This window comes from Lactuca virosa, chromosome 9, assembly GCF_052849685.1.
Source record: "Lactuca virosa cultivar CGN04683 chromosome 9, Lactuca_virosa_CGN04683_v6, whole genome shotgun sequence".
NCBI lineage: Eukaryota > Viridiplantae > Streptophyta > Magnoliopsida > Asterales > Asteraceae > Lactuca > Lactuca virosa.
The window spans coordinates 24,361,585-24,433,504 of NC_136434.1; the positions used below are offsets into that span (position 1 = coordinate 24,361,585).

General features: G+C 35.2%; 7 protein-coding genes and 2 long non-coding RNA genes across 10 annotated transcripts; 5 read left to right on the forward strand and 4 right to left on the reverse strand.

Moving 5' to 3' along the window:
* Nucleotides 1-5,161: 5,161 nt before the first annotated feature.
* Nucleotides 5,162-7,848, forward strand: LOC145136190 (uncharacterized). The gene is made up of 2 exons (XM_079070369.1): nt 5,162-5,931; nt 6,034-7,848. The coding sequence occupies exons 1-2, from the start codon at nt 5,383-5,385 to the stop codon at nt 7,846-7,848; spliced, it is 2,364 nt and encodes a 787-aa protein (XP_078926495.1). The 5' UTR covers nt 5,162-5,382.
* A 74-nt stretch (nt 7,849-7,922) lies between these two features.
* On the reverse strand, nt 7,923-9,632 carry LOC145136192 (large ribosomal subunit protein eL32z-like). Its single transcript, XM_079070370.1, has 4 exons — nt 9,496-9,632; nt 8,631-8,726; nt 8,366-8,547; nt 7,923-8,252 (listed from the first exon to the last, which is right to left on the reverse strand). The coding sequence occupies exons 2-4, from the start codon at nt 8,718-8,720 to the stop codon at nt 8,123-8,125; spliced, it is 402 nt and encodes a 133-aa protein (XP_078926496.1). The 5' UTR covers nt 8,721-8,726; nt 9,496-9,632; the 3' UTR covers nt 7,923-8,122.
* Nucleotides 9,633-13,036: 3,404 nt separating this feature from the next.
* On the reverse strand, nt 13,037-14,773 carry LOC145139040 (uncharacterized). The gene is made up of 3 exons (XM_079072998.1): nt 13,871-14,773; nt 13,568-13,817; nt 13,037-13,485 (listed from the first exon to the last, which is right to left on the reverse strand). The coding sequence occupies exons 1-3, from the start codon at nt 14,771-14,773 to the stop codon at nt 13,037-13,039; spliced, it is 1,602 nt and encodes a 533-aa protein (XP_078929124.1).
* A 3,381-nt stretch (nt 14,774-18,154) lies between these two features.
* On the forward strand, nt 18,155-21,656 carry LOC145138226 (uncharacterized). Of its 2 annotated transcripts, XR_013721405.1 has the most exons (4): nt 18,155-20,101; nt 20,222-20,898; nt 20,992-21,110; nt 21,181-21,656. XR_013721405.1 is itself a non-coding variant. In XM_079072341.1 (3 exons), the coding sequence occupies exons 1-3, from the start codon at nt 20,424-20,426 to the stop codon at nt 21,286-21,288; spliced, it is 702 nt and encodes a 233-aa protein (XP_078928467.1). In that variant the 5' UTR covers nt 20,416-20,423; the 3' UTR covers nt 21,289-21,656. The 2 variants fall into 2 exon arrangements, 1 of the variants encoding a protein (XP_078928467.1); XM_079072341.1 differs by lacking the exon at nt 18,155-20,101 and having other exon boundaries at nt 20,416-20,898.
* Nucleotides 21,657-25,967: 4,311 nt separating this feature from the next.
* LOC145140827 (uncharacterized) lies at nt 25,968-27,245 on the forward strand. Its single transcript, XR_013722303.1, has 3 exons — nt 25,968-26,159; nt 26,446-26,494; nt 26,798-27,245. It is a non-coding gene; the product is annotated as an uncharacterized LOC145140827 (long non-coding RNA).
* A 14,592-nt stretch (nt 27,246-41,837) lies between these two features.
* On the forward strand, nt 41,838-42,781 carry LOC145135941 (auxin-induced in root cultures protein 12-like). Its single transcript, XM_079070156.1, has one exon. The coding sequence runs from the start codon at nt 41,914-41,916 to the stop codon at nt 42,619-42,621; it is 708 nt and encodes a 235-aa protein (XP_078926282.1). The 5' UTR covers nt 41,838-41,913; the 3' UTR covers nt 42,622-42,781.
* A 3,043-nt stretch (nt 42,782-45,824) lies between these two features.
* On the reverse strand, nt 45,825-47,448 carry LOC145135973 (cytochrome b561 and DOMON domain-containing protein At3g25290-like). The gene is made up of 3 exons (XM_079070187.1): nt 46,754-47,448; nt 46,347-46,601; nt 45,825-46,257 (listed from the first exon to the last, which is right to left on the reverse strand). Exons 1-3 carry the CDS (start codon nt 47,378-47,380, stop codon nt 45,949-45,951), a joined length of 1,191 nt encoding a protein of 396 aa, XP_078926313.1. The 5' UTR covers nt 47,381-47,448; the 3' UTR covers nt 45,825-45,948.
* A 4,184-nt stretch (nt 47,449-51,632) lies between these two features.
* On the reverse strand, nt 51,633-52,271 carry LOC145139041 (uncharacterized). The gene has a single exon (XM_079072999.1). The coding sequence runs from the start codon at nt 52,269-52,271 to the stop codon at nt 51,633-51,635; it is 639 nt and encodes a 212-aa protein (XP_078929125.1).
* Nucleotides 52,272-58,382: 6,111 nt separating this feature from the next.
* LOC145138020 (uncharacterized) lies at nt 58,383-59,287 on the forward strand. The gene is made up of 2 exons (XR_013721301.1): nt 58,383-58,755; nt 58,870-59,287. It is a non-coding gene; the product is annotated as an uncharacterized LOC145138020 (long non-coding RNA).
* Nucleotides 59,288-71,920: the final 12,633 nt, after the last annotated feature.

The following is a 71,920-nucleotide window of genomic DNA, read 5'->3' on the forward strand; positions in this document are numbered from 1 at the left end:
TCAATTTGAGACGACCATTACCAAATTGACTGATTTAAAACATTCAATGATCAAATCATAAGCCTAACAAAGATTAAAAAAAAAAAAAAAAAAAAAAAAAAAAAAAAAAAAAAAAAAACTTAAGGGAGACAACAGAATCAAATCATTCAGATAATTGCAAAAAAAGATAAACTTTATATACACTAACAACAAAATTATGATAATAAAAACAATCCACAAAGTGGATGATGTTGATAAGAATATAAATCAGAGAGCACCTGAAACTAGAAAACAGGTTCACTAAAATGAAAAGCAAAGGGCACAAATATTGAAAGGTCACAATGTGTTTTAAGAATTTAATAACAAAGGTATTTTAAATTTGTTTTATACGCAATACATATGACATTCCTCACCTTTCATGTTCTTACTTTGAACTTTTGGTAAATCATCAAATTCCTCACCCATTTATTGTTGTGTTGGTGGTTTTAATGAAGTTTCGAGACTTTTTGATTTGAGAAAGTTTCAATCATAGGCCATCAACAAGTTGATCCTCACCATTTATTGTTGTGTGTACCATATACAACACGTTGATCCCATATACATAGATTTATAAAACAAAAGTGCACAACACTTTTAACTTTATTTTAGCCCTTGATGTATTTGTGTTTGATTGCTTAGTTGAGTGGGTTCTTTAAAAAAATATGGCTAAAGAGCCTACATAAAACTTTTAAAAAAGTTTAAAGCATAACCTTAATAATATATATTTTTATGCATCTGTTGCAACATCTTCTAAATGTTAAAAGTGGACAGAAATGTATTCACAAAATGGTTACATTATAAGAAAAAACGAGTTGAAAAATATATGAGAGAAGAAAATGCGGTTGAGACATTGCAAGTTATAACCTCTCAATCTCAACCGTATAAGACCCTTTGAAAATTATCGGTTAAACCTCAGACATCTCCTCGTCTTCTACACTACACATGTTTATCTCTAAATTGTTGGATATGCTCCGAACTGTTTTCAACTTGGTGCCCAAGAAATTGACAGCTATACTAGTTGAGTTGTTTTTTTGTTACATTTCCCATCAAATAAAAGAGTTAGATTAGGACTCGTTTAGTTAGTCTTATATATAGGATATCAGATCATTTTCATTTTTCTGAATAATCCTTTTTCATTCCCATTTTACACAAAACACAAGCCATTGTAATCCTTCAAACATTTAAGAATTATATAGTGTTCTTCCAAAGTGGTTTTTTTCCCGATTTTGGGTTTTCCACTATAATCCGGTGTTCAATTCCGTTATCATTTATGTTTTGTTTATAACATGAATCTGGATTTTCATTTTCCTGCCTTCATTGTAGGTTATTGGTTAGGCGTCTCTCATTCTCATACGAGCATACCGATACTATATTTTATATATTAATTATCAAATATATATCTCAATCAATCATAACTATTAGATATTTTGATTCCAAGGCTCAAATTTGATGTTTCTCACTTTATTTAGTTTTCTTACTTGAACAATTATATATATATATATATATATATATATATATATATATATATATATATAGGGAAAAGGGAATATACATTACAGCTCCACCTAAGCCTAGGTACTAAACTTCTTGAAAATACATTGTTTTACTATATAAAGATTACGGTTAATGGATTCACGATTAATACTTCAAGATGTAAATTCAAGATCGACACAATAGGGTTTAGGGTTTAGGGTTTAGGGTTTAGATTTAGGGTTTAGGGTTTAGGTTTAGGTTTAGGGTTTAGGGTTTAGGGTTTAGGGTTTAGATTTAGGGTTTAGTGTTTAGGTTTAGGGTTTAGGGTTTAGGGTTTAGATTTAAGGTTTAGGGTTTAGATTTAGGGTTTAGGGTTTAGGGAAAAGGGTTTATGGTTTAAATTTAGGGTTTAGGGTTTAGGTTTAGGGTTTAGTAATGTTCACTTGGGTGAAGTAATAAACGATAATTGAGGAAAGAAAACAGAGATGGTAAAACGATAATGAAAGAAAGAAATGTTATGGAGGATGATATATTTACCAAGTGAAACCAAATCGGGTATATTTAGCATGTTAAAACGACATATTTTAGAAGTTTAGTACCTAAGCTTAGGTGGGGCTGTAATGTATATTCCCTATCCCCATATATATATATATATATATATATATATATAGGGGGGGGGGGGGGGGGGGGGGGAAGGGGATTGTAAGAGTGCGCCCAGTAACGCCGGCGGGATCATGTTTTATCTCCCATGAACGAGAAAAGGAGCCAACAAGACAATATACTAAACAACATAAAGGAAGAAAAGAAAAGCTTAGTATATATACATTATTTGTTGATTTAATAATGTATTATATTTTTTAGTCAATTTAACTGATGTCTAATATTTTGTTTTTAGTGAATGGTTTTGATAAAAACTCTAACTAAAATATCTGATGCGACCATCATAATAGTATATTCTAAGAAAAACAGACAAAAAAAAAAAAGACTGTGGAATTTGATCGTATAAACAACGAGTTTAAATCATATCATAATATTTGATGGCATTCTACAAAGGTTTCTAATCAATTTTAAACTGAATACAGTTTATTGTAATCATTTTAAAAATGCAGAAAAAACACTTCTCCAATATGATTGGAACGACAATCAATTTCAATCTCTGTTTTATTTATATATGCACGCATCAAGAGATACATAAACTACCGTCTATGCATTTCTTCTTGCACCTGATGTCACATGTATATTTATAAGTTAATTATACAATACTTGTATGGTTCGGCTTAATTTGAAAACACTGTTTGTTATACACCAGTATCACAATTCACAAATAATTATAATGATCACATAGAAGATGAATACGTAAGCTCAAAAGTTTGTTTAAAATGAAAGCAAAACGTTTAACATCTCATAAATAAAATAATTGTTGTTCTCGTGCTATAAAACAAGCACCCGAAAGAAAGAGTTTGGCGGTTTTCCCTGTCTTATTAGAATTTGGTGTGATTTTTATTTAAGATATTCCATTACATTTCTGTAAATTGTTTTGATTGTTTGTAATTAAGTTAATATTACTTATTGTTTAAATGTCATACTCACACATAGATTGAATATATTTAGGTTTTAAAGGAGACTTTTTGATGGTGTTAGATTAACAAACAATATTGGATGGAAACCAAGATTCTGAAGCTACATTCTTTAAATTAACCTACTTAATAAATTATTTGTAAAATTCAACCTTTAAAAACTATATATTGCCGTTCATAAAAATCTGACAAATTCAAGCGTTTACTTTGAAGTCATATAGATTCACATAGAATTTAACGTGACCTTTATACATACACCCAAAACAAGAATCTTTATCAAAACATGTGTACTAAAATTCCGTCTAATTCATCTTCTCAATATTCACCAAGAATTTATCATTATGATCTACTAATTATACAATTAGCATTAGGGTTAGTCTGACCATTCTAGTTAAACCGCCACAACTTGGGTTGTGGTTAATTAACCAGCATTAGGGTTAATATATGACTAACCCTAATACATAACACTAATCTAAACTGCCACAACTTTGGTTAACTTGCGTCTTCAAGAATCCCATCAATCTTTGGACTAGGGTTGTCTACACGTGGTTGTTTCAATTCGACCATCTTAAATGCCAAAGAAAGTTTTAAAGGGTAACAACACTATAATCATGTGGACAATATTAAAAAGTTAGATAGAATTATTATAAGAGCCCAATTTGGCAATGGTATTATAACCACATTAATTCCCATTCACTTGTCACCACACAAATTTAGGGTTTGAAGTGAGTTGGAAAAAATGGAATAAATGAAGTCCATTGCATGGCGCTACCTGCAAGTGATGGACGTGTCATGCACCTTTCATCCAAATCTAAAAATATCGTATAATGCATTTATACATTCCCTTCTGCATACGGCGGTTTTGCACAATTCCCTCTTGATTCTTCAACTCATTCTGCAACCGCTAATTTTATTTGTGGACCATATACTTTGGTCTGTTAGATTTTTAGTTCTCGTACGAGTTTTCTAGCGTGTCAAATTTATCATCGTTTTGGTACACACCAAGTATTATTTACTATTTACTCACACGAGTTATATATGAGTCCAAATATGTTCTTTCAATATGACAATAATGAAATGATCTTTGATGTTTACCAAGATAACGATATCAATAATTTGTTAACAATAATATCTGTATGAATCTAGAGATGTATAGAATGAACTAAGATTATTAAAGATATTTTCTAATATCCTGGTCTATTTTTAATCCATTCAACCTCTTCAGTTTGAAAGAGTTTGAAACTGCCATTTGTTATTCAAACAAAATATAATTTGCAAAATAAAGAAATAAGATTATTAGACAGATTTCGAATGATCAACCTTCCATATGGAGTGACATAAAAACACGTAGAAGAGAGGCTATTATAAGTAGATTTTTCCTGAAAATTCTAGTATACGTGTATATGATATATTAATATTCTATTTATTTACTCAATACTCATATATTGGAGTTGTGACGTGACCCAAAGTTAATAATTAACGTGAAACACTTATTTCAATAATTTGCCCGTTGATGTACGCAAATTAGTAAATACAGAAAAAGATATTTAACAAGAAAATCTGTTTCTAAATTAACTTTACTATTTTAATATACATATAAAGAGAAATAAAACCACAGATCTCTTGTATTTGACGTTCTCAGTATACGAGAAAGAATATCAAGTAAAAATAAAAGTGCAGTCTTTTGACCAATTACTCACATCACATGTCAACTTAATTTCTTCATTCTTTTCTGACTTTTTAAGTCGAACCCTTTTCCATTTAACCTTAATTTTCACGATAAAAGTATTTAGCGTAAATTACAAAACTCTTCCTTTGTAATATACTGAAATTTATCTATATCGCCCTTAAAACTGCTTTCTTATCATTTTCGTCCTTCAACCTGACTTATTTTTACAATTCACTATAAAAAATTAACCACAAAATAAACTTGTCCAAATTCGTAAAACCAGATTCTTCTAGAGAATACATTCATAAATTGAATGTACTACATCCACGATTTTTTGTAATTTATTCAAACATTAAAAAATATATATAACTCTAAATATAATATCCATGTATATATTGGTGTACTGTATGCTATCTCTGTCGACTACAACTTCTTTATAAATGAAAGTGTCCCACGTAGGACCCCCGCATAGTAATGACCTCCCCCAACACTACACTTTTCAGCCCCTACAAAACCACCGTGCATGAAAAACTAAACACCTAAAAAAATCAAACACATTTTTCGATCATTCTATCAAACTCCATAGTAATCAAAGTTGAGAGGACACCAAATTTACACACATTTTGGATCAATCGCAACCAGAAAATGGGAGTCAAAATGGTGGTGGCGCCGCCCCATGCAGGGGCTATATGGCGGGAAAGACTAGCTTCCGCCTTGAGAACCGCCATAGCATGCACTATAATCGGCTGCACCGCCCTATATGGTCCACAACACATCCGCAACCAAATCCAATACCCATCCGTAGCCTATGTAACCGCCATCTTAATAGTTTCAGACGCCACACTCGGCACCACATTAAGAGGCGCTTTTTTTGCATTCTGTGCAACCGCCCTTGTCCTCCCCTCATCCATCCTTTGTCTCTGGGCAGTGGGCCCCTCACGGTTCACCGAGAGTGGTGCCGCCGCTGCGGTGGCTCTGAGCGCCTTTCTGGTGGCGGTGCCGGAGTTTCTACCGCTTCTAGCCAAGCGCATTGCCTTTGTACAGCTGGTGATTATATATGTTGGCGCGGTGGTTCGTGGTGGCACCGCCGATGCGGTGACTCACCCGGTTCATGTTGCGGCGTGCACCGCCCTTGGGGCGTCGGCTTCTGTCCTGGCTTTGATACTGCCGTACCCTAGACTGGCTGTTACTGAGGTATGCTTAGATACCTGATACCTCCCTTTTTGTCTTTTCATATAATTATTTTACTAAAAAAAGACATGTTAATTGATTTTATACTTTTGTTGTTTTGTATAGGTGAAGAAGCAATTTCAGTTGTATACAGAAAATGCGTCAGAAAGAAGTGGACTTTATATGAAAGCTTTCTTAAGTGAAGACAAAACGACAGCGTGTGATCTCATTTCACAAGGTGAACCCATGGTGGAGTCGGGAACGAAGCTCATTAACCACATCAACCACATCCAGGAAGGTGTGAAGTGGGAGAGGTATCGTATGCGGGATTTCAAGCGAAGTTTCGTGAAGATGGAAGACCGATTAGACGACATCGAAACACCGATAAAAGGAATGGAATTGGCGCTCGATTCCATTCCGTCTTTTCCTATTGGAATTGTGAATCCGGAGTTAAGATCCGTGTTGCAAAGCGATCGCGTGCACCAGACGTTAAAGCTCGACCATGCCAAATGTTTTGTCCCGTTCGATGAAGCGGTCACGGTTCCCGAACGGAAAGACGAACTCTTTGATAAATCACTACACACACTCACAAATTCCCCCCCAACGCACCGGAATCTACCGGCTTTTTTCTTTTTATCGTGCTTCGAATTACTCGTAAACAACTCAAGCATGAACCCGAAACCGGAATCGGAAACGAAAGCGGAATCGGAATCGGAATCAGTCAACAGCCAAGCGATTGATGTTAGCCAAGAGTCAAGAATTACGGGACCATATAGCCAACAAAGGATTGTGTTTGGTTTAAAGTGCTCGATTTCATTAGGGCTTGCAGTGCTTTTGGGTATGTTTTTTGACAAAAAGAACGGGTATTGGTCTGGGCTAACAATCGCTATTAGTTTTGTGGAAGGAAGACAACCGATTTTTACAGTTGCAAATGCTCGAGTACAAGGAACAGCAATCGGGACAGTTTACGGGGTGCTCGGGAGTTGCCTTTTGTATCAAGTTGCTGAAATAAGATTCATAATTCTTCTACCATGGATTGTTCTCACAAGCTTGTTACAACATAGCCGGATGTTTGGAGAAAGTGGCGGCATCTCGGCGGTGATCGGAGCTCTTCTCATTCTTGGCCGGAAGAACTACGGACCAGTGAAGGAATTCGCAATTGCGAGGTTAACGGAGGTTTCAATCGGGCTTTTTTGCATGGTGGTGTTGGAAATTGTTCTTGAACCGGTCAGAGCTACAACTCTGGTGAAACGCCACGTGTCAAAATGTTTGGGGATAGTAGACGATTGCTTTAACAAAATATCAAGTTTGAATTTAGTTTTAGTTAAAGTAAATATCAAACGGTTAAAATCCGATATAAACTTGTTGAAGAACTTGATCAGAGACGCAAAAATGGAGCCGAGTTTCTGGTTTCAATCATTCCGGGGGAATTGCTATGATCGCATGCAAAAGAGCTTATCTACAATAGTTGATTTAATGCAGATTATGATCTATAACTTGGAGTTTATCGATTCCGATGAAGGTCGGAAAGAGCTTCAAGAACATGTCAATCGGAATCTAGAGATGTTGAAGGGGAACGGAATCAAGCATCTACAAAACATCATGTCCGTGAAGTCTATCAAAAACTTCGAGCACCAGTTACAAGATCGGGAAGGATTTTTGGACCTGGAATCAGCAAGACCAATTCCGGTGTCAACGGAATCAACGACTAAAGACATTGATGCTTTCCTTCAACACACAAAAGAGGTGACAGAAAAAATTCAAGCAACCGAAGAATGGAAAGAGAAAACAATTCTTCACTTTAACTCCTTGTCGTTTTGCATCTACAGACTTATGGAGGAAATAAAAGAAGTTGAAAAATGCATTAAAGAAATCATCAGATGGGAGAATCCAACAAGACAAATAGATTTTAACCAACTATGCTACATGGTTGACAAGTAAATTTTAACGATTTTAGGGAGATATAAACATATATAGAAAGATTGAGAAATTAGTTGATATGTAGATAAAATATATGTATGCAAAGATTATGATATCTTTAATTAGCAGAATAAACTACTCTTCATTCTTCAATATAATCATTTCAAGACACTTAAAACTTTGCTCCTAGCAAGATTCTTTAACATTGAAATGTAAAGGAAAGAACAGGGGGAATGGGAACAGAAATTGGAATAAGAAATAGGGTCGGAATCGGAATGGACTATGGCTATCGACCTCATTCATCTTCCTGGCTGCGAAGCCTGGCTAACTTGTTGGTAACAACCACATCCAACTGAGCTGCACGTTCAACAATCTCCTTCCTTTTACGGGTGGATACATTGTGTGCAATTTCAGCACAGTATGTTCTGAAAATGGTAAAAAAAAAAAAAAAGAGTTGAAATTGTTAATAGAATTGAAGAAAAGTATGTGATAATATAAATTATATGTGAATATATACATAAAAGTAGGATATATATACCTATTGTGCATCATGAGGACTTCAAGTTCTTTAGCATTGTGGACAACAAACTTCTTGAAACCATTGGGAAGGAAGTGGCGAGTTTTTTTGTCTGAACCATAACCAATGTTGGGCATAAGAGTGACACCTTTAAACTTACGCCTTACACGGGAATCAATACCCTTTGGTCTACGCCAGTTTTCCTGTTATATAAAAACACATAATGTCAGACTAATTCCAGTCTTTGACATGTCTTTGTGCTATTAAAAAAAGTAGAAAAATGTACCTTGACACATATTTTCCAGTCACTATGGGGCCTTTTGAACTTCTTGACCCTCTTCTTAACGATCTTCTTATCAAGTTTAGGGACTGCCATTGATAACTATAAAAGAAACCAAAAATATTTATTAACTACTAACAAAGATAAGATAGTCAACAGTAGAACAAATAGATGAGTTGGTAGTTTCAAGAAGAAAGCTTTCTTAAATATATTAGTTTGTGATGTATGATCTTAGCTATTTGAGGTATCATGCATACTGAGATCCTAACAAAAGAATAACAATTTGGTTACAATGAGGATGCTTGCTTTAAAATCTAACTAACATGTAAACAATGCCTGTAATGACTCCGTATATTTGATTACTTAGCTTCAACCAGCTTACAATCTATGAGACCAGAAACAAAGAAACAAAAATGTCCTAGTTCCCCTAATGACTTTGCGTTTACATTCGTGTGTATATAACAATGCTGATTTTAAGGATAGCGAAAATAATCAACAAACAAGCAAGAAGAACTAACATCAGACACAAAACTGACGAATAAGAGAAACCAAATGTAGAGAGAGAACACATAAACAGATTTCATTACTACAACATGGTCAAATCATTATTTTTCAAAGAAGAATACAACAATTTGAAAGAAAAGTATTCATAATTATTTCTCGTGATCAATTGAAAAACAAGATGGAGCTCAACGTGGTCAGAACAGGCACAGAGACCTATAACTAGCATTCGGAATGATTAAAGGCGCTAAAACACAACAGAAATGTTCTTCAAATTAAAAACCTAAAGATGTACAAACCATAAAATACATCTATGCATTATGTTTTTACGTGTGAGAGTGAAAAGCAGAGGGAATCGAAAGCTTCAAACCTGAAAAGTGAGACGCGAAGAGACTGCGTGACAAACCTCCCTTCAACAGAGAGACCTGTTTAGACTTTAGAGCGAGGAACTATTAGGGTTTCATATAAACGATTCAAAGGGAGTAAGGCCTAAGGGGGTATTGACAATTGGGCCAATATTTCTTTAGGCTGGGCTTTTAAAAAGACCAACTAAGGTCTACGTTTTCTATTTTGTTTTTATAATTTATGTACTCTAAAGTCTAAAGCACGGATATAATTGGTAGGATATGAGTCACTTTTTTTTTAAATCATACCAATTATAATTCGTATAAATATTTTGATACCATTACCATGCGGAGTTTAATTGATAGCAACTTGTTTGGCTAATAATAAGTTTCATTGAGACATCTTGATAATGGTATATATAGAGGCGGACGCAAGATTTCACAGTAGGGGTGCACGGGAAAGTCAGGGTTGCAGGATAGTAAAAAAATAAAAAAATTTAAAAAATTTCCACTGCAGCCAGAAAAGTTAGGGGTTGTCGGTGCCACCGGTGACCCACCCTAAATCCGCCCCTGGGTATATACTAACATGTATGAAAACTTTGGAAAGTAAGATTTGTGTTTTTGAGTATTGTGAAAGGTGAATGAAAGGTTTTGTGAATAAGAGTTTTGTAATTATTGGGATTGAAACTTCGATAAAAGAGATTTATTAATTTCTATAATGAGTTTAAAAGTTAAAACAATAGACAAAAATAGGACACGCCAACATGAGTTTAAACTTCAAACATTATTAATACGGTAAATAATATTCTATTATGAGTTTATATATACAAACTCTTGTTTTATTGTTATTCTGCTATGAATTTTTATATATGTCTTACTGTAAATGTTTTTTTGTGTACCTACGGCGTAAAAGAACTCAACAAAAGAAACATAGTCCGGGACAAGAAGAAACATACTAAACACCAAGATCAACGGGACAGAAGAAATTGGTTGAATACATAGAAATTATATCAATTTATCGTCTTATATGCTATTTTTTTTTGTATAAATTCATTGTTCTATATACGATATTAGTTCGTTATGACTTATATATATATATATATATATATATATATATATATATATATATATATATATATATATATATATATATATATATATATATATCATAATTGAATAAAGAATGCTATATATTATAAATCTGGATGAATTTATATGTTTATATGTAGGGGTGTCAATTTATGACACGACACGACAAAAATACACCACACGAAACGAAATTGGTACGAAATCAAAATTCATATTCGTTTTCGTGTCGTGTTCGTGTTAAGTATAAAAAACACGATGTCGTGTCGTGTCGTGTTCGTGTTTACAAATCCACACGAAATTGACACGATTGAGCATGTGTTTGTCGTGTTTTTCGTGTTTGTCGTTTTTATCGTGTTATATATGATTAAATATGAATTAAATAAAATAATATTTATGTAATATTATCTTTGTAGTTTCGTGTCGTGTTGTCGTTTTTTAATTGGTTCGTTTTCGTGTTAGTGAAAAAAAACACGACATCGTGTCGTGTCGTGTTCGTGTTACAAAAAATCTTGTCGTGTCGTGTCGTGTCAGACAAAAACACGACACGACGGCCCGATTTGAGAGACCTATTTATATGTTCTGTTATGAATTTGGATTGTATCAATGTATATGTATTTTATTATGAATATGTATTGTTAATTGGTATTTACCTAAAAATTGGTATTTACCTAAAATATTATATATTTTACAATGAACACAAGATTTAAAATTTTAGTAATTTAAAACTTTGAAATTTAAAAAATCTGAAATTTTAAATTTCGTAATTTTAAGAATCCCACGAATTTCTCTTGTTTCCATAGTTATCTTAAAATACAATTACCATTTTACCCCTACATATTTATTGATATATTTTTAAATAATATTTTTATTAATAACCAAAAATAACTTAATTAAAGAAAATGATTGGTTGAAAATAGCAACGAAAGTAATTAGTTCTCAATTCCTTCATATAAATACTATTATATATATATATATATATATATATATATATATATATATATATATGACAAAATTGCAAAAATGGTCCCTGTGTTTGGCAAAATTATGCGACTTTGGTCCAAAACGATACTTTGATGCACCACTGGTCCAAAATTGGATTTTTCCATTGTTTTTGGTCCCTCCCACTAACTTCCGTCCATATGCTCCGTTACCTGCAATATAGACGGGGGTATTTTCGTCTTTCCACTTACAGGGACCTTTTTTGCAACCTTATTCAAAATAAAAGCAGAGCTACATCACTCTTCCATCTTCAACTTCACGAGCTTCATACTCTTCCTACTCTGTGTTCACAATTTCTTAGAGATCAAAAATAAAAATGGTGATGTGTTTCTGTGGTAGGGACGCGGTGGTTCGCACCTCCTGGACATCAGCAAACCCTGGTCGGAGGTTTCTTTCCTGCCCTCAAAAGGTAAGTGTTCGATTTTGCTATTTTACCCTCATTTTGGAAAATCACCCTCATGTTTAGGGTTTATTTTTTTACGTGAAGGGTTCCAGATGCAGATTCTTAGGATGGATTGATCCTCCAATGTGTGCAAGATCTATGTTGATAATACCCAGATTATTGAGGAATATCAACAATGCAAACTATCAAGTGGCAAGATTGAAGATGTGTTTGTTTTCAAGTTGGTTACTATTTGTGGTAGTTTGGGTGCTTTTCATTTAGTAATAAGGAATTAGGGACCCCTGTAGTTGCATGTAATTTTGGGTGTTTTTTGTCTTATGAAACTGTAACAAGGGAATGTGGTAGTTTTTGGTATTTGATAATGTAATATCAATTTAGGGTTATTTTGGACAACTTCAGAAATTTGTACCCTTTTCAAGGATGTAATGACAATGTATTGCAGTTATCACCTAATGTTAATGTTTATTTGTTGTTTCAGAAAAAAGTTGTTATAAGCATAAATGTGTTCCATAAACATGACAACAAAGTTGGTATAAACCATAAACATCATTCTTCAACAATGACAAAAGGTTGACATTAGTTTCATGACCAAAAGGGCTAAAAGACCAAAATAAAACCATTACAACAAACTACTTTTAAACCATTACATCCAAATGCACAAAAGTGGTGCTAAACCAAAAGATAAGTTTTTAAACAAAATACACTAATTCCTGCATTGACTGCTACCTCCATTCCCTCCTTGACTGCATCATGCATTCCCTCCTTGACTGCTTCATACATTCCCTCCTTCATTGCTTCCTGCATTCCCACCTTGACCCTTGCATGTCCTCGAGTTATGACCCCTATTGTTGCATTTCCCACACCTGACACTAACAAACTTTCTGGTAAGTTTTTCAGGTTCACCTGCACCATGATTTTGCATCTGTTTATCATATTTTTCATCTGCACTTCTCTTTCTCTTGGTCTTAGGTCTCCTAGGTTGATTGTGATGTGGTGGTGGTGTTAATTGAAATGGACAGGTACTTTTTGGCCACATGGCTCTACCCTTTATAGGGTCCACACTGTAAGAGTAAGCTTCATTCCATGTTTGAAGCCAATACACTTTGTTGACATAAGTGTAAAGCCCCAACTTTGTCTCCACTATCAGCCATTTCATGTATTGTAGCTATGGCATGTCTGCATGGAATCCCATTCAATTCCCACCTTCTACATGTACATGACATATTTGTCATGTCAACCACATGCTGGTCATGCCAAGGACCATAAACTTCATACTTTGCAGTCCCATTCCATCTAGCTCTATATTGGACTAAAGCTTCCCTATTTCTCTCAAGTAACTTTAATGTTGTTGGAGTGAGTGGACCTGGAGCTTTGGACATCACTTTCTTCACATTGCAGATCCTCTTCATAAGGTACTGCCTGATGTACTCAAGACAACTTATGATGGGCTTATTCCTACCATGAATAAGCTTACTGTTGAAAACCTCACACAAATAGTTGAGCAATATATCTGATCCTGCTCTGTCTGTATTAAACAAGAAAATTATATGAACTAAATCATATACAATGAGCACTAGTAAAGCTTCACCTAAGGTAGGGAATATAACCTGAAAAGTGGCTTCTGGCCCAATGGTGAGGGGGGATTTTCTTCAACCACTCAAAAGCATCCTTATCAAACTTGTTAAGTTCATTCATGTAGTGTTCAAATTCTGGTAATGTGGTTGCTATTGCACACTGCCATAAGTGATCTTTATACTCTTTTGTTTTCCATTTTTTCCTCATGTTCTCATAAATATGTCTTAGACAGAATCGATGCTCAGTCTGTGGGTATAGTTGTGCAATAGCATGTAAGAGTCCCTGTATAGTTGTACAAATAAACTATTAGTAATACAAAAAGAAGAAAATAGTACCTTTTGTCTATCACTCATGAAAGTAAAGTTAGAATTTGAGTACAACTCTAAGTCATCTCCCAAGCATTCTAGAAACCATTTCCAGCTACTCATATTTTCAGTCTCAACAATGGCATATGCAAGTGGGTATATGCCATTGTTTGAATCCAATCCAACTGCTGTGAGTACTTGGCCTGGAAATGGTCCTTTCATAAAAGCACCATCTAGTCCCACAATATCTCTTAAGCCTGCTTTAAACCCTTTCTTTAATGCCCCTAAGCAAATATACACCCTTTTAAACTGCCTTGTTTCTCTAGCACTGTTAGGCTCATTAACAACCTCAAGCTTCACAGTTGTACCCACATTAGTTGCTTGTAGTTCCATAAGATAATCTCTTAACACCTCGTATTGCTTTGTGTAGTCACCACTCACTTGCTTTGTAGTTGTTGCTTTTGCCCTCTGTACTTTGTGTATGGACACACCAACTTGAAGCCTCTTCTGAACTTGGTCTTGAATGCTTCGAAGGGGTACTTTAGGGTTAGACTCGACCATGTCTAAGATTTCTGCAGATATATACTTCGCAGTGCAAGCCCTAAGTTTTCTAGTTTGAACACAAGTATGTTTGTCCAGTAAAGTTTTCACATACCAATAATCACTATCTTTTGACCTTGAAGTCTGCATTGACCAAGAACAATTTAATTTATTGCCCTTACCTACCCCACTTGCATTTACACTAGGTACATTACCTTTACACACAACCCTAAGCCTTGTTTTGTCGTTTTTCTTGAAGCCAAGATTCCTTCTAGTCTCAATGGCAAGTTTGTTGACTTTGTCCTTAATTTCCTTTTTACTTTTATACTTTTGACCCACTTGAAAAGTAACTGCATGGACTTCACCAAGAGAGCACTTCTTCTCCTTCACCATCTGTTTTAATACTGTTTTCCTTCTTTCATCATCAGTATCTTCACCTAATGAGTCTCATTCATCATTATCAATTACTTCAACATCTTCAACATCTTCTGTATCAACAACTTCATTTTCAGTCTCAACACCCTTTCCTCTGTCAACATATTCAACATCTAGATCAACATTCATATAGAAATCACTCATGTCCACCTCAATATCACTTACATAGTTTTCTTCATCTTCAAGAAAGTCATTGTCTTCCTCACTCCCTTCACTACCCCCTTCACCAAGTCCTTCACAAACTCCCTCACTTTCAAATTGAACTTCACCTAGTCCCGTGCCAAGTTCTGCATCAACTCCCATACTCTGATCATTACCATCATTAAAAGTATATTGATCAAAGAAAGGATCAAAGTCTTCAAATTGAAATGGTTGGTCATCAAAGGTATCAAACTCTCTTGTATTTACTTCTTGGTCACCAAGATTTGCACCTTGATCATGAACTTTTGTATCTTGATCACCAACAGGTGCACCTTGATCACTAATATTTGCACCTTCATTACCAATTTCAACATGTGTATCTTGGTCACCAACAGTTGCAGTGTGTTCCAAGTTGAAACACAATTTCTTACTACATGATTGACTCCCTTCAACTAACCTCAATCTCCTATTTGAATTGTATTCGGGTGTCTCATATCTTACCAAACACAATTCAAGATTTGGGACATCTTTCTGGTTTTGGTTTACTGGATGCAAATCAACCACTGCTGAATTTGATTTTGGTATGGGCACATCATCTGCTATTTCCTCAATTATGACCCTAGGTTTAACTCTTGGAGACATAAAGTATGTAAGTAACTTAGTTTCATTATGTTCAGTGTATACCTTGATGATCTTATGATGCTTAATGTACTGTGCAAGACTAAGTACATCAACATCATTCCCTAGAGCTCTAAGACCAAACTCCAAATCTCCATTTGGCAATTGATAGTTGTAGTAAATGACTGGTGGTACCTCATAACCAAGCTTCAGCATCACCTCGTCCAACTCATGCACAGAGAACTCATCCATGTCTACCAAGTCAACGTGGTCTAATTTTCCTTCAATGTAGCTTATCCCTGGGAATTTTGTGAACCTCCCTCCATGATGGAGCTCAATAGTGAACATCGTGGGATATCCTTCTGTAAAAATCATGAACCAAACCAAAAAAACATTACTTTATATGGATTGTAAAAGATTTTTTGGATTGTAAAAGATTTTTTTGTTTCAAAGAAATATGTAAGAAACAGAGTACGTTACCGTAAATTCGGATTGCATCAAAACACTGATTTCTTGGCCTGATTTCCCATATTTGGAGCATACTCGTGGATTCAAACTTACGATTGTGGTTGATGATCAAATGCAGGATTTCAATGAACGATTAGGGTTTTCGATCAACAAAGTGGGTTTAGTGGGTAGAGTGAAGGGTCATTAACTGTGTATATCATTTAATATGGCGGTAATCGATGATATAGAGGTGGAAAGACGAAAATACCCCCGTCTATATTGCAGGTAACGGAGCATATGGACGGAAGTTAGTGGGAGGGACCAAAAACAATGGAAAAATCCAATTTTGGACCAGTGGTGCATCAGAGTATCGTTTTGGACCAAAGTCGCATAATTTTGCCAAACACAGGGACCATTTTTGCAATTATATATATATATATATATATATATATATATATATATATATATATATATCAAGGTTGTAAAAATCGCTCAGCGGTAGTTTGACGGTCGACTGGGGTCAAGCGATTAATCGTTTTGACGGGGATTAATCGGAGGATTAATCGGAAACCATAAATTTCTAATAAAACTATTTTAAAACTTAATAGTATATCCTAAGAAAAAATAGTCTTTGAAAATTTAAAATTTTTAAACTTTGAAAATTTGAAATATTTGGTATAATATTTGAAAATTTTAATATTTAAAAATTTAAAATTTTGAAGTTTTGTAAGTTTTGGTGTAATATTTGAAATTTTGAAATTTTGAAATTTTAAAATTTTTAAAATCTTCCCGCCGAGGGCCGCCGAGGACCGCCTAGCCCGAGTTTGACCGATATTGACCAATTTCCGCCAAGCACCCCTAATCGTAATCAGTTGCAGACCGCCTAGCGCCTAGGCGGCCAGCTAGGTCGATATTTACAACACTGATATATATATATATATATATATATATATATATATATATATATATATATATATATATATATATATATATGGTAGATTATAATGTGGATCATATATATCGTGTGGTCGTAAAGATAATTCTGGACCAATGAATGAATAGAATGAATGATCATGATTTCAGGGTCCATGATATTACAATGGGATAACATGTACCATATAATCATTCAAATTTCAACATAAAGGTATTTTGGTCAATTAAACTACATTTAAAAAAGGAAAATTTTAAATTTCAAGGGTTAATTACTTCTCTTACTTTAAAGAGTCTGAATTTTTTAAACTAATTTAATTTTACTTCCAAGGTAATTTTTTATATCAACCGGTTTTGTTTTGTCAGAATAACAAAATGTCAGTCATAAACTAGTAACGATAATTTTGATTCACTAATTACATTAGTTCTTAAAGAATAAGACTATAAAGAATAATTACATTTATTCTAGAAAAAAATATGACTAATAATGGTTAAAAATTACATTATTCTGAATGATTAAAACTAAGAATGGTTAAAAAAGAACAAAGAACATCAAAATCTAACAAAAACATTAATTGATTCTGAAAAAATATTATTGTTATGATTCTTGAATTCTTTTGCAAAAAAATATCGTCATTCTTGAAAGAATCTTCATTCTCCTTCTTGGTTCGTTCGTAGATACACTTACATTCTATGAGAATGACATTCTCTAATAATTTTCTAGATAATCGACTTGATTATAACCATTCTTACGAGAATAACATTAGGTGGGAATGACATTCTGCAAGAATACTAGTCTATTAGAATGATAGGAAGCTTTCTTGGACCTTCAAAAACATAAAGCAATCCGAATTAGCGTTTTAATAAGATAAAATACAATAAAAGTGAAATTTGCTTCTGTATCATACAAAGAGACAAGAATTAAAATCTTTTATATATTAACTTTTAACGTATGATCAGTGTTGCAGAAATCGGCCTTGGTGGCCGATTAATCGCTTGGCGGCCTTGGGCCGATTACGATTAAGGCTAGGCGGCCAATCTAATCGGTCTTTGGTCAATATCGGTCAACACCGGTTCTTAGCGGGTTAATCGGCCTAATCGGCTTAATTGGTCAACTAAAGTCAACTATTAAAAAAAGAAAAAAAGTCATTTTCCGCTCAAAATTGGACAAAGGCTCCAAATTTCGTTCAGTCAACCCTAAAAGTTATTTTTGTCGATTCCTTTCCTCTCTTTTTTTTCTCTCTACAGACGGTGATCTCCTTGTGCTTTCGCATCACAGTTCTGGTTGGCGACACAGTTCGACAATCGACACCATCGACGCCGCACCATCAAACGACGGCGACACCATCAGACGCCGACACAGGGGCAGGCGACACAACTCACAGAGCCAGGCAACGCAACTCAGACACAGGTATGTATGCTTGAATCTTTGCTCTGTGATGTTTACACATCTGTTATGGATGTTATGTGAGTAACCGGTTATTGTGAATGTGATTATCGTGATCTCTACACATCTGTTATGCATTTTTTTTTCTTTCTTTTTCGGCGTGGTGGACCATTTTACCCCTGGAAGTTCATTATCGTGATCTCTATACATCTGTACAATTTCGATTTTACGTTGTTTTCTATAATTCCTCTGCGTTTTTTTTTGCTGAGATTCCTCTGCATTTTTTTTTCTTTCTAGTTGTTTTTGGTGTGGTGGACCATTTTACCCCTGGAAGTTCTGTGTTTGCCTTCTGTGTTTTTTTGCTTTCTGTATTTTTTTTTTGTGTTTGTTGGAGTTGTGAGTTGGTTTTTGCTATTGGTTCTTTCTCTGATTGCTTCATGTCCAAAACACAGATTATGTAATTTTTTTACAATAATCATTTCATTCTGTTTCATAATGTTACTGTTAGTGGGTTTGTTTTTGGTGTTTGCTTGATGCTGCTTGGTGGGTTAGTTTCTTTTGTTGTTCCTTCTGTGATTGTTGTTATTTATCAGTACAATTATGTAACTTTTTATAGTAATCATTTCATGTTTGGCTGTTTCTATTTCCTAATGTTACCGTTAGTTTCTTTTGTTGGGTTTTTATGTTTCCTGTGTTTTTATCTGTTCACTGAAATATGATGTTATTATTGTTTATATGACGGTTGTGGGACGAACTAATGACATCTAATACTGCCACCGCTGCTTATAAACGAATTTCGGATGACATTGGTTGGGAATATGGTTTTTGCCTAGATAAAAACAAGTTGGATAGAGTTAAATGTAACTTGTGTGGAAAAGTAATTCGCGGGGGGATTTCTCGATTTAAACAACATATTGCTTATGTCCCGGGAAATGTTACTGCATGTCCAAACTCTACAAAATATGACCAATTGAAATTTCAAAATTATCTTAACTAAGGGAAGTTAAAAAAGATAGCTAAACACACACATGATAAGGCCTTAAGATCGGAGGCGATGCAAGAATTACATGACAGTGTTGATGTGGATGAAACAGAAGATTTTTTGGGGTCTAAAGCACCAAATGTTATTGGCCCAATGGATACCTATGCAAACAAAATAAACCCCGAAGAAGCTTTGAAGAAGGGAAAGGGCAAAAAAGTTGATCTTAACGATATTGTTCGGAAAGATAGAATATTAGCATGTCATAAATTCATTAGTAGGTGGGCATATAAAACTTCGATTCCGTTTCATGCATTGGAAGATGATAGCTTCAAAATGATGTTGGAGGTTATTGGCCAATTTGGAACCGGGCTTCCACCTCCTACTAGATATTCTTTGAGTGACCCACTTCTAAAGCTTGAGGTTGAAAGAACAAAAAGTTTGTTGAAAAAAAACGAAAAAGAATGGAAAGAGATTGGATGCTCGATCATGACGGATGCTTGGTCCGATAGAAAAAGAAGGGGCATTATGAATTTATGTGTAAATTCAAAAATGTGTACTGTGTTTTTATCATCAAAAGAATGTTCCAGTGAAGCACATACAAGCCAACATATATATGATTATGTGGAATCTTGCATTAAACAAGTTGGTCCCGAGCATGTTGTTCAAGTTGTGACCGATAATGCCACGAATAACATGGGAGCGGCGAAGTTACTAAAAGAGAAAAGACCAACAATTTGTTGGACATCATGTGCGACACACACCATTAACCTTATGCTCGAAGGTATTTATATTTTTTTTATTACATTATTTAGTTTTAACATGTTTTTAATTTATTATTCATCATGTTTTATTTTATACTGTAATTCATTAATTTATTATTCATCATGTTTATTTCTTTAAGGTATTGGTGGACTTCCAAGGTTTAAGAAAATCTTAGATCAAGCAAAGAAACTAACCATATTCATTTATGCCCACCACAAAACCTTAGCTATGATGAGACACTACACCAAGAAAAGAGAAATTATCCGACCGGGAGTCACGAGATTCGCTTCCGCCTTTCTAACATTACAAAGCTTATCCGAAAAAAAGAGCAACTAAAACATATGTTCACTAGCACCGAGTGGGAGGAATGCAAATTTTCTGGTACTCCTAAAGGGAGAACCTCATATGGAACGGTGACAAGTCTCCAATTTTGGGCCGGTGTGACACTATGTTTAAAAGTGTTTTCCCCTTTGGTGAAAGTTCTTCGAATGGTTGATGCGGATTGGAAGCCGTCAATGGGTTTTGTTTACGGGGAGATTAAAGGAGCAAAAGAAGAAATTATGAAAGCTTTGGGTGGTCAAGAGAAAACTTACAAGCCTATTATAGATATCATAAACACCAAGATGAAAGGGATGCTAGATTCAAAATTACATCTAACGGCTTATCTTTTGAATCCTTATTATCATTTTGGAGATTTAGAGATGCAAAGACAAGTTGTGACTATTGACTTGCCAAAGTACAAGGAAAAAGTTGATAGATTTGGAGTGGAGCTTGCATATAAATCTTGTATGGTGAACGATGCCGACTTTGATCCGAGTAATTTGTTTTTACTTTTATTTATTTATTTTATAAAACAATAAAATTTTATATCTTTTAATTTAATAATGCGTTTTTGTTTAAAAATTATAGCAAGATGGTGGGGACTTTTTGGTGGCTCAACTCCTCATTTGACAAAGATTGCAATGAGGATTCTTTCTTTAACAAGTAGTTCGTCGGGTTGTGAAAGGAATTGGAGCACGTTTGAAGTGGTTAGTTATAAAGTTATAAACTTTAAATATCAAGAATGTTTTTAACCCTTTTATGCGTGTACTTTTATAGGTACATACAAAGAAACGAAATAGATTGGAGACAAGTAGATTGAACAATCTTGTTTATGTTCAATTCAATGCTAATTTAATGGAAAAAAAACAAAAAGAGAAAAGATAGAACTTTGGAAGTGCTTTTAGCAAATGATTCTCACTCGGCTCAAGAATGGATTGTTGATTCTAATGATCGAGATATAGATGAAGTTGACCCCGAATCAATTATGGAATCGATTGATGAAGCTCCCGGGACTAACGATAATCAAGCACCCCGTCAAAATTCAACAACCAGAGAACTTTTTGATGAAGATTTTGAGTCCGAGAATGAGGAGCAAGTGTTTGAATAAGGTGAATATGAATCGGATGGAGTTCAAATATTGGAAGAAGTCGGAGGAGATTAGAAGTAAATGAACATTTAAATCTATGAAAATGTGTTTTTTTGGGATTATTAAACTTATTATGGACTTGTACTTTGATGGTTTTTTACTTAAATGTTTTAATAGTAGATTATATATATATATATATATATATATATATATATATATATATATATATATATATATATATATATATATTATAATAATTAAGGGTCTCCGATTAATCCCCGATTAATCGCCGCCAACACCGATTAATCGCTTGGCACCAATCGAGTGACCGCCAATCGTTTTTTACAACCTTGTGTATGATGATAACAAAGTCTAAAAATTAATCATAGGATTAAAAGCTTTTATATATTAATTTCATGTGTAGTACTTTAATCTTAAAATTTTCTAAATTATCATAACTGTTTTAATAATGATATTAATTATGTAACTTGACTTATATATTGGTAATTATATCATAGTAGCTTTAAAAACTTAGAAGGCCAAGTCGCATATTGCAGAATCTATATGATTGTTTGTTTCAAATATTTAAGAGCCTATAACATTACATATACCAAATTGTGTTTATATAAGTATTTCATGAACTCATAACATTGACATGTGTAACTCCTGGTTCCTGATATGTATTTAAATTATAATTTTTCATTTTTATAAAGCAACTCGACGAGTAGGTAGAGATCAGATGAGACGCGAGGTTTTAAGTAACCTACTCGACGAGTTGAGAGCCCTCAACTCGATGAGTAGGCTGACAGAGGTGAAACCCTAATTTCGGGGTTTTGCACCCTATTTAAGCATCTTTATCCCCTCATGCTAGCCTCGTTTCAAGCCTCCAACTCCCAAACCCTAGATCTCAAAACCCTAATGCATTGTGTGCGCATGTGAGTCATTTTTAAGAGAAATCTTGTGTGTGAAGCTTGTGGAAGAAGGAGAAGCTTCAGGACTCAAGAAGAAGGTTATAGATCCAGCAACTACACTTCATTCTCAGCATTTTCTGGTAAGCAAGTCTCAAACTTGCTTAATGATTACTTAGATCTCTTTCCTATCACTTTTATTGGGTTTTTGGTCCAACTAACATGATCCTTGGGAAATGGACGTCCCAAGTGAGTATACTTTCAAATCTAGAACCTTAAAGGGATTTCATGGCATAAAGGTGCAAACTTTATGGTCATTGAAGCCCCATGCAAGCTTTAGGATATCATTTTGGCCTTTTAAGATCCAAAAGGCCATGCATGGAGAGAAAGTTGGAGGCTTTACGTGTTCATGTAACGTATAGAGTCCAAATCTCAGTTGCATTGTCTTAGCTTGAAGTATTAAGGGCTTTTGGGATCAAGATCTAGGTCTTATGGAGTTGGGGTTTGAGCTAAATCACTTAAGGAAGGGTATTAACGGGTAAATTTGGAAACTTTACCCTTAAAAGGACATTTTCGGTATATATGTGAAGTATTGAGCTTAGATCTGAAGAATATGGGCTTAATCCATTAAGAAAGGCTTAACAGACTGAAGAACTCGACGAGTTCATAGAGGAACTCGACGAGTTGGGACGATTTGTCCCGATCCTGTAAAGGGCAGAATTCAACGAGTCTTAGGAAGGACTCAACGAGTTGACTCGTTTTATCACGAATCTGAGAAGCATGGAAACTCGACGAGTTAGAAGATGACTCGACGAGTTGAGTCAACTCGTGGTTGATTTTGACTGGACGTTGACTTTGACCTTGACTTTTACTTGACCAAGGTTGACCCGTGAAGGGGTTTTGGGTATGGAATGGTATCTAAGAAGTTGTTTTGTATAGGGTGTGAGTAGAGTCGGGTGAGGAGCAGAGACATTTCAGCTATTCACACGACATTGAGGTGAGTTTTCCTCCTGGTTTGAACGGGTCGAAGGCACCAAGGCCGGCCCGTATATGTTATTGGTATTGATTAGTAGCTGAGTGTGGGCGAGGCCCGTATCTCATAGATGGTTGAGTGTGGGCGAGGCTTGTATCTCCTAGCACTAATTGAGTATGTATATAGGACTGATTGATAAATTTGACTATACTTGTTGTCTGTGTGATACTTGTATGTATGTTTAGTAGCTGAGTGTGGGTGAGACCTGTATCTCATAATTAGCTGAGTGTGGGCGGGGCCCGTATCTCATAGTTAGCCGAGTGTGGGCGGGACCCGTATCTCGTAGTTAGCCGAGTGTGGGTGGGCCCCGTATCTCATAGTTAGCGGAGTGTGGGCGGGGCCCGTATCTCCTAGTTAGTCGAGTGTGGGTGGGGCTCATATCTCCTTGAGTGTGGGCGGGGCCTGTATCTCCTAGTAGCATGATTATGTGTATGGTATGTGGTAGTTTGGGGAGACTCACTAAGCTTCGTGCTTATAGTTTTCAGTTTTGGTTTCAGGTACTTTCGGTAGCAAGGGGAAGGGCTCGGGATGACTGCAGTGCACACACCATTTTGTTTAGCCTGAGATGTTTTACTTTGATATATTGACATGTGTTTTGATATGATACGATGACTTATGTTTTTGGATGAAATGATTTTAGTAACTATGGTTTATTTAATAATTAAAAATGAAATTTTTGGTCTTGATTTTTGGGATTTTACAACATGGTACACACACAGTAATGAAATGCATGCAAATAACTGAGTTAGAATATCGATCATGGCTATTATCTTTTACTGTTTGTTACAAGAGTTGGAATAAAAATTACCCGTGTTTCTTCAATGGGAGAGTTGACCCAAATCTTGTTTGATATCGAAAGAACCAAGTCTTGGAATGTTGATCGATCGATGGTTTTTGATTTTGCGTTGAGGGAAGTCATTGAACGATGGGTACATATCGAGGTTTTATTTTGTAATCGTAATGATTTGATGAACATAATGGCAGCATAGGGTTTTGGAGATGATAGAAAACGTGTGAAGATATAAATGGTGATTCAATTATTTGTCCAAGATTATAGGCATTTAATTGGGAATGTCATTTAATTTATATATAATATTACTAATATACCCTTATTATATTAACTAATAATTAAATGTTTTATTAAAATTTTATTGGTTCATACAACCAAACAATATATATATATATATATATATATATATATATATATATATATATATATATCTTTATACCTTAATAAGCATTTAGCCCAAAATGCTGAATTTTAAGAGGTACAATACTTTATGCGATTTATACAATAAATTTATGCACTAACTGTATTATAGAAAATTAAGGAAGTAAATCGGTCAAAATTAGACTTAGTATTCCCTATTTTAAGCAAATAGAATCATTCTACAGTTGAAGTCTATATAGCATATCATATCTCTTCTCCACCACTAACACACTCTAAACTATCCCCTATGAACGAATTCTGGAACTCCGTTCACCCTCCTCCATGACCACCTTCACCACTGTCTCACTTCATCTCACGATGGTCCACCATCCCATCTCTTTAAAATCCAGTCAAACCAACAACACCTTCACTTTAATCTCTCCTCTCCTGTCCCACTTGCCCACTTCCTCGATCGTAAGCATCGTCGCCTGCCGGCTTCACCATCTTCTCTATTGTCCACCCACTTCACTAGATCTGTCAACACAAATAACCTTGAAACCTTATATTCTCCACCTTTCTTGGTCTCTCTATCATCCACCACTACCACCTAAAAGTTATGAAGGCAGATCCGTCGAGTCCAGGTACGATCACACCATCAAAGCCATCGCATCCCTCAATGTTTCTAATTTGTTTCTTATGTTATTTCTTTTTTGCTTCAGTGAAAAAAAGAACGGAGCCTCTTCATAACGAAAACATTAAAAAAGTTTCAGCCCCAAATTTGTTTACTCTTTAAAATTGATGATTGATTTGGTGCTTTCAGGGTAATTTCTGAATTGATCCCTTCTTCCACTATCTCCATTCCAATGTCTACTTCTCTCATTCTTAAATGGCAACCACTAACGCGTACTGTCGTCTCCACCGCCGCTAAACCGTTATTGTCTCCACCACCGACATGGTCGTCACAACCAAAAAGATATGGTGGTACTGTCTTTCATCTGCCATAGGAAACTCTTACCATGTATTGTTTTTGCTAATGTTTGTCAAGCTTCATTAATCTATTGGCTAATACATCTGATTTTTTATTTGTGTTGATACATTCTGTGTTTTTGCCTATGATGTTCTACAGCTCACCACCGATGTTCATAACCCCATGGAATAAATAAGTATATCATGTTACTGAATAACTTTTTGAAATTTGTTTCTCTGTATATATGTTATACACACACTGAAAACATAGCTTGTAATGAAATTACTCATTGAGAAGTTACTCAATGTTTGTTTTAACATCAAATGGGATTTCTTACATGAAAATGAAGGTATATTTATTAAATTATGACTATATTATTTGTAAATTTGTTTTTTAATTTGATCATGAATGGATGGAGAACATATTAGAACCAACCTCATACAAAAGACAATGTAACTATATCTGTGGTATTTTCTCACTAACAAGCCCTAATTCTGTACACGTTTGATTTTTAGTTCCTCTCTCATTGTTGCTGATGTGGATGATCAATGATTATCATTTACAAAGGACCTTGGTTCATATGCCACAATTGAAGTCTCAAAAAACGTCAGGTAAGCTCCTTCTTTCTTGAACTTCTCTCTGTCTAATCCAAGGTAAAGTTATTCTCAATGTTCCAGTCCGGTACTCATAAAATCAGTCCGGTACTCATAAAATCTTATATATTACAACCTTTCAAGTCTTTACCATCTTGAAGATATGAATGTTTTGTTTGGTTTGTTACATGTTTTGTTTAATTTTTATGATTTTTTTGTAACATTGTTTGATTTTTTCTTGTGTTTGTTCTATTATTTAGTTTTTTCTGTTCACTTTATAAGTGTTGGTTTTGGTTTATTTCAGATCTGGTGAAAATCTAATGCACAACTCTTAAAGCATGAACAAGTATATGGTGAGAAAGATTGTGGTTTCTCTTTTGCGAGTTTATATATATATATATATATATATATATATATATATATATATATATATATATATATATATATATATATATATAGAGAGAGAGAGAGAGAGAGAGAGAGAATAACATAGACATTATTATCTTTATATGGATTTGATAAAGCCAAACCGACATTAGCACCATGTTTTCAATAGGTCCTTCAGTTTAGTGTTTCACAAACATTAGTGCTCTTGAAACTATTTGGAATTTGCAAACGTGTAGCTGATTTGTGTGTAATATTTGCCCCTGTTTCAGTTTAATGTTTCACGAGCATCACACCAGGAGCAACCAAGTAAGGGTGAAATGGTCCAAGTGTTTGAAACTTGCCAAAACATTAACCATGATTCTATAACCCCCAAACAGCTATGTGATCTCCATCAAAAACCACCAACACCACACCAAAAGCAATAAACCGGGGGTAAAATGGTCCAAGTTTTTGAAACTTGACAAAACAAGAGCCATGAGTCCATAAACCCCAAATAGCTTTGTGAAGATGTGTACAAAAACTCTATCAACAAAATGACAATCTCACCCTCAGGTGCTCTGCTACATCCTCTTGATCCACATTACAAATTATTTTCTTCTTTTCATCCATTACATAAGTGGGTTCTCTCTGTTTTTTCAGACAAGAAAAGCATAAGAAAAGAAACAATAGCTTTAAAACTTTGCCTTTCCATAACAAAGTCAAGTCGACTTACAAGTAGAGGACTCATAATTGTTTAAAAGTAAGGCCATTTATTATCCTAACAAAGTCAACTCACAATTATAGATTTCTACTATCTTTTATGTAGTTTAATGATTCTTTAACTGAGTCTCAGTCATAGTAACCTGTTACATACATGACTTTATAGGCACAATGACTACTCTTTATTCTTCTATCTTTTCGAAAAAACTACCTACGTATAGTATCTCACTTATAATTTGGTATATGATTTTTAAAAATAGTAAAATACAAATGTCTAAATCAAGTTTCTACAACCATGACCCTCTCTCTTGCGTCTAACCTTGAATTGTCATTGTAAAACACCACCTAGGGTCTTCAACTACCCGCTTCCCTTATTTTCTCCACCATCAGCCATTATCTTTAGCCACCTTTACTCACCCTTGCTTTTTGTGTAGTAACTCACACACACACAAAAATACAATGGGGGATCAAGCTTGGATCTTAGATAGAAAGACAGATATAAGGACCAATATTTTTAGTTAACTCAAATCTTGATATGAAATATCTCAACAAGTCAAGTTTTTTGTACCTTTGATTTTACATCTACTGACCTCTAAAAATGTTTTGAATGTTTGTTTTATACTAATGTTGGTAGGAAATTCATAAGTTTTTGTTTTGATTCAAAGGAAAAAGGTATAAATAAGTGAGATCTATTTCTCTTTCTATATACGCTATATCTAATTGCATGTTATTTGCATATGTGTGTAATAAATAGTGTTGGTTTGTGGGTTTACAGGTCCTGGTCCTTTACTTCAGAAGGATTTGGTAAGACCTTTTTCAAATTTGAGTTTAAATAGCCTTCAATTCTAGAATAATGGTGTTTTTAAACAAAGTTGCTATAATTGCCTAGAGATTCGACAAAATATATGTTGCTACATGTACTAATGAACCCTAAAGATGTAATGGTTGCTTGCCACATCTTTTTATTAATGATTTGTAATAGAGGCTTAAACATTCATAGAGTTGTTATATTTATGTTGTAATATTGTCAAAAATTTGATTTTTACTATAATTTAGTTATTTGTGTTGTTATATTTATGTGATTTTTTAATATATATATATATATATATATATATATATATATATATATATATATATATATATATATATGGCTATTTTTAGTGGTGTGACACAAAAACTAATGTCATTACTAAATTGTTGTTAAGTTTTACAATTGATTGTTTAACTGGAATAATTTAAAACATACCAATTTGATTTTAATTATTGTTATAATTCCAATAACTTTATTGTTATTTAAATAATCATTTCAGATAATATCTAAATTTATGCATCAGATTAACAAGTTAAATAATTAAAAAACTTAAAATACTTTGTTATGATAAAATATATAATTTTTGTAAAAAGCTTGCATAAAAAATATTTGATATATATTAATGGGTTTGTTCACCTAAAAATGAAAAAAAGTACAATGTTATAAATGGATAGATTTTTTCGGGTACTTCGACAACACTTTGAGTATTAGCTAGAGTATTAGCTAATTATTAGTGAAACCTGATGAAAAATTCAAAGGTAGTGATGTTTATAAATCAAATGTAGTGTATAAAAACATATTGCACGATTAATAATGTAAAATCTTTCATGTGTTCGTGTATATTTGTAAACAATAAACTAATTAATGAAAAACTATTTGCACCCGTCGCTAGGCGTGGGTAAACGGCTAGTATATATATATATATATATATATATATATATATATATATATATATATATATATATATATATATATATATATATATATATATCAAATAAGAAGGAAATTTTTGGTAGGAAGGTAATAAGTTTTTTTTCTACATATTTTTTTCGCGAACAAATCAAAATGAATCATTAGATGATTCATTTGTAAGATGATTCACAAGAAAAAATTCTTAAAAAAACATCTCGATGATTCATTTTTACAATGATTTTGTTGTTATTCACTAAAATTGTCATAAAAGTGAATTTTTTCTTAATTTACTTAAAAATGAATCATAAATATGTTTTTTTGGGAATTTTTTATTGTGATTCATATTACAAATGAATCATCTAGTGATTCATTTATTTTGTTCGTCAAAAAAATATGTAGAAAAAAATTTTCTTACCGGAAAAAACTATTAGAATATATATAACTAAACGTGTAAGGAAAAAACTATAAAAGTGAAATAAATAAAACAAGGAAAGTGGTGGTTACAGAGGATTTTTAGGGATAATAGTTAATTATGTAATTAATTTCATATTTGTTTCCCATTTTAAGGGATATTTAATTGTTTCATTCTTGAATCATGTTTGCAAATTTGACATAATTCATATTAGAATATTACTTTCTTTTTTGGTTTGACCATCTAGTAGTTGTACAAAAAGTTGACATCAAACTTTAGCTATAAACTTATGAATAAAATACCAAATAATTTTGAACATTTATATAAATAGTAAAATATTCAAATATAAATTGTACTATGACAATAATGATGACATAATTATTCCTCATAGAATATACCATATAAGAGTTATTCACATATGAATATAAACATATATATCAATGTGAATGGTATCATCTTCCATTAAGAATATCCAGGAAATAGGCACAAACAATATTTATGATGGAATATTATCATTATCATAAACAAAAACAAATTTATATCTATTTAAGAATATATATATTTTTTTCAAGATGAAATACACAAATAACAAGAAACATAATCAAACTAATATCCATATTAGAATTATATATAATTTTTAATATATATGGCTACTAATAAAACTAATATTCACGAAAGAATTAGAAAGAAAGGTATGTGGATTCACATACGTGTCTAATGTGATTGTTTAGTAAATAAAATTTAGTAACTTTTTAATGAAACGAATTTATAACTAAAGTGATTTTATAACCCATTTGACGAAACTCATATTACATAGTTAACACTTTTAAAATCAATATTTTAACATTCAAACACAATATTTTAGTGATTATACATGCCAAACATAAATGTAAAATGGATGTATTATCGTTTATTTTATTTTTAAAGAAATAGAGAAGCCAGAATCCAAAAGGCATGATATCATTTCTTAAAATTGGGCCAAAATTATATGTTAATTTAGGGCCCGTTTGATACGCATCTTTCCAGGTCCAAACATATCTTTCTGGCTGAATGGACCGGAAAGACTGTTTGATTTGCACAAAAAAAAAGTCTTTCCCGGTAAGATATGTCTTTCCCAGAAAGCTCCAAAATCATATCTTTCTGGCTGAATGGGCTGGAAATACAATTATACACCAAACCCGACCTCTTTCTTTCTTTCTTGGATTATTAATTTTTTTAAATAACTTTTTTCAAAATTATTTTTTATTGAATTATTTTTTTTTTCATCATTCAGCACAGTCAATCAGATGTACAATCAAACAGCATGGTTTCTTTCCCAGTCTGAAAACTTTTCCAGACAGCACTTTACCAGACAACACTTTCCCAGACAGAAACTATCAAACGGAACCTTATTTTATCTTGATGGAAACATGAACATCAAATGGATGATAAGACTTTCTTTCCATAAAAATAGAGTTTGAATTTAAATCGGTTATTAATGGAAATAGCAAATACCTAAAATACCTTTTTATAAATATATATTTTTTTAAATTAATTAAATAAAACGATCAGCTGATAAGTGTTGTCACGTTCTCACTTTATTTGATGTTTTTATTTGAACCTACTTATATATATATATATATATATATATATATATATATATATATATATATATGCTTAGGTTATTATATTATAACTAATTATTGTGTGATTGTACAAATCATTGTGGACCAATCATTTTACTTATTTTAAGAAAGTAATTAATACATATTTTTAAATTAAGGATAATTAAAAAAATACCATGTATTTTCACTATAAGGGTATTTTAGACAATTGAGATCAATTTAAAAATGGAAAATTCCATATTTTTAGGGATAATTAATTCTCTTGATTTTAAAATTCTGAATTTTTTAATTAGTTCAATTTTAACTATAACATAATTTTTAGTTTTTAATTAACCCCGATTTTATTATGTTGGAATGATCTTCTGTTAGAATCATATTCTCTAGTCTGTTATAATGAAATTCTATGAGAATGTCACTGACTAATAACAAATTTTTGGATACAACTTAAATTTTTCATTACCTTCTTAAAAAATAAAAACTTTATATAATATTCTATGACAAAGAAATACTCACTAATAACAAACAAAAACATGTATATTATTCCACCTGAATATTCTAGCGGAATATATTATTACATATAGTCTCATCATTCTATTGTAGATTATTCTATCAGAATATAACGACAAATAGTTCTCCCATTCTGACAGAATTGGAATTCGAGATTCTATTCCAGCAGAATTGCTGTCAGAAATGCAGAAATGCACCCTTGCAGAATATGTAATTTTCGGTCTCAGCTTCCCACACTAACCCACACACAGAATTGCTTTATCACAGCCTGAAACAAAAAAATATCTAGAATATTAACAAACTCATAGATAGCCATCTACATTCTAGATGTAGATAAATGACATCAAGAGTTAAAGCAAACCTTGTGTACGAATATAAAGAAGGTACTAACATAGAAAGGAAAATAGTTGATGAATTTAAACTACACACACAAAAACACATTAAACATATAGAAACTACACATACAAATACACACTTAACCTACTATCGTAATCTGATCCAATCCAAGATTGCTCACAAAACAAATTTTACTTAACTGCTTTCCATTAATTCCAACACTAAATCATATGCATTCTGAATTGGAAGCTCAATGCTAGTTTAGGAACAAGAAAATCAAAGTGTTTATGTTAATTCAGTCTTTTTCTCTACTATGTTTAAGTAATCAAACCTCACATATACAATTCAATAGAAAAACAATAGCCAATGCAAATCCAAATGAATTGAATCTGACCGGGGTATGTTCTAAAATCACAATTCAATTATTTCAGTCTTGTATGATTAAATTAAAAACTCTTTTCAAAGCAGCATAAATAGTTCATAAAAACTCAAAATTCACTCTATAAACATCCAATGAGGCTGAAAATAGACAAAATTAAAACCTACCGGATATGAAAAGCAGATGGTAAATTAGTTTGCTGAAAGAAAATCGAGTCCAGGCGTGGCGACTTGAAAACAGAAACCTCAATTTTTGACTGAAAAAAGAAGGTTGAAGGCGTGGAGACGAATGTTCATTTTGCTGGTGATTTTAGAGAAAAGGGGGAGGAAGAAATGGCGGATACGATGAAGAAGTGGAGGCGGACACGAGCAGGAAGGCAGTCAAGGTTTCGACTGACCGATTAAAGAAAAAAAACGAAAAGGAAAAAAAGCTTACCGATTGATTCGAGATGGATATTCATCACCTGGTCATGGGTTTTGAATGTTGACAATCGATTGTAGAAGAAGAAGAATCAGTAGATTAGAGACGATGTTGACTTTGATTTACATCTTGATAATCGACTAAATGTTCAATTTAGGATCAGACGGTGGATCAGGAGCGATAATGACTTCAATTTAGGGTTTTGAATCTTGATGCCGATTGAATGTTATAAATATATATGTGCTTCTTGCGATTACTAGGAATACAGCTAATATCCAATTATATATCTATTTTACCATAATTAACTAATAATAAGATTACTATAATACCCTTATATTATTTATTAAATGATTTGATTTATCTAAAATTTGATTGGTGTATACAATAACAAAAGAATTACTTTAAATACCTGAACCTAACTCTCTCTCTTTCTCTCTCTCTCTCTCTCTCTCTATATATATATATATATATATATATATATATATATATATATATATATATATATATATATATATATATATATATATTACAACTACGAAATTGCTTTTTGATCCAACTTTAAACATCATATCACATTTAAAATAGAAATGCAATAAGTTAGCCCATTAATTAAGAACGACTTAGCCCATTAAATTAATGTAAAAAGACATTTTTTTTAATTGTGTAACACATCAATTACGACAGGAGGGGAAAAAATATAAATTTCTTTTTGTTCATGTGATCATCTCTTTACCTGTTGCTGCCACCTGTTTCACGAGAACTTTTTCTTGGCAATTTGGCTTATTCACATAGATTTAGTTAGGGTTGATGGTGGAACGACCAAAGTACGGGAGCCTATAGACCCGCATAAATTTAGTTAGGGTTGTTGGTGGAACGACCAAAGTACGAGAGCCTATAGACCCACATAGATATACTTAGGGTTGATGGAGAAACGACAAAAGTACGGGAGCCATTGTCACACCCCCAAACCTGAACGGCAGAAACGTCTGGGGGCGGATAGAGTGACTTCATGTACAGTATCATAACAATTGAATAATAATGAAACATAGCAACACAAACATTCATACATTTAGATTTAGAGTATTACATTGTTTACAAACACAATTGTTCGAAAGTCGAATACAAATAACTGAAAAGTAAATAACATGAAATGACGACGCGGACCCTCAAGAAAGGTTGAGTACCTGTGTGCTAGAACCCTGAGAATACATGTCACAACTAGCATTTTGCTAGGAAATTCCACTCTCATATAACCATTCAACTAGTATAATAACTTGTACTCTAAGCGAATATCATACTCTATGCTCATTCAACATCAACCATTTGAATCAAAACTCCTGAGTGAAGTCCAAAACCTAATTCAACACCTCTCATATACTCAACTATGGGTTGAAACCCTAAATTCCCAACTCAAACCCCTATTGGGCTAGGAATCATTTATTGGTCCTAATGGGCCAATAAACCCTTAACTTAATTCTTTTAAGCTAAGAGTCTTCAGTTGGGCCCTAATTGAACCCACATTCATTAAGTTATAGGTTTATTGGGCTTTAGTGGGCCTAGAATGACCCACATCTTTCTCATGGACCTTATTGGGCCGATAATTAATAATGTTGGGCCCTTTGAAACCAAAAACCCATTTGTTAAACTTTGATGGGCCGAAAATCCTTTTTGGGCCAACCAAAAATCAGAATTTATCTCTTGGGCCAACCTTGGGCCGAATACCTCTCCAAACTCAGTTAGCCCATAAAAAAAAGAGATAATATGAGGATAATACAAGTGACAGCTCATTTATATACAACAAATATCAAGGCTATTACACTACATACATCTAGGCAAGGTGTTAGTGTCCAACATGTATCTAAACTTGTACTAAATATCCATCATACTTCTAGGTCACAAGAAGTCAATATATTCTTCCTCCCTCTCTCTCATTCGGCCAAACACACACAAATACATCTCACATTTTCATTTCCACACACACATTACTCTCAAGAACATCCTCTCTTCTTCTCCAAAGATCTCGAGTTCATCATCATCAAAAACCGGATTCTAAGCTTCTTGGTAAGTTCTATGTTAAAATCATGTTTCAAGTTTGTGTTAAATATCTTTCACTTACTCCCTCATTTTCGTAAATATGGATCTTAAAGCAACCACCATTTCGAGATCTCTCCAAGAACTCAAGCTAGATTCAAAGTTTCATCTTCTTCTTCATCTACATCTTGAAAACCTCAAGGTGAGTTCATACCCCCTTGTTTTCGGTTCTTACTTTTTTTTGGGGGAGAATACAAGTTGTGTTGTGTAGATCTATGTGTGTATGCATGAATATGTGTGTTTTTCATGATTTATTTGGTGGTTATGTGTTATTTACTTCATAAATCTAAAAGTATGTTAAGAATATTAAGTTTATCACTTGGATCTACATGAAAACCTTGAGAAAAGTATGTGTTATCACATATAATACATTTAAACTAGTAGATCTGGGATTTATACACTTAAAATAGTAAAAATGAGTGTTCTGTTCCAAGATCTATAAACTAAACTCAAAAATCAGCCTTTCACAGGAAAGTTTTGGTCCAATATCGAACTGTTTTGACCACCTAAATGATAATATTTTTCAAAACTGTTTTACATGCAAAAAGTTCAGGTTTCTACCTTTAAAATGACTACTCTCACGTTTTCATACGATTTTTCTACAATTTTTGGCGAATTTTACAAAACTGTCTATCAGATTTGAAATAATTTCGGACCAGCCTGTGAAGGTGAGCAATTTCACACTTGTTAGAAGCCATTAAAAATTATGAGAAAAATTGTGAACAAAGTAGACAAAATTTCCAAACTTCCAGAATTTACGGATCCAAAGTTAGACTTACGATGATTTTTCTACAAATTTTCCAACAACTAGGTCGGAAAAGCCCAAAACCAGAAAAATGTGTATTTTCACAAAAATCAAGCCAAAAATGATATTTTTGACAAAATGGGTTTAAAATGTTATTTTTACCACAAACTAGTCATCAACACAAGTTTTGAACAAAATGGAGACTAAAGTGTTATTCTTACAAAAATTGGGCCTTAATTGTAAATTTTTGGCTTATTGGGCCAAGAACGTCATTTTTACAAAAAGTGGGCTTTTATGCTAGTTTAGTGAATACTTGAACCAAAACCAACGATAAACTAACAAACGGATTAATTTGATCATTTTCTAGGTTATTGGGCCTTAGTGGCCCATTTTTATGTGTGATAGGTCATGTATACTATTTATATGTTTATTGTGCCTCATTGACCCATTAACATGTGCGACGGACCTTGGATACTATTTGTGTGCTATTTGGTCCTGTAAATACCTTACATGTGAAATGGGCCTTAGTTGTCATTTCATATATATTTCGGGCCCATGTTATATAATCTCATTCCAATTGGGCCTTGAAATGATTTACATGTTTAGCGATGCCTTAGTGGTTCACTTACATGGTTCATTGGGTCTGGAATGAGATTATACCTTTCTTCGCGTAAATTCGATTAAGGATCTAGTGAGTTTTATTGGTTGACACCTATTAAGTGTTCGATCGTAGCATGTAGTTATAACCAGAGTCTCTTGGAGGGAGAGCGGGGATTTGTGTATAGATCTATACGGGGGTGACACCCCACACCTGAGCTGTTCGCTACAGTTAGACTAACTCAGTCTAGGGTGACGAAAACCTTATAATCAAAACCGGCATCCAACAACGCCAAGACAGGCGAAATTGTCTTTATTTAGTATGGTTATGACGGCTCACTTAGAGGAATTAACGTTATGAAGTTTACGGAAGACCATTCTCTTTTCTTTTGGATTACTCGGAAACATACTCGTACTGGTACTCAACCTCGGGGGTTGGTATGGCAGCTTTCTCTTTTACAAACAACATCAGGTTGTCTGGGAACATTCTTTTTACATGCTCTTCACATTCTCTCTACATTCTCTTTACCCTTTTAGTCAAATAAACAATAACATACATGCATTAATACAAGATCTGACACAAACATACTAAACAGTTTGCAGAAAATATAGGATTTTCTGGTGGTTTCAAAGTTATACAAATCATTTTCACAAACATGCTTATGAACTCACCAACATTTTTATGTTGACATTTTTAAATTAACTTGTATTCTCAGGAAACCGTTGAAGCAGGATGAACGAAACAAACTAATGGATACTTTGTTATATTTTGTTTCATCATACTCTGACTATTTTGGCATGTAATATTCAAATACAATACTCGATGTAAACAATGAATGTTGTTATATTACATGTGTGATGATGATGATGTTATGTTTCAATTATATACTCTGTAATGATACTATAATGTTGAAAGTCACACCAAGCCCCCCGACGTTTCCGCCGTCTGGTTCAGGGGTGTGACAATACAAGTCGTTTTGAAAAGCGTCAACTAAAAAGTTGGTGAGTTCATAAACATATTTGTAAGAAAGCTTTGTAATATCTTCGTTCATAGTCAGTTGTAAAACTTCAGAAAATCCAATATTTTCTTATAAAAGTAGTTTGTGACTCGTTCCAAAATCATGTATAATTGCATGCATGTTCTTTGGTTTTCCTTTGTTTGTTTCTGAAAAGAAAGTGTTCCAACCACTTGGGTTGTGGTGACTTGGTAAGGCATGTGGAAGATATGGTGGATAACCTATTGACCCATGTTCAAATCCTGGCACCACTCAGCCCTTGTGGCCATGGAGGTTCGCCTGCAGTGACTCCAGGGCATGAGGCAAAACCTCATGTTTGCAGCGGGGGATTAGTCGGTACGCGAAAGCTGGCCCGGAAACCCTCGTTAGGGAAGTTCCCTTTCCAAAAAAAAGAAAGTGTTCCCAGAAAATCCTATATTTTCTGTATATGTTGTGGTCTTAAAACCCTAAGACCGAAGTTATGAAATCAGTTTACAAAATATACAAAACTTAGTTTTGTATTTTATAAAACTAATGCAGTGTATATTCCTCGTAATTCCAATGTTAATAGATCCATACTCCATGTGAGTCGTTACAACCATATTAATATGACGAGAACGCCTGTCCTGACGTTCTTCAGGCGTCAACTACTATAAAAGATATTTGTCACCTTGGACTGGTCTGTCTAGTTGTAGCGAACATCACAGGTGTAGGGTGTCAACCCCGTATAGATCTATACATAATTACCCCGCTCTCCTGGAGACTCTGGTTATAACTACATGACCTTACAATGTATGCTAGGTAGGTACGACGAAGGAAAAATCTCACAAGAGCCTTAACGAAATTTACGCGAGTTTTGACTCCCATTATGGAATAATGCAAATAATGTTTTCTTGTGTAAAGTTATGACTGCAGCTTTATGACATGCGTTTTACAGCTTTATGACATACACCTTATCACTTGTATTTCTGAAAGTTTTATGATGGACAGTTTATGACATGCAAATATTTCTGTCATAAAAACTCTGTTTTGTATATCGACTTAATAAAATTATTTATATTGATAATTATAAATAATCACTAATAGTTTGTCAACTTGAAATAGGTTATGAATATGACATAATGTTCTAATTTTAAAACCCTTGAAATGGTATCAGAGCTAAGGCACGGGTCGATGTGTTCGACGGGGACGTCGAACCCTATAATGGGGGGTGAAGGTGGGTTGCACCTGATCCTACATCGGCTTGGAAGGAGAACAAAACATTTCCTCATAAGGGGTGTGTATACCTTCCTTGTCACAACGCGTTTTAAAGTCGTGAGGGCAGCAGATCCCATAAGAACTCTGCAGTTAAGCGTATTCGGGCGAGAACAATCCAGGGATGGGTGACCCCCTGGGAAGTTTTCGCACCGGAAGCCCAAAGCGGGCAATATTGTGATACATGCCAGAGGGGGATGTTACAGTCATTGTTTGTATGCACGTATATGTATTACGATATATGATATTTTGGAAAACTCACTAATCTTCGTGCTTAACCAGTTGAATATAAATATTTTTTAGAAACTTCAAATGATTCGTAAGAAGGGCAAGGCTCGGTTGTACACATGTGCATTCACAACATGTTTCCGCACAATGTAATAATACTCTAATATATTTTAATAAATAAAAATGAGAAATTTGGGTTGAAAATCGGAACGTTATAATAATAGGCATCATTGTCATCATTATTTGTATACCAAAATCCGATCCATTATTTTGGAAATGAAAACGAATTTGATTAGCATGTAGCCTTGATTAGGAAGCCACCAAGTTAACCGATTCATAAAAGTTGATATCATAGGTTAAATTCATATCATAACATGTGTAATATGGCATCACATAATACATAACACAGTAGATTTTTTTTTTGTCCTCCACTAAAACCATGTACTCTAAAAAACTATACAAACTTATTTTTCAATAACAAAATGGTGCATTATGATAGAGACTGATAGTAAACTCTAAATCAAATATAAAGAGAAAATAAACCACTGAGTTCATGTTTGAAATACAAATCCTTAATGTAGGAGTGTCTGAAATGTATGAGGAGTCAATCCGGAATATATATTTTCTTCAAAAAATAATATTTTGGATTACTTAATGTCATGTATCAACGATTTTCTAATAGTCCGATACAAAATAGGGTACTCCGAAAAACGTCATTTAAGACTTTATGATAATTTTTTCTAATTCGTCAAAAGTGGGTTATTTCAAATTATTTTTTTTCATTCTTATTGATCATTTTTTAGACCATCCCTTCTTCTTACATGGTACCTTATTTGGCTATTATAGCACGTTGTAGGCCCAGTTAACTTGGGATGTTGTCTTTTTGTTACTTCCGGTTCCTGTCACAACTTGAAAGTTTAGTTGCCTATCCGTCTCCACCTCTGGCAATAAATCTATCTCATTTTATCAAAGGAATTGAGTTTCGCTTATTTCTTATAAGTCACTCGATCTTCATTTGTTCTCTTCTCCCTTTCGGAGAGATCTTAACTCTATGATTCAATTCTTTATTATATTCTCGAATTTAACTTTATCAATTAACCGAGGATTCGATCGAATAAGAGAGAGCGAAAGACCTTCCGCGTACGAGCTCTTCAAACCTTGTCCTATCGAAGTTGTGTTGATACTCGTGGAAGTCTAAACGATTTTAAAGAAAAATCATATACGAAACAGAAAAGATATTTTGGGGTTTAAGTCCATAATTTGTGAATATCCTTTTCTTATATTTTAATATCCTTCTTATATTCTGAATATTTTGGGGTTTAGCCACTCATAAATTTATTTTACCTTTAATTTTTTCTTTTGTATAAGTAATCGAAAATCTTAAATATTATTATTACTTCATTGCCAGCAAATTAATAACAAGTTCATGATACAATACATGCCATGAACGATGAGCTCATAATTCAGGGTGCATACATATTGTTTTACATTAAACTCAATGTGTTCTTTTTTCAACGTCTCAATTTTCTTCGTCCATTTTTTATGTACTCAATGAAATTGGAATTTTAATAACATGACTATTACTAATTATCGTTAAAACTCCCATTTGTGTAATAACAATAAATAAAGTTAACTTAAATACTCCTATAACACACGTCTAGCCTAATTTGTTTTAATATTAGGTACACTCCCCCTTATTCTTCTATTGGCAACATATTAATCAAAGTGCATAAATGCCATGAACTCGATATTCAACGTGCATATGGCTTCACATGAAAGTCAATGTGTAGTACCTTTTTCTTTTTCCTCGTCCCAATTTTCTTCACCCATTTTTCATAGAGTCAAAGGAATTGTAATAATATAAAATATAAATGATACTAATGTAGTACTAAAAGCCCCATTTGATCATTCATATAACAACAACAATAAATACAGGTCAAATTAAAATATTTTTTTTAGCACACGTCTCGACTAATTATTTATATTAGGTACTCTCCCTTTAACAAAATTAAATGTTTTTATTTAGAATACATATAATTCATATGGACAAAACTACAAATTTGGTCCTTGTGGTTTGCAAATTTTTTTGGATGGGGTCCAAAAAGTTTCCAGCTTGCACTGCAGGTCCAAAATCAAAGTTTTTCATTGTTTTTGGTCCAAAAAAACTTGAAAAGTCGATTTTACCCTTTTTCATTTCTTTTTTCTTTTTTCTTTATTTATTTTGGTATTTAAATAATTACAAATAGAAAATAAAATAAACCCATTGAGAAAATATCTATTTGTGTGTGTGTCTATGTGAGAGAGAGAGAGGGTGGGGGGTTGTGGGGTTTATTTTATTTTCTATTTTTAATTATTTAAATACCAAAATAAATAAAGAAAATAGAAAAAATGAATGAAAAAGGGTAAAATCGACTTTTCAAGTTTTTTTGGACAAAAAACAATGAAAAACCTTGATTTTGGACCTAGAAACTTTTTGGACCCCATCCAAAGGTTTTTGCAAATCACAAGGACCAAATTTACAGTTTTATCAATTCAGATGTATAAAACAACATAAGTTTGAAATAATCAAAATCATAAAATTTATTAACTTACCAATTTATGTAGTTATGTACCATTTTGTTACTAGAAATTGCTATATTTATGCATCCATAAATTTATAAGTGATCAACTTTGTAAAATTAATTGACAAAAACATTTCAACATTGTTCTATATATCATTAAGAAGCTCTTTATTTTATAAATTGATAAAAACATATATTTCCATTATATAAATGTGTCATTAACCTTGTTCATGTTCCTTTATAAAGCGTAATGAAAAATTAGAATGTCACACGTATATTCTTTTCTGTAACTTTTAGTAACATCAATTTTTGTTAAAACTTTCGTAAATATTTTAATTTTATTCTTCAATAACGACAGAGTATGTATTTTAATATAAGATGTCTCTATACTAACTTATGTATTTACTACCAAAAAAAAGTAATACATCCATTTTGAGTATATGAAAATCGTGTACGAAAGTCACCTAATATAATTTTATTTTCTAAACATATGTTTTAATACCCAGTTATGAAAATTGTGTGATTATGACAGTAAAGATTTCAAAATGTTGATTTTAAAGTATATATGTATATAAAATAACATTTATATGCATATGTTTATTTAATTTACGGATTTACCCCTAATTTTAACATTAAATTACTATTGGATAATCTTCAAATGGACGGATAAGATTTAAAATCAAGAATTTAAATCCTTGGATCGCGGAATAGGATATCGTATCCCACGATAGGCTGAAAAGAAGTTGAAATCACACAATTCCTTCACTATATATCCCTCAACTCAAAGTCTACTTCAAATCCCACCATCATCAACTCTTTTTAGCATCCACTAACATGGCGTTGATCAGCCATTCGCCGCCGTTCTTCTTCTTCATCCTTCTCACATTAACATCTCTGTTTTTACAATCGTACCCAGTTCATTCATTCAATTGCGCATCGGAGAAGTTCACAAACAAGAAAATCTATTCAAATTGCACCGATCTACCCACCCTGAATTCTACCCTCCATTGGACTTACACCCCACAAAACTCCTCCCTCTCCGTCGCATTCATCGCACCTCCGGCGACACCGAACGGCTGGATCGCATGGGCAATCAACCCCACCGGGACCGGCATGATAGGGAGTCAAGCGCTCATTGCCTTCAAGAACTCCAGCAGCTCAATGGTCGTGAAGACCTACAACATTACCACGTACGCCTCCATCGTTGAAGGGAAGATCTCGTTCGAGGTTCTGGAGTCTAGGGCGGAACATTCTGATGGAGTAATGAAGATTTTCGCGACAGTGAAGTTGCCGGAGAAGATGTCGGAAGTGAACCATGTGTGGCAGGTTGGGGGTTCGGTTAAAGACGGAGTTCCGGTGAAACATGGGTTTTTGCCGGCGAATATGAAGGCAATGGGTAAGCTGCAACTGGAAGGGAAGGCACAAAGTAATGGTACCACCGCCGGTAGTCCCGCCGTTGCTCCGAGCACTAGTTCGTCTTCCGGTATCACCGGAATTTACGTGATTCCTATCTTTTTTTCATGTTTATTTGGATTTTTCTAAGTATAGGAAAATATAAAACTTGAACGTGGTATTTAATATTTTAGGTTTATTACGTCTTATTTTTGTAATTCATAAGAAATTGGAAAAAATCACTTCCTTCCAAAGTTCCAATATCGTTCTATATATAAGTATTGAGAAGAAAATACGAAATTGTTTCTCATTTTGTTAATCTTCTAATTGTTTTAGATTTTTTATACTATAATATTAAACGTCTTCTTAATTTACGAGTTTATGCAAAAACACCTTCTTGCATGGGGAGAATTCAATTTTGTAAAATAATGTTATTATATTATATCATGAATAACCTTTTATGGATAACTATAGAGTTCAATTTTGAGAAAGGATTATATACTACCGAAAACGAAAAGACTTAGGCTAAACGGTTGCCTACGAAAATTTGGTGTAACATAGGGTGTGGTGATAATGTGATATTTTTGTCTACCAAAATTTTTTTTTTTCTGATTTTAAAATGATATAATATTTGCTATCCAAATTAAAAACATAAATATTAATTAAAATAACATAATATTTCATTAAATTAAAAAAATATTACATTTAATTATAAAAAACGTAACATGCTTGAAGAGTTGTAAATGCTCATTGATTGAGAATAAATTTTTGATAAGGTGATTGAAACTTATTCGTGATAATTTTTTTTGAAATAAACATATCATGTTTGAAGAGTTGTATAATGTACATTAATAAAAATACACATGAATTTGCCGGGTAAAAGTCACACATGCCAAACTAATGTGTGTAGGCTTATTGTACTGTGAGCTAATCTAAAAATACCTTGGAGTAATGAGAAGTGGTATAGATTTGGTAAATAATTTTGGATAGAAGTTAATGTGTTTTAATGGGCGGTGAGAACTCACCGTTGAAAATCGCTGCTGGCAAAAAAAATTACGATCAGGGGGCGGTGCTTGCTGCCGGCAACACCCGCCACGTCTGCATACCGACAGTTACCCACAACCTTATAGTCTAATAGTATCGAAAATTACGAAATAACTTATAGTCTGATAGTATCAGAAATTAATATAAAGATGTTTAGCGGTTCTAAAAAGATTCCATTGAAAAGGATAATTCCTTTTTGCAAAATTAGAATAGATCGCATTTTCTTCAATCTTTTCATAACTATATCATGGTGAAAGATAATAACTATTTGGTGGACTATTAATCAAAATGTTAAAACTTGTTTGTTGTTTGTTATAGTTTAATAAATTATATTCTCAATTTTTAATTTTTGTGGCAAAGGCAAGAGATAAGTTATATTTTAAATTTAATTGTTATAAGAATTTTTTTTTTGAAATGTTATAATCATAAAATCCAATAACAGTTTTACACGATTGCCTTTAAGACAATAATTGAAGTATTGATTGTTTATGTAACATAAACCTTTTAGATAATTATTTAAAATTTTGAATGTTTTTTTTTTTGGAACGGCAGAATGAAATACTATTTGAGAGGGAAGTATCTATGGAAAAAGTTATTCCACCTTCTACTAGGTGCGTTTCGTATGCACAAGCACATTCCAATGGTCCTGTTTTAACTTTTCTAAAGATGCAATTCGTGCCCCTCATTGTTCTCCAACTATCTATATATTTGAAGTAATGCATATTTTCTTGTATATCCCTTGATTCATGTCAAAAATATTATTTTAATCTCAAAGAACTCTATGTTATTCATTAAAAATCGCAAACTCAAAGCCCTCAAATCTTGGTTTATGGGTTATTTGTTATTACTCAAGAGTCGTTCTTACAATTAACAAACAATAGGACCCTAGTTTATATATGTTGATTGTGGGGTCAATTTTATGCCGTATTAAAAACAATTTTTTCCATTAAGTTGATTGCAAAAACCATAAATATATTTACCTTATTTGATTTTTATAGTACATAAGGCCATTTAAAAAATGCTAGTCATTCACAGCATCTAAAGTAAACTTTCATCGAAACTCATAAAGGTAAATTGTAAAACAAAGTATAATTGTTCAAAAAAAAAAGCATTAGGACCACAACTTATATATTGTCTGCATATGAATTCATAAAAAAAGATTAAAGATAAGACTGAAATGCTACTAAATTCTATAGCCACACCTCGATATTGCATCGACATCTAGCCAAAATTGTCCATTTTATATAATCCATGAAAAAAAATACCACAATTGTGTCCACATTGTACACACCATGAAAATCCTTTTCCATGTCTTGATCTGACTTGTTGTATCTCCTGATGTCGAATCGAAAAGTTGCTTTCTAAATTAGATGACGATTGAGACAAATGATTGCTAAGGTTAATTTATGTGTTGGAAATGCTTTAAGTCTTAATGATATAGTATGAAATTGCACATGGCATAACTTTATGAAACAAGTTGATTATATGAGGCATGGATGATGGATGTATGAGGTCACATACCATGTTCATACGGTGCAGTCATCAAACCATCATCATGACACACCACATGCTTCCATTATCGAAGTTTCCAATCAAATGGGTACCAACGGATTTGTTCAAAGACCAAAAAATGCCAACAAAGATTTGTGTGATAAAAAGAATACTAGATTCATATTCTTCATAGGTTCAATTGTCAACATAAGTTATTTGAAATATATTAGAAGAATTAACAATTTTTTATTGATAGAGACCAATAAAAAGGTTGACAAATGGTATTTTACATGCATTTACATCATATTTCTTGAAAAAGAATACAAAACCCTGTTTAAGCGTACAAAAAACCACTTCACGGGTCCGAATCTTACTGTTTTGATCGGCTTGCCAGTCCCCAACGGGAGGAGCATGTTAGATGCATTTATGCTTCTTTTAGGACATCCATTTCATGCATTTAAATCACATTTATGATTTTAATATTATGTATTTTACATATTTTGAGAATTTTACGTGAATTGGTGGAACATTTTGATTTGCATACTTGTTGGATGGTTTTCAGGTGGTTTGAATATTGGAGCAAGGAAACATTGAAGAACATAACTTGAAGCATCAATTCGGTAATTTAGTCTTCATAAAAAAGTTTGTCAATTACCATCACTAGATTTGATCAAAGGCCAAAAAGGGTCAACAAAGATTTATGGGAAAAAAAGAATACTGATTCACATTGTTCATAGGTTCAATTGTCAAACATAAGTGATGCGAAACATATAAGAAGAATTAAGAGAGTCCTTTATCTATAAATGAGAAAAAAAAAAGATCCCAAAACATAAATACTTATAACAACCAACCAGAAAATAATGTACAATATAATGAGCACATGAAACAGGAGAAAATAATCAATGAACCCAAAAACGTTAATAGAACAAAAGGGTGTTTGAATCATGGTGCCAATGGCAATTGCTTAGCATCCCCATTATCATAGGGTTTGGTGGTCTTCACAGACTTCCTTTTCCTTTTTAATACAAGAATCCAAGTAAGTACTTCTAAAACCAAAGCAATAACACCCAAAATAGAGACTATAATTATATAGGCTGATCTCCATTTACTTGCAGGTGACAATATTTGAAGACCCTTGAACACATTCAAGATACCAAGAACAACCACCGCATACCCTGTTCCATGGTGGTAAATATTCCAGTAAAATCTAATTTTGTGCTCCTTTTTTGGCCTCAAGAACAATGCACAAACCTACATAAATCAAACATACACACTAACTGTTTAGAAAAGAACCCAATCTGATCTTCAACTTTAAATCCATGTTTGACATACAGGCATACCTGAAGTGTTGCAAGACAGAACAGAGCAATTCCAATAATCCGGTGACTGGAGTATTTGACACCCTTTGATTCACTTCCGAGCTTCAGTCCAGTCCCCCACCCGGCAACTCCGATGGCGTAAGCAGAAACTTGGCAGAACCCATGGAGATAAAACCATGTCGGATCTGCCGCCGGGAAAATTCTGAGGTATCTAGCGATGATTACCCCCACCGGAAAAAGAATCCCCCAACCCACTGCATTCAGTATCCCATGAATCTGAACAAAAGAAAACAATTCAGCCCACTTATATACATTCTTCATTACTAAATAAGTTGTGTTGATAGAAATAAAGAATGAAAGCATAGTGATGGAAGATCATGTTCTTACGAATTCAAATAAAGGATCATAAATCTATCAAAAAAACTTACATTTCTCTTCTTTGTTTTCGAATTGCCATTTCCTCCTCCTGCAATCTCTCCACTTAACAAATTCAGACTCCCTCTAGAACCCAAATTCGGAGCTAGAAAAGCATGCCTCGCCGGAAACCCACCCGCCTTAACCGAGCCCCCGACTTGCCAAACCTGGTTAATCGTGGTTTGCCCTTTTTCCGGCAATTCGACCGTCGCAAAGATCCTCATCATTCCATCCGATTCCGAATACTCTCCTCTCATATCCGTTACATCAAAAGCCAACTTCCCTTCAACAATAGAACCATACGAACTTATGTTATATGTATTCACTAGAACGGACCCATTGGATGCTTTATAAGCGATCAAAGACTGTGATCCGGCCATCCCGTCGCCGGTGGGATTAATAGCCCAGGAGATCCATCCGTCGGGTGTAGCCGGTTGCGCGATGAAGACGATAGACACAGAATCCTTCGCAGTGTCGAGGAACCAATGGAGGTAAGAACCCAGTTGGGGTAAGTCGCTACATCGGTCATACCGCTTGTTGTTAGTGAATTTCTGTGTGGCGCATGTGGATTGCGCGTGCGAATGCATCAGTAAGAGCGAGATGACTGTAAGAAGAAAAAAGAAGACTGAGGAGGACGCCATTGGAGGAGAGTCGGAGCTCTGGTTGTGAAAGCTGAGTTTCTGTTTAAATGACTCGGGGAAGAGACTAACGTGGCAGCAGGTTATTGGATATGATTATCACACTAAATGTAACGTAATTTGGAAACAGAAAACGTGAAAAGGGGTTATGGGTGTGATGTTTAACGATTAAGCCTAAGGTTACTAATTATAGCACTAATTACCTGTAATTAACCACCTATTAGTAGGATTAAAATTCCTAATCTTATAATTAGTGATAATTATGATATAAGCATCCAACATTCCAACGTCCATTTAGATGCCGGCATTCTTTTGTCGGACCTTATGTGAATGGTGGCTACCCTGTTAATATTATGCCATATATCGGCAACGCCACGGTGTTGAATGTTTTTAGTTTTTATCATTGTAAATAAATCAATATATCATATGTTTTTTTAGTTGTATATTGTATATATTAGAATAAATAATACATTAATACTATGATTTTAGTTACATAAATGGACAAAAAACATAGTGCATAATTCTTGGATTTCCCATTTATAACCTGATTTTTTTTTTCTTGTGCCACGGTTTTTGACATCAATAGAAAGGACAAGAAGTTTCCAACTCATGGATTGATTAATACAACGTGGTCTACGTTAGTGATTGTTTATATTGTGAATATTTAAAGCAGCAATAAATAAGTTATTCAAACCGATACAAATGTTTGGTAAAACTAATTGATAACTAGAAACGGAAACTTTTATTATTTGTTATATGAATGTTTGACAAAAATAGTTGGAAACTTTTGAAATATATAAATTATATAAAAGACAATTGTTTAAAAGTGATAAGTATATACATATATTTTAAGGGCAATTATGAAAATTGAATAAAAATCTCAATAACTTTTTTTAAATGCTACATTAAATAACTTTTAGATTTTGAGTTGTTTTTTTTTAAACTAAAAGATAAACGATCGTACTCCGAGATAAAACTTTTTGTTTGAATAATAATTTTTTTTTGTTAAAAGCTAAAAGTTATAAACTCTCAAAAGTTCGTTGGTTCCCTTTCATAATTTTCGACCAATATGGTATATCATAGGACCATGTTCTGTGGATAAATTAACAAACGTGAAAGTTATATTGTTGTGTGTTTGAAGGTTATTTACTTGGAAGGTTATTAACGTTTGTTAATGACTCACGAGTCATGTGACAGGCTCCTTAAGCAAACTCTCACTGGTTGCACATTTAATTTTTTTTTAGAACAGTAAACTAATATACTATAATCTACTTTGAACTTCAGTCTCAAGAAATGAAGACACATCATATTGTTAGGGCAAAGGCAAATATTTTGGTTGATTGCACATTTAATTAATAGTTATTTTTCATTTAGCATTTTCTTTAAACTCACTTATATATAAAATTTAGAGATATCAAGTCCCCTCGTATACTTGAATCAAAGATTCTTTTATAAATTAATGTAATGTAATTTAGAGTGAAAGATAAATTTTAATTCCGTATTAACAGATTAACATATAAGTGGATAGAGTCCTGATAGCAGTATCATGGGCCAGATTTAATGGATTTAGATTTAGCCTTTATGGTTGAAGTTTATAAGAAAAAACGGTCTATAATGGGCCGAAAATATACAACATGATACAGACAATACAATACCCAATAGGGAAAATGACTTATATGGTAAGTATGTTTCAAAATCGTTCAAAAAATATCATTCAAGTTTGATATGTCTAAAAAACACCATCCAAGTAAAGCATTTGTACAAAAAACACCAACGAAGTACATTCTTTGTTCAAATTTGACATTTGGTAACCGGCAATTACCGGTAAAAAATAAGTAAAGGAAAAAAAGCAATAGGAAATGACTCAAAGAGGTAACTATGTTTCAAAATCGTTCAAAAAACACCATCCAAGTTTGGTATGTTCAAAAAACACCATCCAAGTAAACTTTTTGTACAAAAAACACCAACAAACTATATGTTTTGTTCAAATATTACCCACCAATAATTGGTTCTTACAGGTTAAATGATAACTTGGCTTAACTATTATGACATGTCATAATAATGATTGACAAAACAATAAATGATATATTCCTCCTTTAAAAACCGATTTAGGGTTTCTTCATGAACGAATGACTTCTTCTTCTCCTATGATTGCTCTTCTTCTTCTAAAGTGATGATCTCGAACTCAAGTCCAAAACCCTAACTCTTAACTTAAGGCAAAAAGGGCTCCTTTACCTCTGCCTCAATGGGCCTCCCTCCCCCTAAGGTCAAATTAGGCCTTAGATGCCTTGTAGCTGGGCTTGGATGCCTTTTTGAGCTTTTTATGGATTTGGGCCTTAGGGGGAGGGAGGTCCATTGAGGCAGGGGTAAAGGAGCCATTTTTTCCTTAAGTTAAGAATTAAGGTTTTGGACTTGAGTTCGAGATCATCACTTTAGAAGAAGACGAGCAATTATAGGAGAATAATAAGTCATTCGTTCATGAAGAAACCCTAAATCGGTTTTTAAAGGAGGAATATATCATTTATTGTTTTGTCAATCATTATTATGCCATGTCATAATAGTTAAGCCAAGTTATCATTTAACCAGTAAGAACCAGTTACCGGTGGGTAATATTTGAACAAAACATATAGTTTGTTGGTGTTTTTTGTACAAAAAGTTTACTTGGATGGTGTTTTTTGAACATACCAAACTTGGATGGTGTTTTTTGAACGATTTTGAAACATAATTACCTCTTTGAGTCATTTTCCTTACCCAATATTAATTTAGAAGTTCACTAAACCGGATTTATCAAGAAACCTGTTTGGCTTGGGTTAGAAAAAAATCGGTTCGGACAAAAACCTATCGGATATAAAGCAATATAATCCGTACCTATAAAAACCAATTGAGATCAAATTGGAACCAATTTGTATTAAACCGCTATTCTAAAAACCGAAACTATATGATTATTTTATTATTTTGGAAATTATGAAAAAGATAAAATTATAATAAATCATAAGCATAAAAACATTATACAAAGCATTTTGAATCAAAAATAGACATCATCGTCTTCGACCGTTTATTAGTCGATGTTTTCATTTTGGTTGTACTTAAGTCGTCGTGAAGGTTGTTGCCTAGTTCTTCTTTGTAAACGAGTTCATGCCTGGTAATTGACACCGACCTTTTCATACAAGTAGTGAACTATTTTGTATTCATTCCTAGCCGTCCAAATAGTCTTTTAAACAAATGTACACTTCAATCGATATAAAGGTGAGTTTTGTTCTTCTTGGTGATATTGCTCTGCCACTAAAAGAAAAAACGGTTCTACCGTAAAAGCTTGGGCGGTTAATAGATCACGGACTATAGCAAATAGAATTAGAAATTGAGATTCATTTTCTTTCAACAAAGCCAAAATATTCAAATTTTCAAACTCTTCTATACTTCAATGTGCTAGAAAATCGAATCCAATGTATCTTCTGAGCTCGCTACTAAGGGTACTAGTATGAGCCCGTTTACTAACATTATTTTTAAAATTATTATATAGTATACTTGTTTCGTTATTGTCTTGATTATTGGATCCGAATTCCCTCATTTTTCTCATCGAGTTATGTATATGTGATGCAAATACACTTGAAAACATTTTGTTAAATTTTGATATTTCTTTTGTTGCATAACTCGCGTCTTCGTGAAATAAACCCAAATTATAATAAATATTGTGAAGTAAAGTTTCAACACCAAAAACATTTATGGTTAGGTTTAATGTTGCAGATCAAGTAATAATACGAGGCATATCTGTAAACTATTTTATAAATTTAGCTTTCATCGGTTTTATCATTTCGGAAAACATTTCATTTCTCATTCAAACTAGCTTATATGAACACAGTAAAAATATGTGGTTAAACATTAAACAACTTGTAAGATGGGTTGTCTACAGAAAAGTCCCAAATTTTTTTTCAAAAGTTTCAATAAAGTACTAAAAGTTTTTTTTTTTAACAGAAAAGTCTCAATATTTTGATTTTTTGCCTAAAGACAAAACTGCAAATTTGGTCCTTGTGGTATTCAAAAAACTTTGGATAGGGTCCAAAAAGTTTTCAACTTGCATTGAAGGTCCAAAATCAAGGTTTTTCTGGGTTTTTGGTCCAAAAAAACTTAAAAAGACGGTTATGCCCTTTTGATTTCTTTTTTCCTTTTTCTATAAGTATTTTAATGCTATTTTGACTTTAAAAAAAAAGAAATTTTTTTTTTCCACCCCCACCCCCACCCACCGTACTCTCTCTCTCTATGACTCTCTCTCTCTCATCTGCTTGATCTCCTCAAGACTGGAGTCTAATGAAGAATCCTCATAATACCCTTTTTCCTTATCATAATGCCCACCAAATTCCTTGTAAGAATCACTCAAGTTGTTACGATGCTGATCATATACACCAACAGTACTACGATACTCATAATGGCAGCTCCCATCGGAATTAGAACTGTAACTAGCTTGATCACCTCCAAAGAAGATAAGGGTAGAACTGTCTTTTACCTCCTGCTGGTAAGTCTCCGTGGAAACCAAACCGAGAAATCCATGATCTTGTGATTGGAGAACTGGATGTTGACGATTAGCAGCATTAATTCTAGGGCTAGATGGGATAGATAAGGTTTGATCATGGTAGCTAGAAGTATTTGTACTGTACAAATATGATGGAGACGATGATATTGATGATGATAATGGAGCATTAACATTGATATTACTATTTTGAAAAATCGATTGTGATGGGTAGCTGTAGTTTGTTGAAGAACTGAAAAATTGAAGATGTTGAAGAGGTTTTCTAAGTTCGGGTAGGGTGATTAAGCTGTTCATCATCTTCTTCTTCAGCTTTGTGTTCCAATAGTTCTTGATATCATTGTCTGTTCTTCCTGGTAACTGTGTTGCCATTATTGACCACCTGCACATTAAGTTATTCAAACTTCTAGAATTTTGCATATATATTCACATCTGAGAGATCTTGACAAAAATCTCCATTTTTGCGTGCTAAGTACCACAAAATCGCCCTTAATACAAAATCTTGAAAGAGAAAGTGTACCTGCTACCAATGCTAGCAAAGAGGACACATATAACTTTATCTTCATCATCAGAAAATTCGCCATGTTTAATGTTTGGTCTCAGATAGTTCAACCATTGAAACGAGAGAGAAAGAGTCAAAGAGAGAGAGAGAGAGAGAGAGAGAGAGTGTGTGTGTGTGTGTGTGTGTGAGTGAGTACGATGGGGTAGGGGTGGAAAATTCCTTTTTTTCTTTTTTTTTTAAGTGAAAATATCATTAAAATACTTATAGAAAAAGGGAAAAAGAAATCAAAAGGGCATAACCGTCTTTTTAAGTTTTTTTGGACCAAAAACCCAGAAAAACCTTGATTTTGGACCTTCCATACAAGTTGAAAACTTTTTGGACCCTATCCAAAGTTTTTTAAATACCACAGGGACCAAATTTGCAGTTTTGTCTTTGCCTAAATTTACGAAAAAATCATTTTTTATATTTGAACAACAAATGATAGATTATATGATTTTTTTCAAAATATTGAGACTTTTTTGTTCAAAAAAAAAAACTTTTAGGACTTTATTGAAACTTTTGAAAAAAGTTTGGGACTTTTCTGTAGATAACCCCTTGTAAGATAATATACTCCCGAAAATTAAGTAGTTGCTTGTTTAAAACTTGGAGCATGTCCGTTACTTGCTTGTGAAGTATCTAACTCGACTCCAAATATGATGTGTACCTATTACGCTCGACTTAGTGGTCATGAAACATTTTAAAAGTAACTTTTTGTCGTAAGGTATAATCGTAGTCGTTGATGCGTCAAAAATAAACCTTAATTCCACTAATATGACGAGTGGTAAGTAAGGATCGGATCCAAATGAACTTATGGTTAACAATTTAGTTCCTATTTAATAAACATTGAAATTTAATTTATGGTTATGGAATGAGAATAATAATATGGTGATGACTTTAAAAGAGAGTTGAATTCAATATATAAACCAATGATCGTTTTCGGATTCGGTTTTAATTCCAAATGTGCATATTATATGGTTACTACTACTTTTGTGTCTGTTCGGGCCACATATACATAGTCGTATTAATTAAAGTCTATATATGGGATCAAAGTAGGTTTGTTTGCGTCCTTTGTCTTATCAATTAAAATACACTTAGGACAATTAGCGGATGTATAAATAAAGTAACTGCAACAATACATATGATTATAATATAAAAATCTACAAACAATATTTACCGAATCTAAAACGTTCAAACCCAATATAACATAATAAGAAAGAATCAAAACCTACTCCCTCTTGCAATCACATGAGTATTTAGCCGCATTAGGTTGTAGAACCCTTTACTCAGTAGTGTAGTCGTTCGGCCGATTGCCGAGTAGCGAGTACTCGGGAGTACTCGGTAGGGATGAGATTTAGAACCGGAACCGGAATCGGTCTGGAACCAGAACCGTTAGAATCGGAATATATAGAACCGGTTCCGGTTTCGGGTTTAAAAATTGGCTTTATCCGGGTTCCGGGTAATCCGGGTTTGGGTCCACCGGGTCCGGGTAAAACGGGTCTAAAACCCGGAACCGGTGTTTGGAACCGGAAGTCCGGAACCACTTTTAAGGCCGGAACCGGTTTTTGTGAAACGTTTAAAATATGCATATCACATTCGTTTCAACTCCGATTGACATGCGGTTTTTTCCAACATATAGTTTAGAGTTTGTACATGATTTTAGACCATAAATTTGCCATGTTTAGTTTTATATTCATTGACATACAGTCCCTAAAAGTTGAGATATCAAAGCTGGAAGTTTTTAATTTTTCAGTTTTTTTATATTCGGTGAAAGTTTTAAAACATGCATATCTAATTCGTTTGAAGTCGGATGAAATGTGGTTTTTTCCAACTTGTAGTTTACAGTTTGTACATGAGTTTAGACTATAATTTTATCATTTTTAGTTTAATATCCAATGATTTACAGTCCTCCGAAGTCGGGATATCAAAACTGAAAATTTTCAACTTTTCAGCTATTTTTTTGTACTTTGTATTCTGTGAAAATGTTAACACATGCATATCTCATTCGTTTAAAGTCGGATTGACATGCGGTTTTTTCTAGAGTGTATTTTAGAGTTTGTACATGATTTTAGAGTATAATTTTGTTAATTTTGGTTTCATATTCAATGAGTTATAGTCCCCCAAAGTCGGGATATTAATATGAAATTTTCAAAGTTCAACGCACTAAGTAGTAAATAATTACCAAAAAATTCTGGTTTTTCCGGTTCTAAACCCACTTTATCCGGTTCCAACCTACCCACTTTGATGTTTCCGGGTTTTCCGGTTCTAGACCCACTTTACCCGGTACCGTGCCCGGAACCGAACCGGAACCGGTTCCTATATACCGGTCCGGTTTCCGGTTCTACAAAATCCCATTAACCGGTTCCGGGTTTTCCGGGTCCGGGTCCGGGTCCATCCGGTCCGGGTTTGGACCCACTTTCATCCCTTGTACTCGGTGAGTACTTGGATTCGGTAATTCATGTAGAAATATTTGTAGGAAAATTTATATTGTATATGTCAAAATCATAAGTTAAAATTATAAGTTAATTAAATTTTTTATATCATGATTTTAAAATTTTGTTGATTTGTGATGATATTTATACCTTAATTAACGTTTCCAAGATTTGCAAGCATATATATTTTAATTAGTTGAATTATTTGGTTTGCTTATTGTGACAAACCGAAAATTCTATCTTGTACCACATTGCAACTCAATCAAAGTCAGACTTATTTATGCTATCTTTTAGCATTGTTTAGGGTCTGTTTGAGTGTTTTAAGCATAGTACATCCAAGGATCGGGTGTTAGGAAGTATCTGCTTGAGTCCATTGTGCACCAAGCAAGCCATAAACTTAATCATGTGGAGTTTACGACCACATCATATGAGTTTACGGCCGTAAACTCAAGGTGGCCGTAAACTCATGCCATAAACATGATATTCCTTCCTTATTCCTCATTATTCACCATTTCAACCTCAAGAACTTGATTTCTCTCTCAAGTATCATAAGGATCTTCATTTTTATCTTCAAAAATGTAAGTGTTTCATCCTTTGTTTTGTTGATACATCTCATTATCTAGTATCACCCTTTGATTTCATCCATTAACTTCATCTTTTGGGTTTGATCTTCAAGATCACCAAGAACACACACTAGTGTTTTGGGCCGAAATCAACTCTTTTTGCTTCCATATTGTAAGTATCCTCTTCCCATACTTGTTATCTAGTAGAAACCCTTGATTTGCACCTTGAAAACATCCATTTCCCAAGAACAATAGGAGTTTACAGCCAAGAGCATCTCCCTTGGCCGTAAACCCTTGTTAAAGGTGCATCTGTTGGCCATAAACTCCCTAAATCTAAGCATTGAACCTAGAACACTTCCTTGATGCTTGAAAGGACTTTAAATCACTCTTTGGCACAATACTTCATGAGTTTACAGTCGTGAACACATAGGGTCGTGAACACTTGGCCGTAAATACATAGGGTCGTGAACACTTGGCCGTAAACACCATTGTGTGGCTATTCACCCCTTAGATGCAACCCTTTGTACTTCTAACACTTCAATCTAAGTGTTTCCTAAGTCTTAGGGTGTTTTCCTTACATGATTAGTTGTATAAACACTAATTATATACATATATGTGTCATTATATGCTTATTAGGATCCGTTGTGCTCACGTCTTCACTTGACACTTAGCATCCTACAATCGATCTTACATTTGTATCACTCACTGCAGGTGAGTTCATACCCCTTAACTTATCTTTTAAATAATTTTAAATGCTTTTATAGGGGGGAATACAAGTAGAACTATTATAGTTATTATATAAATCACATGCGATTAATAACTATCAAACAAGTGGAATTCTTACATTTCAACTGTGTTATCAAACAAACTGCTTCAAATCGTTTTATAAACTCTTTTACATGTTAAATACTTTCTATCAAACTCTTTTAAAACTTATACTTTGTCAAAATCATGTCTATATAGATATAGTTATATGAGTAGGATTGAAAGGACTTAGGACTGATAACTCGCCTTATTTCCTGTTCCTTGTTTGGTTGTGAACTTAGGGTATCAGTTATTTGTCTGAAGGTCGTTTGAACCTTAGTTATATATTATGTGTATGTATATAGATATAAAAATTTCTTCTATTAGTTCAATACCTTTGGGCAACAAAGGTATACAAACATGTTCATTCATACAAACAACATTGATGGTAAACTATAATAGGTATAGTTTAGGAAGTCACTAATAATATTTCTAGAACAATGAAACATACAAGAGTCAGTTCATACATGAGTCAGTTCAAACATACTATATAGAGAAACAGATAGAGCATACTATAACGAGAGACAATACTCACTATAAAGAGAAACAGTACATACTATAACGAGAAACAATACATACTACACACTATACACTAGAGAACATAGTACATACTAGACAGAGAGAACATACACTACACTAGAACCTACTATATAAATACAAGAATACTATAACAATAATATGAGATACTACTTCATGGTTCGGCAATATACTGTTGCGTCACGTTTTGTACCCAGAATCTCCTGTATGGAGAGCGTGAATTTGTGTATAGATCTATACGGGACTGACCCTCCTACACCTTGCTGCTAGCTACAGTGGGACCTGCATGTCTACGAGTGACGAATGTCATATCATTTCGACGTCTCAAACATCGTGTTATACTAGTCGATCAAGTATGGTTACAATCATATCACATTTTACCTTAATTAAACTAACAAGTTTAAGGTAGTTAGTACATTGGTAGTTACCTAGATAAAACTACAGTACATCTTTATTTTTTTCCCATTTCATTCACATTGTGATCTTCTCACATAAACGGTAATGAAAACTATATTTTGGTAATGATAGTCATACTTTGAGAAAATACTCACTTTTACAAAAGAACAAACATAAAGAACAGTTGGGTCTTGGTAGAAGACTGCTTTAGTAGAAAATATAGGATTTTCTAGGAAGTTTACAAACATTTACATCAAATACTTACAAACTTTTACATAAACATTTACAAGAACATTCTTCAAACTTATACAAACAATGACACTAAAATACTTATGAACTCACCAGCTTTAATGTTGATCTATCCTTTCAAAATAACTTGTATTCTCAGGTCGCCAGTAGACAGGTACCGATGACCAGGTTTTGAGAAGACGGAGCTTTCAAGACTCGTCTTTATTTTGATTATTCATTTTTGGTGTCTTATAAACTTCAGAACACACTTGTATTAAAATTATATTATTAATGCAATGGATGATGCTGTTTCTTGTTTACTATCATGCATTGTTGTGATACTATACATGACGTCCTCCGCCCCCGAACGTTTCCGCCGTTCTGGTTTGGGGGTGTGACACTTATACCTATATGATAGACCTTGACATACTTGTGTGATAGAATTTGACACGTGAAGTTTTTCAATATGATTTGTTAAAACATACATGCTTAGCATTTAACAAATTATTAGCTTAAAAATTTATTTAGTATTTTAAAAATTATATGTTTAAAAAGTTATATAAACATATCAGAGTATAAACATAAGTAGCATAGTCATTAAAATACATACTTTGAGGTTTAAAACATTTGTACATGAACTTTGAGGTTTAAAGCATTTGTGCATGTTTGTTGGAAGGTAAATGCTTTATGCCTCAACATTGTTAATTGGGATGGATTCTTGTTCGAGACAATTATTTTTAGACAAAACTGTAAAATTAGTTCTTGTAATTTGGAAAAAACTTTGGATGAGATCCAAAAAGTTTTGAACTTGTATGGAAGGTATAAAATCAAGAATTTTCTATGGTTTTGGTCATTGAATATTTGAAAAAACTATTTTGCCTTTATTATTATTATTTTTTTTTATATTTTCTTTATTTGTTTTAATTGTTTTATAATTAAAAAAAAAAACAAAAGAAAAAAAAAGAAAGAAAACGGGCCTTCAAACCCCACCCCACCCTATATTTCTTTCTCGTGATCTTTCCCTCTTCATCAAAAAGACGTCGACTTTCAGTTCATCTCCGTGTCTCTCACCCACCTTCCCCGTCGAGAAGCCCTAATGGTCGCCACCCCTTCTCGTCGGTGAGTATTTTACCTCTCATCGCCTCCATTCCCCCTCCTTCCTGAACCAGTGAATTTACGTCTTGGAGCTTGAAACCTGCCTTAACCTTAACGAAGTCGACAACGTTGAATCTGGTAACAAATCCAAAAGCTTGAAACGTTCTAAATTGTGGCGGCCTACTCATCTCTTTCCCTCAGTCGCCAGTATATTTTAGGGTTTTAATCCAGATTTAGATTTTGTGTCTTCTGCAAATTTCTAGGTTGGTTTAGAATTTTTATTTTGATTTTCTGCAATTCTTGTTCATCATCGTGTTGATCATTTTCTACGATTCGTGTTCATCACTGATTTTGTGTTTTTTGCCTACTCATGGAAGAAACCCACTAAGTCAAAAAATTCCGGACATCACAGGTTTTCTACAATGGTTTTTAAACATGGATTTAGCGAGATTTTATCATTTGGCTACTGCTGCTCGGTTTGTGGTTATCAAGAGCTTGAAGAGTTTGTGTTGGGATGCACTTTGACTTGAGGTCCATCCGGGAACTGCCTCAACTTGTGATTGTAACACCTTCACCTTATTCTTCCTGTTTTGATTAGAAAAATATTCTATGTGGCTGTTCTGAAAAATCCAATCTTGTATCAAGAAATCGACTCTTAATGACTTTGGTGTCTCCACTGTAAATTTTCGGATTACAATACACTCAATTAGGAGGAATTTTGGTGTTCTAATTTTAAGTGTTTTAGGCATAATTGCAAATAAATTTGATTTGTTTTGTTGGCTTTTGCTTCTACAATTATTTATACATTTCGATGAATAATAAACTCATTGAAGAAGAAGGTTGTTGCAGGTTCTGGGTTTTTTGTTCATATTTTTGTGATTTTTGATTTACATGTGATGTGTGATGAAGAAGAAGATGGGAAAGAGAGTAAAAAAAAGGGAGAGAGAAACTGGGGTACGAAGGAGAGGAGGTGGGTGAGATTTATTTTTTATTTTTTATTTTTAATTATTTAAATACCAAAATAAATAAAAAAAATATAAAAAAATGAAAAGGATAAAATCGACTTTTCAAGTGTATTATGGACCAAAAACACAGAAAAACTTTGATTTTGGATCTTCAATGCAAGTTGGAAACTTTTTGGACCCTATCCAAAGTTTTTTGAATACCACATGGACAAATCTTTCAGTTTTGTCTTATTTTTATTTTGCAGCCTTATAAATCCGTCCCACATCGTTGTTGGCATGAAACCCTCGCCATTCTCAGCTCCTATATAATAGGCAACCTTAACCCTCAACGTTGTCATCCCTATAAGGCCAACCCATATCGTTGATGGGATGATACTTGTGTTATCCTCAACTCTTATATAGTAAGATCCAGGTAAAGAAGGTATCGTTAAGTTGGCTTAGTCCTTTGGTGACCGAGTTAACTAGTGTTATTAATCATGGCTAAAAATTTTGTCTAGACCCGGTTTTCAAAAGTTGAACTTGTATGAGTTGGTCTAAACAGGTCCGATTTTAAATGAAATCAGAGTTATTTGGCCGAGTAGCTAAAACCCGCCTCGTTATAGAGCCGAGTCCAAGTAACTCGGCGAGTACATAGCAAAGTCTGGTGACCGAGTTAATTAGTGTTATTAATCACGATTAAAAATCCGGTCTAGACCCGGTTTTCAAAGGTTGAGCCGATCTGAATTGCTCTGAACATATACGATTTGAATTGAGTTGAATTGAAATCAGAGTTGTTTGGAAAAGTAGCTAAAACTCACATCGGTATAGAGCCGAGTTTGAGTAACTCGGTAAGTACTCGGCCGAGTTGGCCGATTTTTACGTGGCCGCGTATGATGGTGTTGAAAATTTATCAGAAATTAATAGTTGACATTTTTTCTTTGTCCTGTATAGGCGAGACGAGTGGGAGAACTAAAAGAGAGTTTGCAAGGCTATTCTCATCTTAAGCCTTTAAAGGCTTTAGTGTATATTAAGCAATGAACCGAGCCCACATGTGCACGTAGCGGAGTCGAGGATGCGAGTCATGAGGTTCACAAAATGACATAATTTATGATCACTTTGTACGTCACTCGGAGCTGGGGAGATTTTATTTTTAGTAGTGTTCAAGTCAGACCGAGTTGGACTGACCAGGTCAATATGTTAACCATACATTGACTCAGGAGTTTTGATTCAAATGGATGATTTTAAGTATATGAGATGTATTACATTAGGTTTTGGAACATCACTCAGGAGTTTTGATTCAAATGGATGATTTTAATTGAGCATAGTGTATGATATTCGCTTAGAGTACAAGTCTTACAATAGTTGATGTTTACATGAACACATAATTTCCTAGCTAAAAATGCTAGTTGTGACATCATCCCCCCGTTAGAGGGAATTTCGTCCCGAAATTCTTTTGAAAGGTAGGATCACGAACGAGAGAATAGGTGTAACATCCGGATTCCCAGGTATCTTATTTTAAGTATTTATATTAAATTTTAGAGAGGGACTCCGCGAGTAGGCGCTCAGACTCGCCGAGTGGGATCGCGCATTTCTGGTCTGATTTAATGAAGGACTCGACGAGTCGATGCGTGGACTCGGCGAGTCTGCGCTGTTAAGTGAAACCCTAATTCTTGGGGCCTGTGCCCTATTTAAAGGCCTTTATAGCCTCCATTGCGGCCACTTCACCCCTGAGAAACCCTAGAGAGAGAGAGAACGTTTGTGGTGCAAGAGGAAGGCTAATTCACCATTTCTTGTGTGTTTTAGAAAAAGAGAAGTAGTTTCCAACAAGAGGAGGTCAAGGGAGCTGTGGATCCAGGGTTTTCAAGTTCAGATCTACACTATTGAGGTATCAAATCGAACTTCCCTTCTGTTTTGGGTTAAGATCTATGATTTAGGGTTTTCTATAAACCTTTTAAGGCTTGGAAGGTTGATGTTTTGGTCCCTTGCTGGGTTAGACCTCAGATCTGGACCCATAGAGGTCCAGAGAACCTTTCCCATTCTGCTTTAAGCTTGTTCATGGAGGATTGGAGACTAGGTTGCCATTTTTAGGGCTATTTCTCCATTTATGTCTTGATGTGGGTAGCATGCACGTAAAGGTTGCACCTTTACATGACCATTGAGCACTTGAAGGCCAGATCTATAATTTAGAGAAGCAGATCTGACCTCAGAAGGTCATTTGAGAGTTGTTATGGGAGCAACTCGCCGAGTCCATAAGTGGACTCGACAAGTCGAGTCGGGGTTGCCCCGCGATTCATGACAGGTGTAACCCGTCGAGTGGAAGGATGACTCGACGAGCGAAGAGAGGCTGAAAGGATTCAGAGGACCCGCATGGACTCACCGAGTCGCCCTTGTGCACTTGACGAGTCGGGTCAAAGTTTGACCGTTGACTTTTGTTGACTTTAGGGTTCTGGTCAAGACTGATTCAGGAGAGTTCAGGGAAGGGTAGAATGGCCTTCTACCCAATCTGTAGAGATGAGATCATGAGAGAATATTGATCGGGGATGCTATTTGAATAATAGGAGGAGGCTAAGTCGGGACGTTGAGCACGAGAGTTTATCCGGCTTCATTGAGGTGAGTCTTCTCACTATACTGTACCTGGAAGTGTACCTATGTGTGACCGGAAGGTCTTATATGCTATGAGATGTATGAGCTGTATGTTGTTAAGTGATATGTATGTGTTATGTATGTTATGTACGATAAGGACCGGAAGGTCAAGATGATATGGACCGGAAGGTCAAGATGATATGGACCGGAAGGTCAAGTGGTTACGGACCGAAAGGTCGATACGGGTAGGACCGGAAGGTCTACCAGGATTTGGGACGGAAGTCTCTGAGACACATGGATCGGAAGATCCTACAGAGCTATGGCCTGGAAAGGTGTATGTGTGGTATGTGGTATTTTAGGGAACTCACTAAGCATTTATGCTTACAGTTGTTATGATATGTGTTTCAGGTACTAGCGAGGATCGCGGGAGGGCACCGACATGATTCGTACACACTTACGGAGTTTATGTTATTGAGATTCTGGGACATATTTTGTTATGACACAGTGAATACATTATGTTTTATGATTATCGTGTGATTGAAAGTATGATTTAAAAATGAAAAATTGTTTTGAAAAATCACGTTGTTACAATAGGTGAGGGTACTTCTGCTTCATATGGTCTTCGCGTTCCCATGTGAATTTCGGTCCACGCTTAGCGTTCCATCGAACCTTCACAATCGGAATGCAACTCTGTTTCCTACACTTCACTTCCCTATCCATTATCTCGACCGGTTCTTCGACGAACAGGAGATTCTCGTTTATTTCGGTCTTTTCCAGAGGAATGACAAGAGTTTCATCTGCTAAGCACTTTTTCAAGTTCGAGACGTGGAACACAGGGTGTACGTTGCTGAGCTCCGCAGGTAGCTGCAGCTTATAAGCCACTGGACCAATTCGGGCAAGAATTTCGAACGACCCAATATATCGCGGATTTAGTTTTCCTCGTTTCCCAAAACGGATCATCCCTTTCCAGGGAGAGACCCTTAATAGTACCCGATCTCCGACTTCGAATTCCATAGGTTTTCGTCGTTTGTAAGCATAACTCTTTTGTCGGTCACGCGACGCTTGGAGTCGGGCTTTGATTTGGATTATCTTCTCTGTAGTTTCTCGAATGATTTCTGGTCCTGTAAGGGTGTTGCTTAGCGATTTCCCTCTTGCCAGCTGGGTGTCACCCACCTCAGCCCAACAGAGAGGCGATCTGCATTTGCGGCCATATAGGGCCTCAAAAGGAGCAACCCCTATACTCGTGTGATAGTTGTTGTACGAGAATTCAATCAAGGGAAAGTGGGTATCCCATGACTTGCCAAAATCGATCACACAGGCTCAGAGCATGTCCTCGAGTGTCTGGATGGTTCGCTCGCTTTGGCCATCGGTTTGAGGGTGATAGGCAGTGCTCATGTCTAGTTGCGTTCCTATAGCCTTCTGAAGTGACTGCCAAAACCATGAAGTAAATCTACTATCACGATCCGAGATAATAGATATTGGCACTCCATGAAGTCTCACGATCTCTTTGATATAGATTATGGTTAGTCTTTCCATCTTGTACTATTCTTTTATTGGCAGGAAATTAGCGGATTTAGTTAACCTATCGACAATCACCCGGAAAGCATCCAATCTCTTTGTTGTCTTAGGTAATTTGGTTACGAAGTCCATAGTAATCCTTTCCCATTTCCACTCGGGTATTATTGGCTCTTGTAATAGTTCTGAGGGCTTTTGATACTCCACTTTCACCTTGGCACAAGTGAGACACTTACCCACGTAAGTGGCGATCTCTGCCTTCATATTTGGCCACCAATAATGTTGCTTAATGTCCAGGAACATCTTGTCCTAACCTGGATGGACGGAATATCACGTTCTATGAGCCTCGTTCATGACTATCTCTCTGAGTCCCCCAAGTTTAGGGACCCAGATTCTATTCATGAAGTAGTAAGTTTCGTCCTCCCTGGCTTCAAAGTTCTTATCCATCCCACGCAGTGCTTCATTTGTGGCGTTCTCCGGCTTCAGTGCATCTGATTGGGCTTCCTTGATCTGTGAGGTTAGGTGGGAGTGGATGGTTATTGATAATGTCTTCACCCGATGACCTGAGTATTCTTTCCTGCTCAGGGCATCAGTTACCACGTTAGCCTTGCCTGGGTGGTACTTGATTTCGCATTCGTAATCATTCAGCAGCTCAACCCACCTTCGTTGCCTCATGTTCAGCTCCTTTTGGTTTAGAATGTGCTGGAGGCTTTTGTGATCAGTGAAAATGGTGCACTTCGTACAGTAGAGGTAGTGTCTCCAAATCTTTAGGGCGAAGACCACAACTCCCAACTCGAGATCATGGGTGGTGTAATTTACTGCATGCGTCTCCAGTTGTCTGGATACATAAGCTATCACCTTTCCATGATGCATGAGGACACAACCTAATCCTTGGTTCGAAGCATCGCAGTAGACTACGAAGTCTTCGGTTCCCTCCGGTAAGGATAGCACTGGCGCACTACAGAGGACTCGCTTCAGGGTTTGGAAGGCAGCTTCTTGCTTTTCCGTCTAGTTGAAAGACACACCTTTTTGTGTCAAGGTGGTGAGAGGTTTGGCTATCTTGGAAAAATTCTGGATAAACCTTCGGTAGTAGCCTACAAGACCCAAGAATTGTCGGATTTATGTGGGTGTTTTCGGGATCGCCCAGCCTTCAATGGCCTTGATCTTAGAAGGATCTACGTGAATCCCTTCCTCACTAACTACGTGACCCAAAAAGTTTACACTGCGAATCCAGAACTCACATTTGGAGAGTTTTGCATACAATTGCTTAGCTCTTAGAGTTTCCAAGGTTTGACGGAGGTGTTGACCATGCTCCTCTTCGCTTTGAGAGTATATAAGAATATCGTCGATGAAGACGATCACGAAATTTTCAAGGAATGGGCGGCAGACTCGATTCATGAGGTCCATAAATGTTGCAGGGGCATTTGTTAGACCAAAGGGCATCACAACAAATTCGTAATGACCGTATCGAGTTCGAAAAGCAGTTTTTGGAATATCCTCTTCTCGGACTCGAAGTTGATGCTAACCGGATCTTAGATCTATTTTGGAGAAGTAACTAGCTCCTGAAGTTGGTCAAATAGATCGTCAATCTGAGGGAGTGGGTATCGGTTTTTGACAGTGAGCTTATTCAATTCCCTATAATCGATGCACATCCTGAAGGATCCATCCTTTTTCTTGACAAACAAGACCGGAGCTCCCCAGGGTGAGAAGCTTGGTCTGATGATTCCTTTGCTCTACAACTCGCTTAGTTGACTGGATAGCTCCTGCATTTCGGCGAGAGCTAACCTGTAGGGTGATTTGGCAATTGATGTGGCTCCTGGTATTAGGTCGATTCGGAATTCGACCTGCCTTTCTGGGGGTATTCCCGAAAGGTCTTCTGGAAATACATCCGGGAAGTCATATGCCACCGGGATGTCTTTAATGTTTACTTCGTCTTTAGTTTTATCCACAATATGAGCGAGGAAAGCATAGTTTTTCTTGTGCAGGCACTTTTGTGCCTTGATGTACGAGATGAGACGAAGATTGGCGCTAGGTTTATCACCATTGATTATTAGGGTTTCGTGATTGGGAAGATGAAGGCGAACGGCCTTCTCGCGACACATAATATCAGCATGATGTGGGCTTAACCAATCCATGCCAATTATCATATCAAAACTCCTAATATTTACTGGCATCAAATCTATTTGAAACGAATGATTGTTTAGTGTTAATGTGCACCCTACATAAACATCTTTGGTTGTTTCGGTTTTCACATTAGCCATTTCCACCGTGAAGGCTTCGTTGAGCTTCTGGGGTGTTGATTTAGTAAATGTTTGAATTTGTTACTAACGAAGCTTCGCTCGGCTCCGCTATCGAATAAAATGCATGCATAAGTGTTGTTAAGCAGGAACGTACCAGTAACAACTGTCGGGTCCTGAACTGTTTCACCCTGACCCAATTTCAATGCCCTTCCTGATACTCCTGCCCCCTGGTTGTTGGCTTTGGGGCAATCGCGTTTGAAATGACCAGTTCCTCCACACCCATAACAAGTGTAACTGGCCCCAACATTGTTGATGTTGTTATTGTTGTTGCGATTGTTGTTGTTGTTTGACTGTTGGTTCTGTTGAGGCTGAGTTCTATAGTATCTTGTGCTATGACCCTTTCGATTGCAACTCGTGCAATGCATCTCCCTGCATTCTCCATGGTGGTGAAAACTGCATTTGCTACACTTGGGTAGGGTCCCTGAGTATTGTCTGGGAGTAGTTGGTGTAGATGAGACTGGAGCATGTGGTGTTGAGGTGACCTGAGCAGTAGCAGCGTGGACTGCTACTGTTTGTTGCTTCTTTGATGACTTTGATTTTTGTCCCCCTTTTCGCTTGTTGTTCTTGCCTTTCTTGTTATCACTTTCCTTTTTAACTTCAGCTTCTCCTGCTTTGGCACCCTTCTTGTTTCCATGGCCGTATAACTTCTTGGCTAGCCTTTTAGCACCGTCATACGTTCCAGGGTTTGCTGTGATTACATTTCCTTGAATTGGAGAGGTCAATCCCCAAATGAATCTTTCAATATTTTTCCCTTCAGACATGATCATTCCTGGACACAAGAGTGACAATTCATCGAACCTTGAGATGTATGCATCAATGTCAGAGTTTTGGACTATGAGATTCCACAGTTCTTGCTCCAACTTCTGGATTTCTCCCCTTGGGCAGTACTCGGCCATCAACATTTCCTTGAGCTCCTCCCATGGCATAGAATTTGCCACAGGGAGTGTCATGGCCTCCACGTGACCATTCCACCAAGAGAGAGCTTGATCGACGAATGTCCAAGCCGTAAACTTCACTCCTCGGGACATCCGCAGATTTCGAATACCGACTCCACTTTTTCTAACCACCTTTTCAGAGTTATCACGCCTCCCGTCCCGTTGAAGGTTCGAGGCTTGGCGTTCGTGAAGTATTTGTAGGTACAGGTTCTGGTAGGTGCTTGGTTCACCCTATGGTTTTAGCTTTCGACCCCTTACCCATTACCTCCACCGTTGTTCCCATGGTGAATATGAGCCAGTGTTGTGGTAACTGCAGCTGAAACTGCTGCTTGATATGTAGCTGAGTTCATTTCTGGTGGAGGCGGTGGTGGTGGTGTTGCGTTGCGGTCTCTGCGGATCGGTCTTCGAGGCATCTTTCTGTCATGGAACGAAAAGATGTTGAGTATCCAGTGTATTTTAGTTTCACGATTTCTCGATTACAGAATAGTGTCAGTGATTTGGTTATGTATAAGCAAGTGAGTGCATAAAATCAAAATGTAATAATAGTAATAGAACACATAACAGATAACAACATCATGAAAAAATATATAGCCGTTTTCATTAATGATGAACTTTTAAGTACATGAAAATTTGCCTACATAAGGCATACAATACATGAAATGATATAAAATCCGACAGAGTAACAATAAACTTTTGAGTACATGAGAATTTTGAGTACATTAATGATAAAATTTTGAGTACATGAGAATTTCCTAGCTAAAAATGCTAGTTGTGACAGTTTGGGATCGTTGCGGGCATGTAACTTATATTTGATAGTTAAGTGGTGGTGGCGACTAAAGAAGGGAGAAAACGAGTTGTGGATTAGAGTCATCAAAGGTATCCACAATTTATCCAACAAACCTTCAGAGTATATGGCCAAAAAGGCATACACTGTCAAAGAGGTTCTAACTAAGAAGGGGATAAACATTACTGAGATAATCAAGAACAACGTTGGGGCGGGTGATAAAACTCTGTTTTGGCATGATAAATGGTGTGGTAATACAAAACTTAAAGCTGACTTTCCTGAATTATATAAACTGGAACGAAAGAAAATTTGCAAAATCAGGGACAAAGTAAAAATTGGAGAGATAAGTTGGGATTGGAAATCTAGGCCGGTTGAAGATAATCAAAATTGTGACCTAAACAAGCTAGTATCCAAAATTGGTGTATTCCAACCAACCACGAGTTTGGATTGCTGATACTGTAGCATCTCAACTGACGGGGCTTACCATGTTGACGCTTTAAGAGAAAAAATCAATAGTCCAAGCAATGCACCAAGGGAGATAATCATAAAGTGGATCCATGATGTAACGGCGTAAATTTTAAAACAATTTTTCATTTTCGAAACATAAATAAACTCATATAATATTCTCAAAATATCATGTATCAAATGTCATCGCAATAAAACATATCCCAGAATCTCAAAACATAATCCCCTGCCAGTGTGTACAGATCATGTCGGCGCCTTCCCGCGATCCTCGCTGGTACCTGAAACACATATCACATAACACTGTAAGCATAAATGCTTAGTGAGTTCCCCAAAATACCACATACAACACATAAGCCAGTCGAGGCTATAACTCGGTATGACCCTCCGGTCAATGTGTCTCAGCGGGACCCTCCGGTCAATGTGTCTCAGCGGGACCCTCCAGTACCATAGCTCATTGGACCCTCCAGTCCGGTCTAGCTCGTTGGACCCTCCGATCCGGTCTAAATCGTTGGACCCTCTGGTCCGGTCTAAATTGTAGGACCCTCCGGTCCGGTCTATATAACACATAACATACATATATCACAAAGCACATAAACTCAACATACACATAACACATAAGACCCTCCGGTCTACACATAGTTACCACTCTAGGTAATGTATAGTGAGAAGACTCACCTCGGGTAATCTCGGAAAGTCTCAAACTCGAATATCTGATCTAGCCTCCGCCTAATCACATAAAGTAATTATCTCTAATTAATACGGCTCTCAAAGGCTAGACTAATCCCTCCCTATATTCTCTTAGAAGGGGAAAAAACCATTTTGCCCCTCCAATGGTCCAATGTCCAAATGTTGACCAAACCCTAAAAGTTAACCCCAGTCAACGGTCCAACTTTGACCAGACTCGTCGAGTGCACTCGGGTGACTCGGCGAGTCCATACGTGTCCTCTGAATCCTCCTAAGGCCTCACTCGACTCGTCGAGTTAACCTTTCTCTCAACGGTTACCACTGATCACGAATCGTGGTGCAACACGATCCGACTCGTCGAGTCCGCTCATGGACTCGGCGAGTTTCTTCCATGAGAATGCTCAAACGACCTTCTGAGGTCAGATCTGTTTCTCTAACCTATAGATCTGGCCTTCTAACACTCAAAAGTTACGTAAAGGTCCAAACTTTATGCTCATGCAACACTCATATGGCTCTATATGATGATTTAGCCCTAATATGACAACCATGTTGTAACATCCGGAATACCAGGTATCATATTTTAATTATTTAGTTTGTGTCAAGAAGAGGGACTCGACGATTTGACGCCTAGACTCGTCGAGTAGGATCGCGATTGCTGACTGGATTTAATGAATGAACTCGACGAGTCGGCAAGTTGACTCGACGAGTCCGCGCTGTGGACAAAAACCCTAAATCTTAGGGTCTGAGCCCTATTTAAAGGCACTTATGGCCTTCATTTGCGGCTACCATTCCAGAGAGAGAACCCCCATCGAGCTTGAGTGTGTAGAGCGAGAGAGAGAGAAGGCCATTTGAGCTTTTAGTGTGATTTTGCAAGAAAGAAGAGGAGCTCCAGCAAGAAGGGTCAAAGGAGGTTGCTATTCTGAGTTAACCAAGCAAGAAGTTCATCTTGAGGTACCAAATCGGACTCCTCTTTCTCTCTATTGTATGGATTTCATTATTTAGGGTTAGGGCTTGAATCATTCCTTTTAGGGTTTTGGATGCCTCAAACCCCCCCTCATTCGAGTTGTGTTAGAGATCTGGACCCTTTTGGGTCCAGGGAGTCCCAAGCATCCAGCTTTATGCATTTCTAATGGGGTTTTGAACCTAGGTTGCCATTTTAGGAGCCATTTCACCAAAAAGAGCCTTATGAGTGTTGCATGAGTATAAAGGTCAGACCTTTACGTGACTTTCGAGTGTTTAAAGGTCAGATCTATTAGTTAGAGAAGCAGATCTGACCTCAGAAGGTCATTTGGGTATGGCTATGGAAGGAACTCGCCGAGTCCATAAGAGAACTCGACGAGTCGAGTCGGGGTTGCCCCGCGATTCATGACCAGAGGTAACGAGTCGAGTGGAAGGTTCACTCGACGAGTCGAGTGAAGCCTTAGAAGGATTCGGAGGACACGCTTGGACTCGCCGAGTCACCCGAGTGCACTCCACGAGTCGGGTCAAAGTTTGACCGTTGACTGGAGTTGATTTCAGTTGACCTTAGGGTTTTGGTCAAGCTGGTTCATGAGAGATCAGGGAGGGGTAGAATAGTCTTCTACCCATCCTTTAGAAGTAAGGACATGAGAAGGTATTGATTAGAAATGTTATTATGATAATAGGAGGAGGCTAGGTCGGGTTATCAAGCACGAGAGGTTATCTGACATCGTACGAGGTGAGTCTTCTCACTATACTGTACCTAGAGTGGTAATTATGTATGACCGGAAGGTCTTATGTGCTATGAGTAGAATGCAATGTATGTTGTTATATGATACGTATGTGCTATGTATGTTTTGAATAGTATGGTATGGACCGGAAGGTCATTATGATATGGACCGGAAGGTCAACAGAGTATGGACCGGAAGGTCAAGATGACGAGGACCGGAAGGTCATCAGGGTAGGGCTGGAAGGTCTACCCGAGTTGTGGAGCCGGAAGGTCCACTGAGACACATTGGCCGGAAGGCATCATAGATCTATAGCCTCGAGTGGCTAATCGATATGAATGTGGTATTTTGGGGAACTCACTAAGCTTTTATGCTTACCGTTTGTGTGATATGTGTTTCAGGTACCAGTGAGGATCGCGGGAAGGCGCCGACATGATCTGTACACACTGGAAGAAGAGTTGTTGGAGATTCTGGGATTTATTATTATTATGACATTTGACATTATGAGATTTTGAGAACTATTGTATGAGTTATGGTTGTTTCTAAAAATGAAAAATTGTTTTAAATTTTTACGTTGTTACACATGTTCCAAAACCCAAAAAGGGACTGCATAAAGCTGGATGTTTGGGGCTCTCTGGACCTCTCAAGGTCCATATCTAAGGTCTATTTCACATTGGGACCTCTCATGCTCTTATTCCAACTCAAGAAAGGGTAAAGAAACCCTTGAATCAAGAAGCCTACACAATAAAGAAGAAAAGGGCCGAATTGCTACCTCAAAGTGAAGCCTCCTGCTTGAAAGTCTCAGAACAACAACCTCCCTTGGTCCTTCTTGCTGGATCACTTCTCCTCTTTAGCAAAATCACAACAAATAGATCAAGATGGCTCTCTCTCTCACTACATACGCTCAAATATGCTAGGGTTCTTTCTTCTGGGAAGGTAGCCGCAACTGAAGGCTATAAATGCCTTTAAATAGGGCTCAGGCCCAAAGATTTAGGGTTTCTGCCAACAGCGCGGACTCGTTGAGTCGCTTCACCGACTCGTCAAGTCCATTCATTAATCTGAGTCATCAATCACGATCCTACTCGACGAGTCTATGCGCCAACTCGTCGAGTCCCTCTTCTCAACTCAAAATAAATATTTAAATTATGATACCTGGAAATCCGGATGTTACAATTCTCCCCTACTAGAATCAGACTTCGCCCTCGAAGTCTCACCCTGCAAACAACTCTGGATGCTGCTCCCGCATCTCCCTCTCCGGCTCCCAGGTCAGCTCGGACCCTCTCCGATGTTGCCACTGGACCTGAACCAGGGGCACCTCCTTGTTCCTCAGAACCTTGATCTTCCGATCTACGATCGCGATCGGTCTCTCAATGTAATTCAAAATCGCGTCCACCTGAATATCCTCTAGCGGCACAACCGCCGTCTCATCGGCTATACACTTCCTCAACTGGGATACATGGAAGGTATCATGGATCTGACTCAACTCCTCGGGTAGCTCCAGACGGTATGCTACCTTACCCACCCTCGCGGTCA

Bases quoted from the DNA above. Each gene is read 5' to 3' on its own strand.
- LOC145136190 (XM_079070369.1), top strand. From the start codon at position 5,383: ATGGGAGTCAAAATGGTGGTGGCGCCGCCCCATGCAGGGGCTATATGG. The intron at 5,932-6,033 runs GTATGCTTAGAT...TGTTTTGTATAG, and splicing joins CTAGACTGGCTGTTACTGAG to GTGAAGAAGCAATTTCAGTT.
- LOC145139040 (XM_079072998.1), bottom strand. From the start codon at position 14,773: ATGGTGAAGGAGAAGAAGTGCTCTCTTGGTGAAGTCCATGCAGTTACT. The intron at 13,818-13,870 runs GTACTATTTTCT...ACAACTATACAG, and splicing joins TCATGAGTGATAGACAAAAG to GGACTCTTACATGCTATTGC. The intron at 13,486-13,567 runs GTTATATTCCCT...TGTTTAATACAG, and splicing joins GGCCAGAAGCCACTTTTCAG to ACAGAGCAGGATCAGATATA.
- LOC145135973 (XM_079070187.1), bottom strand. From the start codon at position 47,380: ATGGCGTCCTCCTCAGTCTTCTTTTTTCTTCTTACAGTCATCTCGCTC. The intron at 46,602-46,753 runs GTAAGTTTTTTT...TCTTTTGTTCAG, and splicing joins CGAAAACAAAGAAGAGAAAT to ATTCATGGGATACTGAATGC. The intron at 46,258-46,346 runs GTATGCCTGTAT...TGATTTATGTAG, and splicing joins TCTGTCTTGCAACACTTCAG to GTTTGTGCATTGTTCTTGAG.
- LOC145139041 (XM_079072999.1), bottom strand. From the start codon at position 52,271: ATGGCAACACAGTTACCAGGAAGAACAGACAATGATATCAAGAACTAT.
- LOC145135941 (XM_079070156.1), top strand. From the start codon at position 41,914: ATGGCGTTGATCAGCCATTCGCCGCCGTTCTTCTTCTTCATCCTTCTC.
- LOC145138226 (XM_079072341.1), top strand. From the start codon at position 20,424: ATGTTCACTAGCACCGAGTGGGAGGAATGCAAATTTTCTGGTACTCCT. The intron at 20,899-20,991 runs GTAATTTGTTTT...TAAAAATTATAG, and splicing joins CGATGCCGACTTTGATCCGA to CAAGATGGTGGGGACTTTTT. The intron at 21,111-21,180 runs GTTAGTTATAAA...GTACTTTTATAG, and splicing joins ATTGGAGCACGTTTGAAGTG to GTACATACAAAGAAACGAAA.
- LOC145136192 (XM_079070370.1), bottom strand. From the start codon at position 8,720: ATGGCAGTCCCTAAACTTGATAAGAAGATCGTTAAGAAGAGGGTCAAG. The intron at 8,548-8,630 runs GTACATTTTTCT...TTTATATAACAG, and splicing joins ACTGGAAAATATGTGTCAAG to GAAAACTGGCGTAGACCAAA. The intron at 8,253-8,365 runs GTATATATATCC...TACCATTTTCAG, and splicing joins GTCCTCATGATGCACAATAG to AACATACTGTGCTGAAATTG.